The 72089-nt window shown below is 39.0% G+C and overlaps 4 protein-coding genes and 1 long non-coding RNA gene across 7 annotated transcripts in view; 2 read left to right on the top strand and 3 right to left on the bottom strand.

Annotated features, from left to right (window-relative positions):
• LOC149098828 (inactive hydroxysteroid dehydrogenase-like protein 1) overlaps positions 1-11590 on the top strand; it is a 20341-nt gene extending 8751 nt beyond the window's left edge. Inside the window, exons 5-12 of one of the 3 annotated variants that reach the window (XM_089277040.1) lie at positions 544-651; positions 853-911; positions 1278-1322; positions 1859-1893; positions 5841-5922; positions 7559-7624; positions 8826-8975; positions 9862-11590. In XM_089277040.1, the coding sequence (XP_089133166.1) occupies positions 544-651; positions 853-911; positions 1278-1322; positions 1859-1893; positions 5841-5922; positions 7559-7624; positions 8826-8975; positions 9862-9963 (647 nt within the window). In that variant the 3' untranslated portion in view covers positions 9964-11590. Of the gene's footprint in view, positions 1-543; positions 652-852; positions 912-1277; positions 1323-1858; positions 1894-5840; positions 5923-7558; positions 7625-8825; positions 9218-9861 lie in introns of those variants that run through there. The other 2 variants (XM_089277039.1, XM_089277041.1) reach the window with 2 other exon arrangements.
• A 2317-nt stretch (positions 11591-13907) lies between these two features.
• Positions 13908-20325, bottom strand: LOC149098831 (uncharacterized). The gene is made up of 7 exons (XM_089276730.1): positions 19749-20325; positions 18765-19142; positions 16849-16997; positions 16338-16500; positions 15612-15694; positions 14906-15155; positions 13908-14149 (listed from the first exon to the last, which is right to left on the bottom strand). Exons 1-7 carry the CDS (start codon positions 20017-20019, stop codon positions 14025-14027), a joined length of 1419 nt encoding a protein of 472 aa, XP_089132856.1. The 5' UTR covers positions 20020-20325; the 3' UTR covers positions 13908-14024.
• A 14219-nt stretch (positions 20326-34544) lies between these two features.
• LOC149098832 (uncharacterized) lies at positions 34545-39716 on the bottom strand. Its single transcript, XM_089277059.1, has 4 exons — positions 38471-39716; positions 38087-38317; positions 37130-37924; positions 34545-35845 (listed from the first exon to the last, which is right to left on the bottom strand). Exons 1-4 carry the CDS (start codon positions 39627-39629, stop codon positions 34806-34808), a joined length of 3225 nt encoding a protein of 1074 aa, XP_089133185.1. The 5' UTR covers positions 39630-39716; the 3' UTR covers positions 34545-34805.
• Positions 39717-40902: 1186 nt separating this feature from the next.
• On the bottom strand, positions 40903-42148 carry LOC149098833 (uncharacterized). Its single transcript, XM_089277056.1, has 2 exons — positions 41261-42148; positions 40903-41152 (listed from the first exon to the last, which is right to left on the bottom strand). The coding sequence occupies exons 1-2, from the start codon at positions 41326-41328 to the stop codon at positions 40903-40905; spliced, it is 318 nt and encodes a 105-aa protein (XP_089133182.1). The 5' UTR covers positions 41329-42148.
• Positions 42149-66322: 24174 nt separating this feature from the next.
• LOC149098834 (uncharacterized) lies at positions 66323-68214 on the top strand. The gene is made up of 2 exons (XR_016203500.1): positions 66323-66394; positions 66716-68214. It is a non-coding gene; the product is annotated as an uncharacterized LOC149098834 (long non-coding RNA).
• The last annotated feature ends 3875 nt before the right edge of the window (positions 68215-72089 follow it).

The following is a 72089-nucleotide window of genomic DNA, read 5'->3' on the forward strand; positions in this document are numbered from 1 at the left end:
ATTTCATTTCATTCGGATGTTTGGGTTGCATGCAAGACCAAAGACAGCTTTCGTGGCAAATCATTTGGGGTAAAAGCCTCTTGATTTTTCCTTGTCGAAGCCATAAAATTTTGTGCTGTATTGAACCGAATGTTGAATGTTTTTGAAAACAAGCAGGAAGAGCATGGCTGCTGACTGAAGGTGCCTGGCAAGATTATAGGCTCAGTTTACAGTGGTCAAATGCAAAAATCCAATACCACATCCGGGTTTCACTGCTTTAAACTTTGTAAGAGTTTGAAGAAAAAATGTGCTGGACATTTGTTGTAAAATGTTATAAAGAAAAATTAGAGTTAACCAGAGTGTTACTTATGCTAAAAGAATTCAACAGTATCCCAAGATCATTACTTTTCTTCTTTTGAATATTTTTATTATGTGCTAGTCAAGCCCCCCATGGCCCCTCCCCGTGCTACAGCACTGCCTGTAGCTGCTGCTCTATGACTAATAGTGAAATTATTCTTATTTTAATTAAATTGGTTGACCTTCATGCTTGCTTTTGTTCTGTAGACAAAGAATTCAAGGTTCAGACCTGTGTCATTCCAATAGATTTTGGTTCTCAGGATGTTTACCCCAAAATATTTTCAGCTATAGAAGGGCTTGAAATTGGTATTTTAGGTAAGTTTAAATCAGTTGTCATGTACATGTACAGAACATAATTTTATGTAATAGCTCTCTGAATATCAATTTATCATTTGATACCATGTATAAGCAGCTACGTGGTCTGATAAATGTAACTGCCAGCTAGAATTATTAATAAATTTGATATGATAAAGATATTAATTTTTAATGGTGGTTTATTTCTTGTTTGTTTATTAGTGAACAATGTTGGTGTAATGTATGACTACCCACAGTATTTTCTAGATATCTCTAACCAGGTAAGATCCAAGGGCCCCTCCTTGATGGTGCGCATGAATTTTATAAGGTCTGAATATTATTAAGAGTACAACTAATATTCCTTCTGACTTGTCTCGCAACATATTGCAAAGGCAACAATGACTTTTCTGTCACCCAGCATTTTTGTTATCCTTAATACTGTTACACTATTTTTTTTATTATTATTATATTTATTTTTTTTTTTTATTAAGTGTCTAAGTGTCTCCTCTCCAGTCCTCCTCATGCCTCTGCACATGCTTTTGTTTGCACATTGTAAATTTCACTTACACTCAGTCTACATTGCTGTGTGTGGTCATTCACATACATGCACATACAGCTATATGACAAACATCTTGTTTGCACCACAGAAACTTTTTGACCTGATAAACATTAACATGACTTCAGTGATAATGGTAGGTACCGGTAAATAAATTTATTAATTATAGTACATTGTTTACATTATTAACATATAATTTTGGATATACAGTGGAATCTGATCGTGTCTTAGTCACAACAAATTTGCTAGGAAAATATTGTTTGTTTGTTTGTTGTTTGGCTTTTTTTTTTAAAGGAAATCTGTTATTGTTTTATTCACAAGGGGGAAGGAAATTTGTTCAAAAAAATGATTGGTTGAAAAAATCAGTGGCAAATTCTCCCCAACAATTACGCAAGTAAGCACAAAAAAGTCGGCTAAGCAGAATAATTTCGAGGTTAAAAAAAATCGAGGTTTTGAAAAAAATCAGGATTCCAATTTTATTACTGAACAGTACTTGTTATACTTTTTCTACTTCTTGGAATAAGCAGTGGTTTTTTTCTTTTTCTTTCTTTTATTTTCTCAATTCATTAAAAATGTAAACTTGTTATGCCAGTGTTCCTTTGGAAAACCTGCTTCTTTTAAAATGAGTTTACTCTCTGACACCTGGTAATTTCCAACAAAATTGCATTTCAGATGACCCGTATTGTGTTACCTCAAATGTGTAAAAGGTATCCTTACTTTAAGAGTGATGACAAGTTATCTAGTGGTTTGCCTTTTTTAAAGATTGCCCTGAAAGATCTGTCTTCTGGTACGAGAGGATTACATTGTTAAATACTGACAGGTCGAGAGCTTAAATGCACCACCAAATGTTTACAACCGCTGTCTGTGTAACTATTAAATTAATTTTTACTATGTTCACTAGAATGGTTAACTATCATGATTGCTGTACATAACAAAAATGGACAAAAATGAAGTCAGCTACATGTACCCATAGTTACTGCAAAATGCTGCTCCCTTATAAGAAACAAACCCTCGTGGGAATATTTAATCGCCTTAAGTAGAAGTTTGTTGTACTTTTATTGTATTAATTTCTGTCAATTGAAAGGCCGCGTGCAAGAACGTCCCCTAGATTTTTCGGCCATTTTTGAAAGTGCTTAAAACTAGTTGAATTTTGGCATGTGGGCTTCGTTTCACCTGAGAAACATTGCTCTGAAGTTTTTTTCGCTGGGTTGCTTTTCGTTCTCGAGAAATAACGTATGCAAAAAAGGCACACAGGTTGGAAAAACCGAGTGGTTTATTGCATACGCAATATCTCGAGAACGAAGCGAACTTTAGCGCGAAAACTACGGGCCATTGCTTAACATACCTGAACGAAACTGCATGCGAAATTTGGAGCGTTTTCGACAAAGTTCACCTTTGATTAAAATACCTGACGCCCTTTTCCCGCCGACTCCTTCAAATAAACGAAGCCGGGCCTTTGTTATGATAAACAGAGTCGATCCTTTGTTATAGTAGCCAAGCCAAGCCTTTGTTATAAGTCGAAGCTTCGCCTCGGTTTATTATAACAAAGGATCGGCACGCCGCGACCGCAAGGACTTTGATTTTACTTAGAAACCAGCAAAATGTCAATTTCACGCAGCGTATATAAGCTCAAATTTGTTGATTTCAGGGCAAAAGTGCTTAAAATGTTGACTCATGTTAACGCGCGACGGCAAGGATGTTGATTTCTCTTAGAAAGCAGCAAAATGTCAATTTTACGCAACGTAAAAGCTCAAAAATGTCGATTTTAGGTCAAAAAAGGTTTAAATGTTGATTTCATGTTAACCCTTGACGGTAGGGATGTTGATTTCACTTAGAAAACAGCAAAATGTTAATTTTACGCAGCGTATAAACTCGAAAATGTTGATTTCAGGTCTAAATGGGTAAAAATGCTGATTTCACGTTAACGCGTGACGGCAAGGATGTTGATTTCACTTAGAAAACAGCAAAATGTTGATTTCACGCAACGTATAAGCTCAAAAATGTTGATTTCAGGTCTAAATAGGTAAAAATGCTGATTTCACGTTAACGCATGACGGCAAGGATGTTGAATTCACTTAGAAAACAGCAAAATGTTAATTTCACGCAGCGTATAAGCTCAAAAATGTTGATTTCAGGTCTAAATAGGTAAAAATGCTGATTTCACGTTAACGCGTGACGGCAAGGATGTTGATCTCACTTAGAAAACGGCAAAATGTTAATTTCACGCAGCGTATAAGCTCAAAAATGTTGATTTCAGGTCTAAATGGGTAAAAATGCCGATTTCACGTTAACGCGTGACGGCAAGGATGTTGATTTCACTTAGAAAACGGCAAAATGTTAATTTCACGCAGCGTATAAGCTCAGAAATGTTGATTTCAGGTCTAAATAGGTAAAAATGCTGATTTCACGTTAACGCGTGACGGCAAGGATGTTGATCTCACTTAGGAAACAGCAAAATGTTAATTTCACGCAACTTATAAGCTAAAAATTGTTAATTTCAGGGCTAAATAGGTAAAAATGCTGATTTCACGTTAACGCATGACGGCAAGGATGTTGATTTCACTTAGAAAACAGCAAAATGTTAATTTCACGCAGCGTATAAGCTCAAAAATGTTGATTTCAGGTCTAAATAGGTAAAAATGCTGATTTCACGTTAACGCGTGACGGCAAGGATGTTGATCTCACTTAGGAAACAGCAAAATGTTAATTTCACGCAACTTATAAGCTAAAAATTGTTAATTTCAGGGCTAAATAGGTAAAAATGCTGATTTCACGTTAACGCGTGACGGCAAGGATGTTGATTTCACTTAGAAAACAGCAAAATGTCAATTTCACGCAACTTATAAGCTAAAAATTTTTAATTTCAGGTCTAAATACGTAAAAATGTTGATTTCACGTAACGCGTGACGGAAAGGATGTTGATTTCACTTAGAAAACAGCAAAATGTTAATTTCACGCAACTTATAAGCTCAAAAATGTTGATTTCGGGTTTAAATAGGTGAAATATGGCGGCCGGAAAATAGTGTTAAGATCTGGAACTTACTTTGGTTATCTGGGACAATGATTATCTGCACTGAACAAATAAACATCAAATAAGCACTTTTCCAAATACAGCAACGTCTTAAATGGCTAAAAATCACGAGATAAATACATATTTTTCGACAAACGCGATCGTAGCTTTATGTCACGCACCGCCTAACAGATTAACAAATTAACCCTTCTGCGCAACGTACAGGTCTCCATACATCTGCATGTCCGCTGATCCCAGAAGTTCAAAACACTACAAATCATGCCGATATGAAATAAAATCAACGCAACCTGGATCACAGATCTATGTTACAATCGATCGCTACTTGTTGGCCATTATTACCTTTAAATGAAAAAAGCCGAAACAATCTAGTTACCAGTTCGAGAAACGCGAGCAGAACGTGATCGCAATGCATGCCGGGAAGGGTCTTTACACCTCGTGCGCGGGAAAACACGGCGGTCGATACAAGACAAATTTTATAAGTCAAAAACCAGTTCTCGCTTTCCAAACTTTGACACTAGCAACGTTTGGCAAATGGGCCACAACTCACGAGAGGGTATTTTTCTTGGGCAAGAACTGCTCTTGTACTTTGCTGCCTAGCTCGACCTGACTTCGAACGCCGATAACACGATTACGGTATATCAGCTACCTTCGAAGTTTCAGAACACATTTTGATTCTTTAAAACGTGCTGATGACTTACGGGTTTATCGAGTCTTTATGATGCCTCTCAACCACCAGGCAGGCACACAAGGTACTTTAACATTATGCTTAAGATATTAGTTGACAGAGCTCTAATGCGGCACATCTCTTTTTCGTACGATGGTATTTCGTTTGCCGCTCGATCGATTCACGAGTTGTGTTTACGTCGCAATAACCGATGTAAACAATCTGTTCCCAGATTTCCGCTCTATATACTATTTTCCTTTGACTTTAAGACAGCTAAGATTCAGTGGAATACACTATAAACAGTCTGCCTGTTTGCTGTTCAAGAAAATAATAAGGTTTCTTTTGTTTTTTGTTCAACAAAAGATCTCCAAAAGATGCCGCTTGGAAAACTGAGCTTTTTGCATACGTTATTTCTCGAAAACGAAGAGCGCCCCAGCCAAAAAAAATTCAGAGCAATGTTTCTCAGGTACAACGAAGCCTACATGCCAAAATTCAGCTATTTTTGAACACTTTCAAAATGGCCAAAAAATCTAGGGCACGTTCTTGCACGCGGCCTTTCAATTACTTTTATCGTTATCCTATTGTAATTTTTTTTATGATTTTTAGAGTATTAACACCAAAAATCCCCATCAGTGAGTGTTTCAGCTAGCAGCCTGCACGTGTGACCAGTTTTAATTAATTTTAATCACTATTAATTAATTTGAATCATGTGTGCAGACTATCCAATCAGAAGTCAAAGATGAATTTCCAAAGCTTCTGATTGGATAGTATGAGCACATGAAAATTATGGACACACTTGTGGACTGCCAGCGGTAATAAATTTGTTGTCAACAGCAACTCAAGTGTTCAGCTTCCTGGCTGCTACTTGGCTCTGTTTTCATCTTTTCAACATATTGTTGATAGAGGATTTAGTCTTGGATAACTACTGCCTAAATACTTAATGTTTTGTTGACCTTCAGGAAATGTGGAGCCATCATAAACATGTCATCCAGTGCAGGACAGCTGCCCACACCACAGATGACAGTATATGCTGCTACTAAGGTACTGCACCTTTCATTTTCTTCTCTAAAAACCAAACCTGACAACAGGCATGTGAAGCCCTCCTGCCAATGAATCTCTGAATGTCCTTATGCACAGGGCTGAAGTAAAAGATTGCTCATCGCCTCAAGATATTTGGTCCTTGCTTAAGCCTTGCGTTTTATTGAGGTATCTTCATGTATGTACACGTATAGCTGGGGCGTTTGATAGGAGGGCAGATATGAACATAAAGTTGGACATCTTTTCTGTTCTTCTCTAAACTTCATGCCTCGATAAACGCACCAGATGCACGGACCACATGCTTTGAGTTCCATCGTAGAAAGCGCCAATTAAGAAAACAATGACAAGAAAGTTAGCGCAAACAAAGCGCAAAGAAAGCAAGAGTTAATCGCGGGGAGAACTCGATTGAACACGTATTTAGGGGCAAACCAAAACGCTTTAGCAGTGGGCGCAGCTGGTACGTTTACGGGGCGGTCAACATTTTCACTTATTACCCGCTTAACGTCCACTGGGCGTTTAGGTACTCCCCCCCCCCCCCCCCCTCCCTCAGCCCCCTCCTTAATGTCCACTTGGAATTTTGCTGGCCCGGTAGTCACTGCGCTCCAGTCGCTACAGATCTAAATATATCAAATTTATATTTATGAAATTTATTTATAGCTTTAAGACGTAGAAGTATCGCCTGAAACTTTCTCTTTCTGATTCTGTTGAAAATTTCCGACCACTGTATTCAGAAGAGGGAACAAGGATCAGGTACAACGCCTCGACAGGCCTAGTACTTACTTCAAGCATGCTCAGCCGTTTGTTGATCGCCCGCGCAAGTAAAAACTTCCTGTTTTTGTTATCTTCCGTTCTAAACCTGAAGTAAACTTTATTAAACTGGATTATAATGCTTTTGGTCAGACATGCCTCGTACTAACGTCCAAAAATTGACTCGCCCCTCCTCCTCTTCTCCTAAACGACCAGTGGATGTTAAAGGAGCTCAGTCACGTTATTTTGAGCTATTTTGGCCTCGTACAAAATTTCATTTAAATTGAAGGAAACCTGAAAATAATAGTCTACTAAAGTAGACAAACACCAGGGATAATGATAAACCATGAAGGACAAGGATGGTTAAGGATGGAGAAAATTAACACGGATTACAAACGACGTGAACTTGAAGATGAGCAAACCGTGACGTAGCTCCTCTAAACGGGAACAAGGGAGAATATTGACGACCTCAAAACTACTCTGAGGCAGATACCTAAGCGCAATAATAAAGAGCTTGTAAGATGCTGGCTTTAAAGTAATTAAACACGAGAGACAGTGCTTCATCTGGAGATCCAAACACTGAGAAGAGAATTGAAAATACGACGCGCAGCGGAGTATTTTTTGACGAAATTTGAGATGTTTGGATAGCCGATGAAACGCTGTCTTGAGTGTTTCACATATCTTCTCAATCGAAACAAAAACTAAGGAGTAAATGTAGAAGTAAAACCATCAAAATCTTTGCTATAATAATTAACACCGGGTATCCAAACCTGCTCTATGGTTGTCATTTTCTTTGTTTTAACTTGATGAATTATTAATCATCTGAGAACTCGTTTTTCACCATTGATAATTGTTACTTATTTGCGTATTGTTTTTTTTTTTTCCCTTGCAGGAATTTGTGGACAGCTTTTCACGTGCACTGGCATATGAATATTCGTCACACGGAGTTGAAGTTCAGGTGTGATCGGTCTGCAATTTAATATTATTATAGAAATCAAGCTAATTGTATCTCTGAATTATCAAGAATTTCTTTTACATTTTTACAAGTATCTTAGATATACGTCCACACCACTGTAGTTGCCTCGGGAGCTCTGTGGGTTTGATTTTCACTCTTGACATCTGATTTTTCCGACATTTTCTCTGCTTAAAGTCTCTCCTGAAAGATATATCAGAGCTTACCTCTTTAAACTGTACTAGATGCATGGACAAGCAAAAACGTGCATGTTTACTTTATTCCAAAAAAATATATGGCGTAGCAAAAGAGCAGCTTGAGGGCATGCAAAAAAGTAGCTTTTTTCTAAGGAGAAACAACAGCGCAAATACATACATGAGCGAAAAATTACAAAACGATTTATCGAGGGAGATTACAAGCATATCTTGCGATCGAGATGAATGGTACACGACAGATTTGTTCGAGTATGTTCAAGGGCAAAATGTACTGAATTTGTTTTGAAAACCAACTAGTAATACAGTACTCGAAATGGACTGTGCATAGGAGGAGGGTCCTTGTTTGCCGTTTCTTTAACCCTGGATAAGGCTAACACCACAACCGGGATTAGCCTAACTTGGGGACCTGAACTTTTCAGTCGTCGTATATCTCTTGCCGTTGTACTCACGTCTTTTTCGGTAGTATAAAGCAAACCAAACTATAACTTGAGACTTTCCTGGTATTTACTGGGAGAGCGTTGTGTCAAGGACGATTCTAACAACACCTGTGTTTTGCAGACTCGCTGCGTTAGACATAGACATAGGCAGAGCAATGTTTCGTGGACAATCTTGTCCAAGGGGGAAATAAAGGTGCAGTGACGTTAACCCTACGTGAAGCACCAACCCATGAAACAAGGCCAGACCACAACACCGGGAACTCCATGTCCTACTCTTTGCGAGAAGTGTGTGGGTTCTTTAACGTGCTCTGCTAACCATGTAACACTGAAGATGTGGGGGATGAGGCTTACGATTTCTAGTCCTTTTTCGAAGAGACTTGAACATCTAACCGTTTGCAGATATAATTGCAAAGGTAGCACATTCTCCTCAGTTATTTTAAATCCCTGAGTGTTGGTCCGGTGTGGGGCTCGTACCCTTGACCTCCCGCACAGCAGTCTGGATCTCTACCATATGAACTAACCAGGCGGTGGTCTTATCTCTCTTCCTTCTCTTAGTCGTTGAGGCCATTTTATGTAGCTACAGCCATGACATACGGTGCAAGGCCTAGCATTGCTGTACCATCTCCCGAGACGTATGTGAGAAATGCTCTGGCTACACTTGGACGCTCACGGCGAAACACTGGGTACTGGAGTCATGCGATACAGGTAGATACTGCTGACCACCTGTGTCCAGATACTCCGAGAATCAGTCTGAATCAGTCTGCGAGCTCATTGGTCTTGAGGATGAGAGTATGGACCTTAAAAATGAAGTGAGCTGTTGTGCAATGCGAAGACAACCGTTTAGAGCAAGAAAAAAAAAAAGAAAAAACAAAAGAAAAGAAAAGATAAGATAAGAAGTTGTCGCGTCTTTTCCACCAAAAGGAAATTAGAGATCTTAGATAATTAGAAAGGCATTTGCTCATTTGCTCATTTGCTCGGTTGTTTGCAAGGTTGCATTTTGGCTCGAAAAAAAATGACCTTTTTTGGTACATGTAAAAAAAAATCCTCATTGACACTTGTCAGGTGTCAAATTACAAAACACGACAATTTGTCTGGCTTTTTCATCGTTGGCAAAATTTTGCTAAGATTGCCGGAGGTCGCACAATTATAGAGTTTTCGAAATTATTTTTAGCATCCCAATGCTAAATGTTTAATGGGAAATGTCTAATAAAACAGTGAGCCCACTTTCCCAAGCTTCGCATCTTGTGAGCTACAATAGTTGGCAAAAGCAGTTGAAACACTTTTAGGAAATGACGCTTTCGATATTTAGCCTCTTATTCTACTTCATTTACATCTATCGTTAATTCTCCGATATCCCTGGCCCCCCGATTCAATGTTGTGTAGGTGCTGTGATCGGCGTTGTTTTGGAAATAGAAAATTCAACATTGTTTGGGAGGCGGGGGGGGGGGGGGGGGGGGGGTGAGGCGAGTGATTCCCAGACGCTCGAAAATCGAACTCTACTGGCAAGTGTTTCAACACTATTGTCGCTCACTGTAATTTCGCAGAACTCGACCATGTACTGCGTTTACTTGTGAACTTTTTTTTTCCACAGGGCTGGTTCGTGGGATTCTGTCCGGAGTGGCTATGGATGTGGGCAGCAACATTGCTTAACAATCAGATCCGTCGAACGGTCCTCAGAAACCGAAAGCCATAACACTTCATTCATGATCAAAGTTTATTGGTTTAGATTCAATTTCTGAACCCTATTACAATTTTATTGTATACTATAAAAATATATCTTTATTCTAAATATATTGCTTTTTTTTAATTTGACTTCTTGTCGATGTTTATCCACTCAGTTATAAAAAACGTTTGCGTAAGAAATTCACATCAACTCTCTGCACCGATAAAAAGTTTTCTCATATACAAAAAAGTGTTGTGCCAGCCATGTCTTAACACGTGAAAGCAAATTTTCATATCGGTAACCCTGAACTATTGCTTGCAACGAACAAAGTACTTAGATAAATCATTTAAGATTGCAATAAATTAACCTCGATATAGGAATGTTCGATGTTTTAAAAAAAGAATGGAAAGTGATAATTATACCACAGCACTTTTGTGAATCACTCTTAAATTTTATTACTGAAGTCTACGAACTAGGAAAAAGAGTACAGTGATAATCGAGGACACAAACAAATAAATCGTAAGGGGTATTTTTCTCTTAAGAGGATATTTCTTCATCTGGAAAAAAAGGACCGACTAGCAAAAACTCAGAGGTCTATCTGTGAGCTATCGTAAATTGATCGTAAACTGCCATACAAGGTGTGACCAAAAATTTTTTGCTAAAAAAGTAACATCATCAAATGTAGTAATTAAAACAAATTAAAGATACACTCATTTCGATTATTTTTAGGTACCTGATTTAACTGTCAGTTAAACACGTCGACCTCTGTCAGATTTTTTGATTAGTACTGGTAATAGACTGAGTGGAGTCCAATTCGGTCTGTGGCTATACGAGTGATTGTCATCTCAATAACAAAATTCACGGGTGAATGGTTTTGGGATATAGATGAATGCTCAAAAACAAGGTTGAACCAAATAAAACACTCGGCAACCTTGTTTTAGCAAATCGAATGTGGTTTAGCGTGATCTGTACTCTTATTGACAGCGATATGCGTCATCACAGTGGTCAAAATGTTGTGGACTCATGAGGCACAGCCGAGTGAGTCCACAACAAATTTTGACCACTGTGATGACGCGTATCTTTGTCGATAAGAGTGCAGACCACGCTTAACCACATTTCGATTTGCTTTTTATCACAATATCAAGGTCAAAGAAAATGCTTTTTTTTCAGAGCGCGAACTGAAAAAGGCATTGCGTGACACATTGACACGAGCAACGTTGTCTGGGCTCTTATCGACAACGGCAAATTAGCCAATCAGATAGCTAGATCAGTAACAATTGTATAAATAGACGCCGTGTTACTGGATACTGTTATTGGACACTTTGTCTTTGGACAGCGAAGCAGCTCGCGCTTAGTGGTGAGAACCAAGCAGATTTGTCATAGTTGTGATCAGGCATGTCAGTCAAACCGAGGGAAAAAATGCAATTGAACATAAGACTGCCAACCGGCAGGAACCAAACCAGCAGGCTATTGAGAGGAGTAGCCAAGAATTTGAACTCGGGACTACCAAGAACATGTGAAATCTTTCACATGAAAATGATTTTAATTTGTCAGCGAATAAAGAGCTAAGAGAAATGAGCTGAGAGAAACTTAATGTTACCTTCACCTGCAGTAGTGTACAATCCAATCCGTTTAAAATAAACTATACTGCGACGGTTGCTGTTAGATACTTTCTTTTACCAAGAGAGCGTGAACTTTTGAAGGGTAAGAGATGGAGTTTTTCCTCGATATGGACCTTACTCCCAAGGTAATCCCCCTCAAGTTATTTTCATATCACATCCCAGATTCCCGGAAGAGTTTAGAAAGAGCCACGAAAACATCCACGCACACGCGTGGCAACATTATCCGCCAAAGAACTGGGTACTATATCTAGTAATAACTTGACAGGGATAAACCTTAAAAGTAAAGCCTATACGTGGATTAACTCTTTATTCTTTATCCCCTCTTGTGTTTACTAATTTCTTTCAGTGCATATATATAGATCTTTGATCTTATCTGCATCGGGAGAAAACAGCGTTTCGGGGTCGGAGACTCCGGTTTTTGACCTACATCACACCCCAAGCCTAGGGAAGTCTTATGGCGCCAAGCTGATGTAAAATATCGACTTGCGGAGGGCTTGGCTCGCAACACGACCCCAAACAGCTCAAACGCCTCTCTTGTCGGGGACTTTTCCAAGAACTTTTGCGGACAAGGAACATTACAGCATAAGAGCCCTTTTTTCCCAAGGGCCGTATGAGTAGTACACTCCTGAATACAGCTGCCTTGCTGAAGACCTTATTGCAATTGTGTACGGCTCTTTCATAGAGTCCTTTCACATCCAGCATGTGACTGCACGGTGATTACATCGTAACAGTTGTTATTCACCAATGGTTCTTCAATCTCGTCATAACCATGGATAACCGGGGGCATAACCTGCCAAAGGAGACAGAAAGGGTCTGAGAAATAGGGCGAGAAAAACTAAGAGAAGAAAAAACAAACCAAAGTACTCGATGTGTCAGAGTCCAGAAACAAGACTTGTCACGGATTTTACCCGTCAGCCGCAAACAATCGCTCTTTCAAGAAACTATTGCTGGATTCCAAACCTGATTCAGACCTTTTTTCAAGTCCCCTCGTATCATTTTTTTTTTCATCTTCCTCGAGAAATCATGTTTGATTTGCCCGAAAGTGAAAACCTAAGTAAACCTCATCTCTTGATGAAAGATTTTGCAGAGTGAACTCAGATTGATTGTACTTGGGCCTTACCAGCAAATCTCTTAAGGGAGGTCCCGATGTTCCGTTCTCGCGCCTCCTGAAAGAAAATGGAAAAAAAAAAAAAAAACACTGGTAAATTACCGAACTGTTAAGACAAATGTTGATTCCGATGAGCAAATTACTATACTATCCTGGTATAACGCAGAGATCGTTCAACTGCTTCTGAATTTGAAACAGACCGAGATCAGTTTTTCCCGCCCTAAAATGCTAGCAATCCCTGAAGCTTGAAGTGGCATGGGCTGAGTGACTAGCAGCAAGATGTGCGGCAAATTCAGAGCAAGAAAGCGCAATAAGCATGCGCGAGTTTTGGCTGTGTGCTAGGCTCCAAGTTTGAAAAAAAAAAATGGGGGGATTTCGTTGATCTTTTGAACCAAAAGATCGAGTTAAGAACTTTATCTGCTTTCCCAGTTTTCCTGGTGAGAAGCAACATTTTAACGTCACTAATGGAAAGCTGATGTATTGTTTTCTTGGATAATCATTTTTTGTTCGGACAAAATAAAACCTAAAGAAGGTTACCGAACCCTTTATTTCTCCACGACATACACGAAATTTCGGTGCGAATACACATTTTTGCCACAAACACTCTTTACATATTGGATCCATTCAAGCAAACCAGTGAATATATAAGCAAGAGAGCCTCTCAGCAGGCAGGGGGAGACTTCTTTTCTCAACAGTGAAATGCCGAAAAAAATTCTTGCCCAATTATAAATAAATCAACCGAACGACATCCTCGCGTACCTTATTAGCAGTCCGCTGTTCTTTCTACCATTCCAGCCTCTACTATTACCTGAGCCTGCAAGTAGGGCTAGGGATGCGCAGAAAGCTGCGCAGTATGTTTTTCCGCTTCTAATGTGGCCAATCTTTCTATTGTAAACTTATTCCCAGGCTTCAATCGTAGTGAGCTGTGACATGCATAGTTCCTGGGCCTCTATTTTTCGCCGCAGTCAATCCGTCCCCGGTAACTTCACGTGCCCGGAACTATACCTTAAGATCTACATCTAAGGAATAGTAGTGTGGGATTTCGCTCAAAAATCAGTCCATTTTGTTTCGTTTCCTGGTATGTTTATTGTTTCAAAACTAGTAATATCTCGATCTTGAATGTATTGTAAACTCGGCAAACAAAAAAAGAAAAGCTTCTCGGGACCGGTAACTACTAGGACTTTCGAATGACGAGTCCCTGGTCACAATCTTTTAAGTTTCTCTACATCTCCAATTGTTTATCAACATCTCCGACCCAGCCCCCTTTGCGCCAACTACCCACCCCAAAGTAGGCACTCACTACCCCTCACTGGAAATTCACCTCCCTGTCCTCACTGCCCACTCCTGAATGTTTATCCACCTTACCTTCTGTAGCACGTGACAATAATGATTACTAGAACTATGCCCATTACTGCTCCAGCCACGCTCATCAACACAGTTTTTGTGACACTGTTCTTTGAATTTGTGGGACCTGAGGATGAGTTACCTAAAGGAAGTAACAACAAGCATATAGGAGATATACGATACTATGCCATATCATATGCCATAACATGCTTAACAAATTGACGTCAGTTTTTCATGTGTCTGTCCTGTTATTGATCATGAATTTCGTCATAACATTGTCAAACTAGCTGTGGATCCACGAGGCAATAGCCGAGTGGATCCGCAGTCAATCAGCGAGCCGAATTGGTCCCGTCCAAATTTTACTTTCTTCGACATCCCCTCATGCGCTCCTTTACATCGAAAGATTCTCCGACCAATGCAAGTCCAAACATCTTATGACTAAAGTACTTTGAACGCACTTGAAGATTACTGTACGTTTTCCTTGGTATTTGGTTTTAAATATAATGGGACAAAACAGACTGCGTCCGATTCTCGAAATCGTCATAAAGAGCTTGCCGTTGACCATCTTTCAAATGAAATCAACACGTGAGAAGAGTATAGGGCATTGAACAACAAGCTCTCGTTCTTCAAAAAATAATCTGTTTTCTCTTCTACAATGAACATCTGTAGACTGTGACTACAGTTGTAAGCTCTAGGGGTTTCATGAACGTTTTCAGCAGAAGGACAATTGGTTTTCACAGGCGGGCAAAACTCTTTGAACTGAATTTTTTTTGTAGGAAAATCTTTCTTCCAGATGTTCAAACCTGACAGACAAAATTAGCCTCACGGCCCGCCAATATGCCTGGCGCGTCATCCCTAATGAAACCCTGAAGCTCCGACAGAACGTGTCTGTATGCACCTTTAAGAATGCTAGGAGCGAGGCACATGTTGCTGATAGAGCTACACAATCCTGGTTCATTGCACAGTTTCATCCATACATGGCAAGAGTCAGACAGTTTCACGGCAGTCATGACTGCAATGCGAGCAGACGTGTCATTCAGTGTTACATTTCCTAAGCTTTTTGAACAGCGGTACAAAATCAGTGTACTCTTCATGGGACCACTGAAATATGTGACCGGCATATAATGTGACCAGCACATAATCAGTATCTTGTGTACTGTTAAGAAACTGAAGCATTGGATAATGTATTCCCAGATCTTTGATTGCCTCAGCATGCAGCCATTGAATATCAGCCATTATACCCACGCCCTACACCAAGGCCAGTGGAAGGTGCGGTGGCCTCGTTGTTAGAAACTGAGTGCGCTTGTCTCCGGATTAAGAGGTCCAGGTTCGATCTCTGGCCGGGGACATTGCATTGTGTTCTTGAGCAAGACAGTTTACTCTGACAGTGTCTCTCTCCACCCAGGTGTATCGATGAGTATCACCAAATTGTTGGGATAGCTTGGCAGAATTTTGCAATGGACGAGTATCTCACCCAGGAAAGCGAGGGGGGAGGGAGAGTAGGAACACTCTTAGCCACTTCATGCTACAGTCACTGTCACTTGAATCAGCTGGACTTCATTAATAAGTACCGGCTTTACTTGTCATTGACAAAGATCACATACCGTCCAGGTGATCATCAATCCACGATCACTGCTAACATTAATCCAGTGACTACAGTTCGTAATTAGTGGAGGATCCCTTGGTGCTAGAAAAAATGTTCTACAAAAAGAATTACCTGTGAAACTATCTGTGAAATTCATCCTACACTGTAGGTCACGCTTAGCACTGAAGATTGTAGGGCGTGGCCCATACAGTACAGTGGACACACCACTTCTAACAAATCTTTCTCAGAAAAGGGGGACTAATATAAGAGATCTTGACGTGATTACATAAACTCAACTGTCAGCTGACAATTCAATGTTTTTCTCAAGAGATTGCAACAAACAGAGATGGCAGACCTACGCACTTTTCACGAAATGTCCACTATGTGTACACATCGTGTTCCATTAAGAGCTAGCCAAATACAGGCTAATCACAGCGCTATTCAAGCTTACCGTACCCAAATTCACAGTTAGACAATTGGAAGCCATGTCCACTGACCTGATATCCTGAAATATTGAGTCACTGTCCTGAATTTGGCCAAATTTTGTTTCAGTTGATTCCACACCAAAAATACAAGGCTAGACTATAACATTATCAAGAACCTCTTGAAATAAAGAGATAGGGTCTTATTTGCAAACTCAAGTTAACTTCACAGTACAACCAAATACTCCAATCTAACATCACCAAAGGAGATTTTCAGTTATTTGGAACCTCATGGTCACAGCTTTTAGTACAGTGTAGCTTACCTGAGACATCTGTTCTCACTGTACGTTGTGTCACCTCACTGTAGATACCATATGTGTTTGTGTTTTTCTCTGCATACCGTACCAGTAAGTAGAAATGGTAGAAGGAGAACCCAACCAGGTCATGTATTAGAGCATTCGTTTCTGGCGCTCTCTTAGTCAAGCTCTACAACAGCACCACAGTAGTCACAGACATAAAAATAACACTTTATTACGATGTTTAAGTCACTAATAACTTAAGTAGTCATGTACGGCTAGGAAATCGATTGGGTTGTCTTATCTGTTGATTTATTATTAGACTGAGTAAATAACTTCATAGTGATTGACTGCAGCAAATTATCAAAATGTGCGTGCACTCATAATTAATATAATAGGTGAATAATCATGATTTAATGGATTTAGATGAATCACATTACCCAGCACTCCGTCAGTAAATAGTGCACACCATAAACATTGTATTGTGTGAAACAAATTCCAAGCTGTAAGTACATACATCTACTAATAAAGTTTTTACCTTATTGTGGTTGTCACCATCTTTATGGTACAGAATAGTATACTCCACCTCTATGAGTCGGCCTCGTCTGGCATCTTCCCATGAGACTTTCACAGTACCGGGTGGTGTCACTTCTTTGGCAGCAAGAAAAACTGCAGGTTGTGGGGTTGCTAAGTGAGAAAAACAGGCTGAATATTAGGAGTTGGTTTAATTTAATTTCTTTTTGAGTCATCATTTCACAGAACACAGAAGACAGTATTATATTCATGCACCTGCAATGTGTGCAAAGGACTGCTGTGCAAAGGGCTGCTGTATATAGGGGTTCCATTCAGGGTTGAGCACCAGGCAAATTGACCGGCTGTGAGGATGAGTTTTCCCACCTTGTTTGACCATCTAGAAGAAAGTTTTCTTATAAAGAAGTTCACTTCAAAACTCTGATGACACCCCTGTAAACACAAGTTACTTAAGGTGATCCCTAGTAAAAGAACCCGCCATAGATTTCTGATGAAACTTGGTATGCTGTTGTTACAGGACAAAAAGATATTAAAAACGTAGTAAAAAGAGGGGGTCACCGTGCTTGTTTTCACGCCACAATGCTGACAAATACGGTTATTTAGGTGACTTTTGGTAGTTTCCGTGCGCAACAAATAAACTTGATTATTTTTCAATGCAGCGTGTTATATCACACAGAGTTTGACTTTCTTTGATTGTTTATTCATCTACGTCCCAGAAAAAATGTCTTCAAATACCCTGCAATTTTTTATCTTTTAAAGGAAACCTAATTTGGACATGAGCTGTTGAAGCCTGTTGTGTCTCCCTCTGTAGTATTTATTTCATTTGCCAACAAAGTAGTCGTAGATTTTAGCTAATTTTTTTCTCAGTTATTGAGGATATTGTTCTCATTGAAATTATGAAATAAAAATAAAAGAAAAGGAGCATTTATTTCACTATCGAGCTTAGTTTGAGGGAAATCTCTTACATTTTGAACAAGCACACGCTCATGTGCGAGCCCTAATGACGCGAAAATCATGCGCAGTAGGGATTCGCAATACAATACTAAGGAATCACCTCAATCACCCTTGACAAGCACTGCACCCTCTACACGCATTGACCTACGATTATAAAACTCATTCTTATCGCATGGTGATTGCATGCTTGGATTAATCAGAGGCAAAAACGTTTGCTTCGAGATCATGGTATACTATGAGTGAGATCCATCAAGTATTTTTCCATTCTGACACTCTGTATATATATTCACTGGGAGCAAGGTCAGTAATAACTTTCATGTGATTTTATGAAATCACAATATACAAATTGTTTTTTGTAAGTTCATAAGTTCACAGGAAAGCCAAAATAATCTCCCCATCATTCGAAAACCCACATGACAGGGCTAGGAATAAACGTCCCAAGAACTCCAGCTCACCTTCGGACAAGCAACCCTACATAAGTCTTAATTTACTTTTCTTTACTTACACCTGTAGTTGGCAGCTGACTTACCTGGGCAAATAAAAAGTTACCTGCCCAACAGGTAAATCAGAGACTGACTTACATATTAAACTGGTTTTAAGTAACACATCTCTAATAGCTGAGTGTTGGAAGGTGCCTGAAAGTTCAGTGGGAACCAGGTTAACTGTGCGAGGTAGCCATGACAATATTGTGAGCAACTTACAATAACCTAGCACAGTCCCACTGTGCCTAATTTATACTTACCTAGAGGGAAAGCAGGGATGGGTGGAGCCAAATACTTTACCAAGACCGTAAGCAAAGAGCGACCAGCACAAGCAAAATGACCTCATAGGGAGAGCTGTAAACTGAGCCCTGTAAAAGTCCTGAGTTCACCCCACATTAGTGAAGGAGACAGCTGGCCAGCATTGTCTTGAGTTTAACCTACTCTAGATTGAGCCTCATTCAATAGCCTGTCACTGATAGACACTTACTATAAACTATGCTGTTCAGGACATTGTAGGTGAATTCAACTGGACTACTCATTCTTGACCCACTGAGAACATTGCTGGCTTCAACAAAGGCAATATAGGGTACTGGAATAAAGGTGTGTGGATAAAATTGATGAAGAATTGGCCAGATTTTATACACGAATCGACCTGACTCTGATCCCTGTTGGGGACGTATGCCTTCACAGAGCGTTACAGAATCCTTCAAGGTACAGTTGTGAAGTGGAGTGGATGCATTCTTGCATCTTGCTTTGACAGCATAACTGAGCTGTAATCCACCCTGGTAGAAGGGAGCTTTCCAGTGAACGTAAGTTTTCAACTCAACATTGTTGATCCATACATCTTGGGGTGGACCAGGAAGATCTACATGTAAGACAACACCAAATATATTATTTCAATATTTCATTCACTTTACAAATTGGTCGAGATATTTAAACATTAGTTAATACATGTATCAGTGCACAGAGTTAAAGCTACCAGCCAGCAGAGCCATTGGTGAGTTAATGACACCAGGTGAAAGAATTTAACTTATTGCCAGTTGAGATTTTACAAGAAACATTTAATATTTAACACTGACTTGGGTAATTTTGAAGGTGCAGAGCTCAAAAAAATTGCAGTTCAACACCAATTTGTTAAAAAAAATTAAAATGAGCCTTCTTTTGTTCATATATAAATGCTTTTTCCCTCTCTTTTTCGCGTCTCTAAGTATACTATCGCTTTTCACGTCTTAATTATATTAAAAGTCTGGCTTGAGTGTTCATTTAAAAAATAAGATAAATTATATTATATAAAAAAAAAACATTTATTGAGAAAAAAAGGAAAATTGCCGCTGCGATTTATCCATGTATGTGCAGTATCATCCAAGTTATGAAACAAAGGCAAACACCCTACTCAACTATTCAAAGTACAGACTGCTGCTAGCAACATGTATAATAAATGACAGCAAACACTGTACTGATCTGAACTTACCGCCTACTCTCACGGTGACAGTTGCGGGTTGAACTCTGTTGCTGGTATTTTCTCTACACACATAAGTTCCATTGTCACTCCAACTGACATTATTGATCAGTAGCTGGATTGTTTTATTGTTTAAGGGCCTGGTGAGTTTAATCAACCTTTGGGTGCCATGATACCAAGGAAACTCAACTTTAGATGAATTCACAACCCTGACAAGAGTACAGTTTAGTTGAAGTTTCTCACCCACTCTGATTGTCACATCATTTGGTGTGCACAAATACATTCCTAAATGTTAATTGAAAGAAATAACTGATGAGTACTATATACATGCATGATCGGTCAAATTTGTAGTAGCCTGACAGTGTGCCCTTGTTAACAAAATGACAGCCATTTCTTGGCATGTCCGTGAAGAGAAATTAGATAAAGTTTTGAACAGCTAGTAGATTATACTAAAACAATTAGATTAGGGGCCTATTAGAAACTGAAAAACTGTGCAAAAAATCACCGAAAACCGCAAAACCACAAGAAATTTTGTCCAAAACCAAAATAAAAGCCCTCACTAACAAACCTTTGGTAGCCTTCAGAATCTCTCTTTGAATTTTTAGCTTAACGACCTCGCCATCGTGACAAAGTCGCCTCCAACCGTTGAGAGGCACGGGGCATTTTTTGATCATGCAAATTGCACCGTGCCGTGGTGTTAACTGAAATTAGCGCCTAAAAGCACTGTTAACTGCAAAAATACAAGGAGCAAACAATGTTCAGCTGAATTTAGCGCCTAAAAGCACTGTTAACTGCAGCGAGAGATGGTAACGAGTAACTGACCAATGCCCCGTGCCTCTCGACGGTTGGAGGCGACTTTGTCACGATGGCGAGGTCGTTAAGCTAAAAATTCAAATTCTGTGCCCAAGATAATCCGTTACGGATCGAGACGGGACAGAAATGGAAAGCAAGAGCTTGAAAACCAGCGATTCTCGGGCGGTTAAGATAAACTTTGGAACCTTGGGAGAAAGCGAATGGGAAGAAGAGTTATCGACGGCTGCCATGAGACAATTTTGACGAGATTAGACCATTTTTGTGGAATTAACGGAGCTTTGAGTGCGGGCCGTCGGGCTAGTGGGTCGCCCGCCTTTCGTTTCTCTTTAGGGGAAGCAAACCGCCAGAAAGTGAAACTCGCCTAAATGGCTCTAAACCATCTCCAGGAACCCAGAGACATCAAAATAACGCAATGCAAACACAAGGTAAGCCATTTTATTCAAATTATTTTCTACACGTAGCATTTAAAGTAATTTTCGAAGCATTCTCATACATTGTCTTATAAACGGCTAAAATTGTAACGCAATCGCCAACAGCATAATGTCACGTATTAATCGTATTCAACGTCTGGACCGCCTTTGGGGACATTGCACAAAACAGGGCTAAATTGAGAGACTGTTGTTGTGTTATGTACCATTAGGACTAAGAGCTAAATAGATAATTATTATTAGAGGATAAAGTAAGTAAGTAAACAGCATTCTGCCATACATTTCCCACTTAAAAATTGTAACGACTTGTTATGTCTACCTTCTCGCTTGTAGCAATTCAACTCCCAGGTTCTGACATTTGAAAACAGCATTCCAACCGAAAGGAATAAAACTAAGCATAAGACCCCAGTACACATTGCGGATCTATTTTTATACTGGTCTGTCAACTGCTTTAGGTAGAACGGTCCATCGCTTCATCGATTTCTGGATATTACTTTCTCTTCTTTCGTCATGGTTTAAAAATATACCTTTTTTTTAGCAAATCTACTAACGTAAATTTACCAACGGCTTTATAATTAATTTCTGGTCATTTCAGGTTGTGTTTTTCAAATTCAGTGGGATTGATGCAACCGAGAAACACAATAAACTTACTAACAGTAATGCTTTCGTGTATCATTGAAAATATTTATTCCCTAACGAACTTTAATTCTCAATTCGCTTTGATTTCAAAGTTTTACTCGCAGGTGTGAGAGAAAATATCATCTCTTTCTAAGGAAACAAGACCCATGGATGACAGATTAGCTATATACAGTTTTGTAAAGAGCATGGTAATTCTAAGTAATAAGAAAACAACGAGAAAAGAAAGCTTAATAGCTTGATTAGTTTAAATACTTTGAGAGTAAATTGTGAGTAACTGAAACCGCCGAGAAAAATGCCAGTTGTGGGAGGAATATGAGAGAAATGGTTAAAACTATTGAACACACAAAGGGCGGACTTATTCAAGCACCTTCTAGGCTGCGGTTACGGAAATTATATGAAGCCGCAGAGCTCTGATCGATTGCTTTGTGAATCAACAGAAATCAATTTTAAAACGTAGCGAAAGAGGCGCTGGCAAATTATAAAAGTCAGTTAATTTAGATCTTTAACTTTTAACAAGCAAAAATTCCACGTGGTCAGGAGTAGGTAGGAAAAGTGTGCATATATACGAGCCAAGTGATCCGCCAGGCCGCAGCTTATCCTGGTTTCTGTATCATGAAGCGACAAGCAGAATTTCTACTCCCCCCTGGTTGGGATGCTAGTCCATCGCAGGATTAGCCCCCAGCATTAAATTCGCGTCGTGACCAATTTATACACCCGGGTTGAGAGAGGAGGTATGAGAGTTAAGTGTCCAGTGCCCATTTTCACAGCACAGTGACCCTAGCTAAGACTCGGACTCGGACCACTCAATCCGAAGACGAGCGGGCTAACCATAAGGTCCCCACAAGGTCAGGAGAAGAAAGAAATTTTAAAATCGAAAGGACTCAAAAATGATTCGCGACTGTAGCGAAGAACATAAAAAGTTACATCAATCATTTCTGCTGCGTATGCCATTGCTCACATTATAGGAATATTGCCGACCTCTGTTTATGAAGAGGGGGGTGAATAGGGGTATGGAAATCCGCCGATTCGTGTCTTTTTTTTTTTCTCCAAATCCGTTGATCCGCCAATATTCTTGTTCAGATCCGAAACCACAACCACATCCGGAAACATAAGTGTAAAAGTTCAAAGGTAACTGGTCCTGAAATGTGAATACCATTGTTAATTTCGTACAAACAGTGAAAAAGGCAACCAGCTTGATGACTCTAACACAGTACAATTCCAATAACAGTCTCACATCTGAGTTTAAATGAGCTTCGTTTGAAAAAAAAGAAATAATTTGGATGAACTCATTAACATACCGACCAAGGCTGAAGCAATATCTGTGATCCAAATTTTGTTTAGGCCCCAAGATCCGAACATCAAGGCAGGCACAATGTGGGATCCCCGCCAAAATTCACAGCTGATCCACGATCCAATGTGTTTTCAAAATCCGCGAATTCGCTTGATTTACCGCAAAAATCCACAACTTGTGCGCTTTTTAAGGCCAAATCCGTCGATCCCAAAACCTATTCAACCCCCTCTATGAATGACATCCGTTGATTTTGAAGACTCGCTATCTCGGCACGAGTATTAATTTCCATTTGATTTTATCGCCGTAAGCCGCTGAGAAGCACTTGACGCTGCTAAAGATTTCCGCCCAGCTTGTCCCAGCGGTGAAACGCCACTAATAACCAAAACAGCCGAGTTTATTTCAGTACGAACCTCATCTAAGCCGATCACTTGTTAGCAATCAGACGAATTAACGGACTCTCCTGGGTTCAAAGACTTCAAACCATGTACTGTTGAAAATCCCAAAATGGTCATGTTGGTATTAATTAAACCACTATATAACCTACTAGATTACAAATTTCATTTCTATCGTAATAATACACAACCCGGAGCTGTTTTGCGATAAAATCCTGATCGTTAAACATGTTAGTAAAACCAGACTTTAAGAGGACTCCGTGACATGATGACGAATATCCTGTGATTTGAAGATAACCAACACTTTTAAAAGGAAATAAAACAACTGTACTTCGTCGCTCATGCTAGATGTAGCCTGCAAACAGGCTCCCGGCGAGGACGGAAAAGAAATTCGGTGAGGAAAGCCGGAGTGGAAGAGCGCGGAACTGAAGAATTCGGACAGCGAAGCGATCGGGGCGCCTCGTTCGGGCTCCCCGGGAGGCTGTTCGCAGGCTATGCTAAACATAATGGTGCTAAGTGAAGTACATCTTCAAAGAAAACAGGAAAGAGTCCCGTGAGGGGAGTGGGGCGGGCGTTCAAAATGAAAAAGTCGGGGATGCTCGTCGGAAATTATGAATTAAACCCCTAAAGAAAGGCAAAACTAATAGAAAACGGTAATCGGGTAATGGATGATAATGTTGTAATAATAATTATAAATGTTAAACGGCAGTTTGTGGATTCAGTGAAAAAAAATGTGTTATATCGTTGAGTTGATGTCTGTGACGTGATCATGAGGACGGTGATAAATAGAAATGACAGCTGAAATTTGTCGAGCCAAGTTTCTTGGTGTCATTGATAAATCTATACAGCGAAAAAAAAAAAAAAAAAAAAAAAAAGAAAGAAAGAAAGAAAGAGCTAAAAGACGCGAAATTGTGCTGACGCAAAATATCCTGCAGTGGTATCAGAGATCTACTTTGAACATGATAGCAATGTTTGGCACTCACGTGAAACATGTTTGTTTAGTTTTTGTTTGACGGTGGCTGACGTTTTTCTGTCTGCCATTCAGTCCGTGATTCTGTTGGTAAGTCTATTTCTTGTGGAGTCTCCCACTGGAGTTGGCAAAGACGTCATGATGCATCCTTACAAATCTGACAGGAAAACAAAAACAGTTCAATGTGTCGATCACTGAATTTCTTATGGATCAGTTGTAGCGCTTGCGACTCGGCAATTTCTTCTTTGTTCTCTTTTCACCATCATATCATTACATTATATCTTGATTAAATTAGATCACATAATAGCCAATCGCAACAACCGACTTACAGTCTGCAAAGGAGAGAGGAAGCCTCTCATTATAGAGACACTTTTCCGCATACACGTATTTATTTATCGTATTTTTATTGTGTTGACATTTTTTTCTGATTTAGTGTTGCAGCTCTCTCTTGCAACCTTGTAAACTTCATTTATTGATTGATTGATTGATTGATTATTTAATGCTTATTTATTTATTGCTTATTTATTTATTGCCTTTTTATCTTTTGCTTATTTATTGATTGTTTATTCATTCATTCATTCATTCATTCATTTATTTATTTATTTATTTATTTATTTATTTATTTATTTCTCCTCCTTATTCGATTCTCAGGAGAGATAGTCCTTCGGCCGGTCAGATTAAAATAAGATCTCTGTGATCTAAGCGATCATGCAATTTCTTTTTTCTTTTTTTGTTTTTATTTCAACGATCTCCATGACTGTTGCCAGTAAGTAATTAGGAAAATGAGAAGTACATGACTTGACTTCAAGATGAGTTAGCTACCTGTGGAGATAAACTGAGATAGATGAGTCTAAAAATAGTCAAGATACGACATCGGAATGACTAAACAAAGTTACAACGTAACTCGGTATTTTCGAAGCTTATTCAACAACGTGGTAAAACACGTTGCATTGTCAAAGTTTAAGGTGGCTCGTACCAGTTTTCAGGTTCTCGACGGCTCATAACTTTGTGAGAATAGAACAAAAAGGCAGACCAGGGCCACTGTAATATTTTTGTAGGTTTGGACCATATAATTTATACTTGACCTAAAACAGCGGTTATTTTGTCGTCAGCAGTTACTATGGCAACATTCCAAATTGATTTTCCAGACCTTATTTTTCCGCTTATGTCACTAATAACTAAAAAATTAACCCGTTGACCCGTTTTTTTTTTAATCAATAGCTTTTGGCATCTGAAAATGAAAATGCACAACAATTTTAAAATAATTCTACGGAGCCGATTTCTTGTAAACTTAGAAAAACGACAATTTGCACAAAGTGCAAATTTCCTTCCGTATAATTTTTTTATTTTTTTTCAGACGTTTCCTCTCAATAATAATATTATATTAAAACAATAAAAAGAAGGGGTCACCGGGCTTGTTTTTGTGTAAAAGCCTTCGCTAGTTCCGTTATTCCCACGCGCGTAGACACGCATTGAAAAATCCAGACTTTATAAGAGCAGCAGTTGCTCATGAGCTGCTTTGACTACCGCTGACTGCTTCGTGTGTCCGCGCGGGCGAGGAGGGTCCGAACAGGCGTTTTGTTTTGATTGCTGCTAAAACATCATTTACAGTTGTAGTTAGACAACCTCCTGGGCTTACTCTGTAGGACTTTTACACAAATTCTGGGTAGATTTGCTATGTTTTGCGAGTCCTTTATACGCTCCCGGTGGCTGTCAAGATCGATCGAGTTGGCTTTGAAATTTGGGAAAAATTGAATACCAAAAGCAATTTTTCTTAAATGGGTTATTCCAGAAAAAATACACCCCCCCCAACGGATGGCAAGCATTTTTGACTCCCCCCCCCCCCACTGACTGGATTTCCCGGACCGCTAGAGCCCCTCTCCCGCCCGGATTTCCAAGCTCAAGGACCCCCCTCCCTCCCGCCTGGATTTCCACTTCTTTTTTTAAAGGCCCTAACTGGAAGCAACAGGCTAAGTGGTTAAAATGTATCGATCAAGGTTAAAGTTAAAAGTGACCCCCGAGGAAGAATTTTTAGGTTCAGATCCCCCCCTCCCGCCCGGATTTCCCGAGCCATCAACCCTCCCTCCCACGAAAATTTCCAGTTTGCCATCCGTCGGGGGTGTGTGTATTTTTTCTGGAATAACCCAATACACAGATTTGAGTAAAGTTGTTCTAGCAGGTAAAGCATCATTTATATGCAAATTTCGTCTCCAACACTACAAAAGTGACCTTGCGCTAAAAAAGCCGCGCGCCGCCATATTTGTTTGGTCTTTCGGGTTTTAAATCTCGCGCCTCTATCGTGCGTGTTACTCACGCGTGACGCACGATGGTGATCTACTCCCCGCGCGAGAAAACTGGTACCAGCCACCTTAAGGCTGTTATTACGAACAAATAACCTCGATCATATAAGCATTGCAATTGCATAAAAAAATATCCATGATCAATGATAGAGGATTCGATTGACCAATCAGAGCGCACGTACAAAACTTGTCAACAAGAAAGACCTTGAAAGTATTGCTCTGCTCGATCCCACTTCTAAGCTTTTCTAACCATGAAAAGTTTTCCTTTATAATAACCTTGAAGACAATTCATGCTACCACATAGTTCAGCAGGCCACTTCTATTCGTAACTGACTACGTCGCAATCCAGTTTTTAGTCGCCAATTTAGCTCTTGCGTCAAACATATCATCACCTGATTACGTGACCTGAGTCACGTAATAATTAATTATAGAAGGACATTGGGTAAAAACGTTCACAAGGATCTCGCGTGGCCATTTTTTTCTCGCGGTTTTCTTTCGCGTCACGCACGACGGACTAAGTGAAAGAGGGACTACTCGTAGTCAGTAGTCTACAATTTTTCACCAATCTACGACGTTTGATGTCGAAAAACTACATTGAACAAAACGGAGCAATCTTTAAATGCCACAGACAGTGAAAAAAGTCGCAGTTTGGCGTAAACTGACGAAGTTAACACTGTTATCCTTGGCACACTGAATGTCTGGCAAAATTCTCGAAACGAGAAAAGGACAACCCTGGTTATTAAAAAAAATGCCGACATATAATTCTGCTGTGATGCGTTTGTAGCCATAGCAATAAAATACTCGACATCAGAATAATACTCAATCTAAAAAATGTTTCTTTCGTTAGGGTTTGTTTTTAAACGCTTAAACACATTGCCGTATACAGGCAACTAAAGGTCAATAGGACATTTCTCGACCGCAATATATGCAGTATATGCCGCAATCACAATTTACACACCAATTGTGACATCTATATTAGTTGCCCATCACAATGAAAAACACACAGATACTTAGCAACAAAAACCACAAATACGTCCTAAAAAAATCAACGCTCTTAGTCCTCTTAGTGAGCTTAAGGTCGGTTAGGTAGGAAAAAGAGTTTTCATTAGCAAATTCGATAAGCTTTCCGCGATGACGGTCAGTATTTACAATGTGCGTATACTTCTCGTCTTAACCGAAGCTGATTAATTTTTGAGTATTAATGTTCTTAGATGACACAAAAAGCATGTATATATTAGTCAAATGTGTAATTCATAGGTGACAGGTATACTCCGATACCGTCAAAGGTAGACTTCGTATTAGCAGTTGTTACCTAACTATTTGCAAATGTTTTTCCACGTTAATTTGTAAGTTAAATCTGTCATTTGCGCTACTGCAAGCTAACAAACAGATAAAGGTAAGTGACTGGCAATTTTCCTTCACGTTTGATCCAGATTACGTAATAACGATCAAACTTTCAATAAACGATAATGTCCTTAGCCTACTTACCAACTAAGTTTCAAGAAGCCTCCCTTCTATAACTAATGTTGTTTTTCAGCAGTTCATTGACAGTTCCAACTTTTACCGCCGTGTGATTTGATCAGGATTCTCACGCCACGTCCGATTTATTTATGTTTGCCCTGGACTTGAAAAGCTTCCTGAAGGAGCACGCTATTGTCATGAAGACAAAAGAGATTATACCCTTTATTGCGCGGACGAACCTCTAACGCATTGTATCGCTGTGAAGTTTTCAGGGGCGTTTGGACTTTTGAAACTCTCTCTGCATAGATATCACAAACAAACTGTGTTAACGGAAATCAAACAACGTTTTTCATTTACCACGTTCTGACCGCAAATAACTCAACAAATCCCCGTTCTTTTCATGGCCTTTTATAAAATCACTCAGTATAGCGATTATTAGTACCACTTGCATGAACACGATAAATGTTCTCCATGTCTATAATCGATGTTCTTAACTTAGCTTCGTATCGCGTTTACTAAAAATACTGTTTGTCATTTACATTGTAATGTTTACGCCCGAGTGAAGTTCCCACGCCTATTTAGATATGAGACAATAAGCCTCTAAGATCAATTCTGATTTGACTATTTTAAATTAATCTTTTTCCTTGCCTTCCTTTTTCTTTTCACCTAATCGCGATTTCCGAACTGCAGTTTTTGCTCATTGTCGATAGTTTTCGATACAACGTGCCAATGAATGAAATGTCTGAAATTCCCGCACAGTAAACAGTGAACACAGACGGGATGTCAAACTATTACAGAACACGAACACCGAACATGCTCAGTTGTCACGAACCGGTGCCGCACTCAGACTAGTTTTCACCAAGCAGAGGTCAAGAACAATTCTGAGGCTAGTCCCTTTCGATAAAAAAAACACAAAAAAAAACAAAAAAAAACAATTGCTGGTTTTCAGTGTCACGCAATTCAAAATAGATCAAAATAAAAATCAAAACCGGTCAATAGATAAAGTCCAGAATCTGAGAAATGAAAGAAGGTAAATATGCAAAGACTTTCGCCAAAATTCTGGTCACAGCAATTTTTCTTATGCGAGATATGCGGAGAAATTTTTTACCCAAATTTATAGAGATTTGTATGGAGACGCCATGTTGGTGCCCATCCGTATGGGCACCAACATGGCGGCCGGAAACCAACAGAAACATCTGTCACTGAGTTTTGCTACAAAAGCGTGAATTTATCCCCCGAGGAACTCTAAAACATTAAAATAAGACTTTTTCTAAGACATGAACTGTTCAGATAGCCAAGTTCCCCGAAATAAGTCACTTTTTTTAACCATCATGACAGCTCTCTAGGCCGTCATGTAAATTCCGTGTCACACAAAAGCTTAGAAATTCAAGCGTAGTGTATCACAAAACCAAGAACCTATTCGGAGCGAAAATTTGTATGAATATTAGTTTTCAGCTGCTCTTATATATCATTTAAGTAAAATCTCAGGAAGATCAATAGTTTTGTAGTTCGAATTTTGGTGACGTCATGTGAAAACCAGCTATACTTGCTTTAATGAGAGTAGTGTTCTAAAGAAGCCAACAGTGTCCTCTTTTGTAACTGTGACTAAACTGTAAGTGAGGAATAGGAGACAATGTGAACTGAATCAGATTATGGAAATCAACGCTTCTGATTTTTCAGTATATAGACGTTTTCCAGTGTTTGCCCTTAAGTGTACATTCTGACTACAATCACTCTACGAAAACATCAATGCAATCTTTTACGACCGAAATGATGTTTTGTTTAATATGTTGTCAAGGTACAATGTGTTTTTTCGCTTGTCCAAGAGTAAAGTTGTCGAAGGACAGTTCGGCAAAAGGAGCGTATTTCGCGTTAAAGGCAGGCATACATTTCTCAAGTATCACCTTCAACGTTTCTTTTTTTGTTTCTGTGTCATTTAAAAACCATGGTGAAGAAGTCCGGAGGACCCTCGGAATAAACGTAAAACTTCATACTTTCCCAGGTATAGTTTCAAATGACGAGTATAGATGCAAACTTGTGCCCAATCCATTAAATTCCGAGGTTAATTCGTCACGCGATCTGATAGCGTGACGAGTAGAATTTCCTTTTTTTTCTCATTCTGCCCAAGCACTATTAGTCCTCCCTCATTTTTTCGCTCGCTTGCCCTCCTTTTTTCGCTCGTTCCCAGCTAACGAGAGCTTGGAACAGGCTAGAAGAATTCTCAAACGAGGAGACGGACGACAAAAGAGGACACTCCATGGCAAAATGGTAAAAAAAGAGAGCTAAATCACTGATATTTAGCACGTAACAGCGAGCTTATTAGAGAGCGGGATTTTTTTTAAGTGTGAAGCATTTCTACCAAATGTGCTGTGGTTGACAATAAAATAAAGCGAATAAATAAAGCACCCTTGATATTGTTTGTTTCTGTATGTACATAACTCGTTAGATTTATCGCAACCGTTCTCCCCTGGAGGGGTACTCCCTTACATGGGCTATATAGGTATGTGCGGCCCCAAAGGGTATTTGTTTTTCAACCGCTTTGGTCATAAATAATATATGGATTTTGGCCGTTTTGGTCTTAAATAGTGTATGAGTAGTATAGATTGCACCCATACTACTGGTATGGTTTTAGCACCCTAGTCTCGCATGGGTATGTTTCTTAGAAGAAGCTACATTTTCATCATTATGAATAAGACCGTCAACAAAAGCCCTTCATAAGTTATGTTTAGGGCAACTGTGCCAGCTACAAAGGTCATTAATAGGGTATCGAGTTTTTGGCCAGGTCCTAAATAGGGTAGTGAAAATCGCAGATTTTGCTCATATGGGCGCACACCCCTACCCAAATTTTTTGGGAGTACCCCCCTCCGGGCGTGCTACCAACTTATGAGCTCTCTCTGAGTTGAGCGGCTCAAAGATATCAACAACACCTGAAGAAACTCTCGGAATGACCCTTGCAATGACATCAATTAATTGAGTTACAGTAAACGGTGTGCAGAAAAGACTGATTTTGTCTGGGGTAACTTTGTATAAAATTAAGAGCATCCAACCATGTAGACTAAACAGGAGGCACGGATAAATATAATTTTATTGTAGATCTATTATTGCTCTACATACAAAACTTATTCTGTAACCAAATCCAACCGGTTCTGTCTTATGGCGCAACAAGCCTGTCGCATTACATGATTTTAAACCAAACCTGGTTTGCCTGTTCTTTTCCGGCTTGTTTTTTAATCCATCTCCTTACACATCCCTATGTCACTTTATGACGTTACGTTTTGTTTTCCTGTCCCCCATCCTAACATGCGTCCGCCCTCTTCCATCTTGACTATGACGCGACTAAGCCACCATCTTGACTATTCAACTGATCTTAGGGTGACAAAGCCGCCATCTTGAATTCGTCTCAGGACGACAAGGCCGACATCTTGAATATGAAGTGCGCCCTAGGATAATGCCCCTTACTACTGGTTGGGGAGCTCACCTCCGCTTACGACGCCCCGCGTTCGACTCATGAAGTGCTTAAAATTTGTAGCTATTTTTCTTTAGTTGAAATTTAGCTCTTCATTTATTAACCGAGTAGGAGGTCTGTATAGGAGAATCTCGACCAAGGTCGAGAATACAGACCTGGAACACAGTGAAGTCTGTACAAACGACCGAGGTCAAGATTCTCCAATACAGATCAGACCGACTAAGCTCGGTTAATAAGAAAAACGTAATTCGTTTAATTTAACTGGTATTTTGCTTGCGAAAGGCGATGAGCTGAACTAAAATCTACCAAAGTTTGCTTGATTTTTTACCTTTGTTTATTCTCATCAGGCTTTTCGGCACTTCCATTTAAAAAAATAAAATAGTCAAATATTTTTGTATTTTAGTTTGCAACTTTTGCACCGCAAAATGTAACAGGTCTAGATGTCGGTCTAGATGGGAACGTCTATACTGCGGTCAATATCGATTTCAGCCAATCAAATTCGTGAATTTGGTAGCCCCCAGTCCTTGTGAGACACGGCCATATAATAAATGCATAATACTGATAAGAAGAAATCAAAGTTTATAATAAAACGTCTAAAAAGTCTGAAATAAGGTTCTGTTCATGTAACATAAGTGAATGAGGAAAAGTTATTTTGATAGATAGAAAGAAATTGAACCACCTTTTGGCAGTGTAAACGCACTTTTCTGTTACGGTCCTTAAGTATGTCGTCACATTGTGACCAACTGACAAACACATCGACATCTGAAGCCACTCAATCGCTTACGACTGTATCACCGCTAAATGTAATAACAACGCTAAACGTAATGCCAACCGTAAATGTAATAATAATTAACTCTAAATGTAATACTAACCGCAAATGTAATAAAAATCAACCCTAAATGCAATAACTTACCCCACCGTAAATGTAATACAATTTAACGCTAAATGTAATAAGCTGACCAACCGTAAATATAATACAAATTAACCTCAAATGTAATAACATAGTGTTAAAAGTTCCCTTACAGTTACCGGGCATCACTTGAAGTCTCGGTGATTTTTTGTGAACATTGCTAAGGTTCTGCATAGTCCGGTCAAAGCTTAACTGGTAACTTCTGAAGATTTCTCAAGAAAATAGCCCTTCTGATGGTGGAGCATTTGCAAACATCATTTCCGAAATTCTTTGCAGCGGATCGCGCAATTACATAGCCCACTTTCGAAAATAGTGGAAGCCTGGGCGAGAGAAGGCGTACGCTCAGTTCGGAGGAGCACGAGGTGGAAAACAAATGTGCGAGCGTCGCCAAACGATCCCATAATTGATCCCTCACCCATACTCACTCCAGGTTTACACTTTTTTTGAAAGTGGGCTATTATTAGAAGTCCTTCTGGTTGTGTTCAAAAGATTTTGATGAGACGGTAGTATGATAAAACAGATAAAAATATACTGATGGTACAGTTGATATAATGACAACTTTAATAGCAACGATACTCATTCATATATAATCACAACTTATTTGTAAATTAAATAAACATATTAGAAAAACGTATTCATACCCGTAAAGGTATTGTATGGGAGTAACCCCCGGGGGTAATCTGCCTAACGGTTTAGTTAGTAAAGGTGATTAACCGTGATTGGGTAATCTGATAATCTCTTGAAGTGATATCATATCATTGATGATATTGATGCCACTTACGCCTTTGCCATCCTTAGTAACGTGTTATTACATTAAAGGTTAACTTGTATTACATTTACGGTTGGTCAACTTATTACATTTAGCGTTAAATTTTATTACATTTACGGTGGGGTAAGTTATTACATTTAGGGTTAATTTTTATTACATTTACGGTTGGTATTACATTTAGCGTTGCTATTACATTTAGCGGTGATACATACGACAATGAACTAGCATTGGGTGCAAACTGTGCTTCAGCCAAGGAGCTGCAAAATCACTGTTTATATACAGTGAGTGGTATTTAACATAGGAGAATATTGTAACGGGATTTTTTTCCTTTTAAAACAAACCGGAACCGGCGAACTCTGAATGCTTCAAGAACGAGATAACTAAGACGTCTCTGCGGAGAAAATAAAATACAAACGGTACACTCGCTTGCAAGGAAGAGCCGTTACACTCTTGGGTACTGGGATCTAACCACGAACTTGACAAGCAACAACAACAACAACTCAGCTTTGGTTCCAACAGCAGTGTTTATTTTCTCTGGATAGTACTTTGAATTTAATCAAAATGTTATCGAAAAAGCTTTGCGACTGCGATCGCTTATTTATGACTTTTACCAGCGTCTATTGTTTAAAACATATAACAAGTGCACTAAGATAACGACGAGAAAAAAAATTACAGCGAATACGAAGTCCTTTGAGAATAGCGCAACCTTTAAAAAATGCTAGTTTTAGCTCAAGAATTTATTGTTACAAGTGCTCGTTACTTGCACGGGAAAGTTCGAACTAAATTACTCTAAATTAAAAAAAACGAATTCTCGCTTAAAACAACTAACCCAACATTCATTACTGAAACTGGACGAAACAGCCAAAGTATACATAGCTCCAAGCGTTCGAACTTTCAGTAAGACGAGTTAGTAGATAACAGGTGGTTAAACAAAGTCCTATTGAACTGAACGAACTTCGGTCATGAAACTTATTAGCAAAATAATCCACAGGCTTAATTAGAAACTGGCAAAATGTAATAACAGAGGAAATATCTTGTAATTAAACTCTGGCAAATAAAGCTGCTGTTGGCTTTTGAAAATGCAATGTTTGAAAATTATGACAAGTAAACACAAATTTAAATATTGATAATAATTACGGCGGAAATTAAAAATTGTTTCGAAGCAAAGACAAAGGCTAAATGCAAATAGCCGGCAGGCAAATATTCATTGAAAAACGGACTCAAACTGTTACCACGCTATCTTTCTAGAGCTAAATATATTTCACTACCAAAACTTAAACTTGAATGGATATTATGAGCAAATAACGCAAATTATCGAAAAGCTGAATATGCCTCTATAAAGTTTCACGGCAGAGGTATTAAACTGAGCAGTCTACAAGTTGCTCCTGACTGTATATTGCCTTTATTCTCAATGATACAAGTTTCTTGAAAGTTACGACACTAATTGCCGTTACTTTTAAAGCTTCTGTTTTTATATTCCTATCTTGTAAGTACCGTAGTAGGTGCAAAACATAGAAACACAAGAATACAGTTATTTAGTTTTAATTACGATCACACAGAAATCGAAGTCCAGTTTATGAGTTTGTTCATGTTTGTCCACTGAGATATGACCAAGCCATCGTTCTTCCAGTTACAGCCAAGTGTCCTCGACATCCCTGGGCTCCGCGCCAGGCTGCCCTTCCTCTGGAGATGGGTTAGCTTCTTGTTCTGTGAGGCTATGAGTAATCCGTCCTCCCTCATAGACATCAACGGTCAAGCTCTCCTGGCATGTCAAGTATTCTTCATTTTCCTCGCTGAGAGTAACAACCACTTCATCGGGCTTCCCTGCATTTGAAGTTGGGTTAGCTGCTTGTTCTTTGCGATCAAAGGTAACCCGTCTTGGCTCATGAACATCAACACGTACAGTGAAGCTTCCCTGACCAATCACGTTTTCGTCCGCTTTCTTTCTGGGATTTTCAGCCACTCTATCACTCTTCCTTGCCTTTGGAGTTGCGTTGGTTGCTTTTTCTTCGAGATCAAAGGGGTGAACCTGGCTGGGCTCATGAACATCAACAAGTACAGTCAAGCTCTCCTGATCAATGACGTTTTCCTTATTTTTCTTCCTGGGATTTTCAGCCACTCTATCGCGCTTCCTTGCTCTTGGAGTTGGGTTAATGTCTTGGTCTTTGAGGTCAAAGGTAACCCGTTTGCGCTTACGAGCATCAACAGGTACGGTCAAGCTCTCCTGACCAATGACGTTTTCCTTATTTTTCTTCCTGGGGTTTTCAGCCACTCTGTCACGCTTCCTTGCTCTTGGAGTTGGGTTAATGTCTTGGTCTTTGAGGTCAAAGGTAACCCGTTTGCGCTTACGAGTATCAACACGTAGGGTCAAGCTCTCCTGACTAATCGCGTTATCCTCATTTTCATCTCTGAGATTACGAGCCACTTTACCACGCTTCCCTGCATTTGGAGTTGGCTTAGTTTCTTGTTCCTCGAGTTCAAACGTAACCGAAGGTATTTCGATTCCACTAGTTTGCAGCTGTTGCTTCAGGATGTTCGTTCCAGTCAATCCGCTTATTTCGCTCTGCAGTTCGGTAAGTGGCAGGATCAAAGCAAGACAACAAGAAAAAGACCATTGGCGATTCTTGCGCCATTGTTTTATGTAACGATGGAGGTATACAGCATACTGAACTGTGAAAAAGATAAGAAAGAAATCAGTATTTTTTTTTCCCATGGAAGAAAATCGCAAGTAGTCCTTTTGGCCATACGAAAGTAAAAGTTAATTATAAAATGCCAGTCAACCCTTGCTGTGGAGATATTTCAATGATTTTCTTTTTCGGTTTTGACATTGCTGTAGATTTTACCTTTGCAAATACAGGAGACCGAGAAAAAAAAACAATAATTATGATAACACAAAAAAGAAAAAATGAAACACTAAGCGACAGTTTATTTAACTCTCACTCAAACGCCTTTGGATTTGCATAACCCATTGTTTATCCCTATTCAGATATATAAGAGAAGGGGTTTGGGGGCGGGGGCAGAAAGGGCCCGTGATAGCTGTTTCATTATTTATGTAAATAAATTTAACCACATTTTTACAGGCATGTTTTTACAAATTTGAAATTTTGTAATCTTTATTTGAAGTTAGCTTTCACGGAATTATGGTCAATTTTTAAATGAACTTTATAGAATTACTTTATTACTTATTTTGAATTCCAAAACTAAAAACTGACGTTTTAGAAAAATCCAGAAAAATCAGTTGATCCAAGATGGCGGCTCCTTCGAAAACCTTCCCTAATAGGCCAATTCGATATATTTAAATTCAGCTTGATAGTGAGGCCTAGAGGACACAAACAAAAGAAATGAATAAACATGTCATTCAATTTCCTTTGTTTGTGTCTTCTAAGCCTCACTGCCAAGCTGAATTTTGATTTATCGAAAACAGTCTATTGCCACGTAATATGACGTCACTTTTCTATGTTATTGACAACAAAGGAGAAATGTTTGGACTAAGAGCCGGTCTTAATAGGGTTAAAGATGATTTTAGGCTAGGCAATGCTATTTCCTTTTGGTAATCCAAAACTATAATTGTTCAGTTACTTGAACTTTAAAAGTAGCTCACATGATTTCGAAATGCTACAGACTCTTTTTTTAGATATTTTTCATTCACGTCGACAGAATTCTAGTTTGGCAAAATGCCATCGTCTGGCCTTTTGAAATTTTGGTCAGAGTACTAGCTTCGTCAGTTTTCTACCATTTTGTGAATATATATTTTTTCTTTTTGTTTGTCAGTTCAAGCTACTTCACAATAAAACTCTATTAGACTACTTAATTAGTCCGTGGTTTTCTATTTAGCAATAAGTTTTAGAGGTTGTTCCACGGGTTAACAAAACTCACTTAGGGGCAAGCTGACAAGCTGATTGTAAATAAATGATTCATTCTATACTGGCAGATAATATACGAATCAATAATTACCAACGAGAAGGGTGATCACTAGCGTATTAGCTCCAACCACCAGTATGTTGAACGTGATGCCGTCCACGTATGGGTCAATGGAGGATGATGACATACCCTCTTCAGGAATTCTACTTACAGCTCCTATGCCCAAATTAAGGAATATGACAGACAGAGATGACAGCATTAACCTGTTCTCGAATGGATCTGCCATAGGGCTGATGAGGGAAAACAACACCACATAAAGTCCTGAGGTGACGAAGGCTAATCCAACATAGGCCCTGCTCTCTCCACCCAAAAAGATAAGAGCAGCCGTCAAAACAAGCTTGCGAATCATTTCAATGTACTCCCAGTACCATGCACGGGAATGATAGTTTTCGAAGAGGAATCGTAATCCCATTACAATTCCCGTGGCTTGCTCTTGATGTTCCAAAGCTTCATTCTCCGAGTGGACTATATTACCCTTCGCTTGCTCTTGAGGCATCAAAGCTTCATTCTCGGCGTGGATTACATTTCCCGTGGCTTGCTCTTGAGGCTCCAAATCTTCATTCTCGGCATGGATTAAATTTCCCGAGTTTTGTTCTTGATGTTTCAAATCTTCGTTTTCGGCCTGGATAACATTTTCCGTGTTTTGCTCTTGAGGCTCCAAATCTTTATTCTCGGCATCGGTATTGATTAAATTTCCCGCGTTTTGTTCTTGATGTTCCAAATCTTCATTTTCGGCGTGGATAACATTTCCCGTGTTTTGCTCTTGAGGCTCCAAGATTTCATTCTCGGCATCGGCATGGATTAAATTTCCCGCGTTTTGTTCTTGATGTTCCAAATCTTCCTTTTCGGCGTGGATAACATTTCCCATGTTTTGCTCTTGGGGCTCCAAATCTTCATTCTTGGCATGGATTAAATTTCCCGCGTTTTGTTCTTGATATTCCAAATCTTCATTCTCGGTGTGGATAGCATTCCCTGCGTTTTGCTCTTGATGCTCCAGATCTTCATTTTCGGCGTGGATAACATTTCCCGTGTTTTGCTCTTGAGGCTCCAAGTTTTTATTCTCGGCATCGGCATGGATTAAATTTCCCGCGTTTTGTTCTTGATGTTCCAAATCTTCCTTTTCGGCGTGGATAGCATTTCCCTTGTTTTGCTCTTGGGGCTCCAAATCTTCATTCTTGGCATGGATTAAATTTCCCGCGTTTTGTTCTTGATATTCCAAATCTTCATTCTCGGTGTGGATAGGATTCCTTGCGTTTTGCTCTTGATGCTCCAAATCTTCCTTTTCGGCGTGGATAACATTTCCCGTGTTTTGCTCTTGGGGCTCCAAATCTTCATTCTTGGCATGGATTAAATTTCCCGCGTTTTGTTCTTGACGTTCCAAATCTTCATTCTCGGTGTGGATAGCATTCCTTGCGTTTTGCTCTTGATGCTCCAGATCTTCATTTTCGGCGTGGATAACATTTCCCATGTTTTGCTTTTGAGGCTCCAAATCTTCATTTTCGGTGTTGATAGCATTTCCTATGGCTTGCTCTTGAGGCTCCAAAGCTTCACTCTCGGCGTCGAGTACGTTTCCACGAAGCACCTTACGTTGTCTCCAAAGAGCTATCAACGAGGCAGTGGGAAGTAAGATGATGTAAAATACGGCGCAGTATGCAACGATGACCGAACGATTGTACTCTTGACTGTTGCAGTTTATGCTGTAGTCTGCTCTGAGGTATTCGTCACATGTTTCGTCTTCTTCGTCGATGCAAAGTTTGCGACAGGCGAGTGGAACTACTTGTGCTGTCTTCGAGCACGTATTGAGATACGTCAGGAAAAGGAAGAAAAACGAGTTTCGGTAAATCACCTCTTTAGTCTGGGCAACCTTTTTTTCTTTCTGTTGTCTGTTCAAAGCGCTTCGCAGTAGAAATAACTTTCTTAGTCCAAAAGCAAGGACAGACATCAAGATGGCAGCAGCATTCATAGCGAGTATGGCAAACAAGTCTGCAAAAGCGTTCATTCTTGCATTTGGCAAGAGACAATGAATCGGTGCCACCTGGAAAACATTCATCTGCAATATCTCGGAGTATCTTCCAATAACCTCAAGAGCGCCTGGCCATTTTATATATGAAAATGTTTCCAGAACTCCATTTGTGACTTGGTAGAAGCCAATAACAATTTTTAGCCTGCAGAGAATGATATCCACTGAAGAACGTCCTTCTTTTTTCTTGCTTTTTCTTTTGCTTGTCCAAATTATAACAGCAAGGACTATCGCAGCTACTGCGGCTATGATTGACAGCTGGACAATCATCCATTTTTTGGTTGGACACAACCGGCATGTTTGCAACTGTTTATAGTAACCAGGACTGCATACCGCGCATAATGAACCTTGGTAGCCTGTGGCACATAATGAATTTTGACCTCCCTTACAGGACTCTTCTCTCGGACATTTGTATGACTTTGGCACGGGGTGTGGGAACTCATTGAGGGAATGATTAGTTATTGAGAAATTGATGCTTTTTCCAGGAGTGTAAGTTACATTAACGAGGCTCATCGCAAAATCTTTATAAAGGAGTTTGTAAGTTTCATTCCTCCATTTCCACCAATAACCGGTCTTTAGAGTAACAGATTCGTTGTCACAGTGTAATCCATCTTCACAAAGCTTGCAACCTTCAAACCGATGAGTACGGTGATAACCTTTTAAACATTTACAAGCGCGATACCCAGCGAAAGTTAGGCTATTTGTTCCTGTTTAAAGAAACAAAACGAGAAAAAAAAAAAAAATGAAACAAACAAACTTACATACTCAGGCTATTTATAGTTTAGTTTCAAACTTAAATCAATGGATAAATATACATTTTTTTTTTGTCTTTTGGTGGTTGCATTTAGAAGCCATAGTCATGCACGGTCACACAGGACCTGAATGCTCCCGATAATGGAGCTTTCAGGAGAAAAAAAAAAAAAAAAGGCTTTACAGATAACAGATTTCAAGAAATTTACTACCTTCCGGACAAGGATTACAATCTCCCATCATCTTTCCAGGTGCTTTATCAGTGGAGACGAAAGTGCCATTGGGACACTGACGGCAACTTTCGTTAACAAAGGCTTCAGTGTCAGAGTAGAAGCCACCTGTGGTAAGAAGACATTGACTGAACAAGTTAGGTCATATATGGCATGACAACACCCTTTGCTGATACTGCTATTTATTCCTTACCTCCGATAGTCCAGCCTCGAGTTAAACAGGAAGTATACCACTGAATATAAAGACTAAAGACGCATTTGTACAGTATAGGTCTCACTCGGAACTATAACATGTGAAAATGCCAGTGAGAACATGAACTAATATAAAACACTGTACACTGTTTCGTGTTACGCTTCAGCACTTTCACTAAGATATTTGGTAAATAATTTACTTAAGACTGAGACTAGCACTGCACAGAGGATTCTTTTTTGTTAACTGGAAGCAGCATTAATGATCCAGACAGTTTTTGTAAGTAGCCCTTTCTCTTTATTTACTTGGAAAATCTTATTCAAGCTTTGATAAGAATTTCTGAGAGTAAGAATCAGGTGAAACAATATAAGAAGCTAAGTCTGAAGCATTAAAGCTATCTCATTTCTGTTAGTTTCCATGTCATTCGCACAGTGCAACTTGCGACAACCACACATAAGCTCTCAAGTATAGAAGTGTGTTTTCTCATAGCTACTATCGTATTACATTGTATTGTTGATGTCATAACCGCAATCGTAAATAAAAAAGAGACTAAAACAAAAAAACAAAAAAAACAAAAAAAAAAATATATATAATGTAATAAATGCCTGTGCAACCGTTATTTAATGCAATAGCTCTGACGAGTTGTTAAGATATTATAACTACCTGCAGGAAATTCCAAGCACACAAGTTGACTATGGTCGGTGGCAGATGAATTGACAAACGTTCCCTTAGGACATGGAAGTAGCTTGTATTTATTTTGGTCTTTCCTTCTGGCAAATCCAGCTCCAGCAAAAGCCTCGAATAAGGTATCACCAAACCAAAAACGTGTGATATCGATATAGTCATTGTCATCTTTCCCTAGCCCACTAAAATCAAATACAAAAACACATTAATGCAAGGGTACGACTGAGAAGTCCTGTAATAAGCACTAGTTAATGCAATTAAATCAAAGGTCTCCATGAAACTTTACATACATGCGAATTCTGAAACGTGCTTTGCCTGCGTTCATAAATATCAGTTCGTCAATGTTTCCTTCGGCCATGTTTCTACGAAAGACAAAGAAATCATTACACTCTTTCTTCTTCTTTTTTTTTTCATAAGAATATGTTTTATAAGAATATCGAGGCTGAAATTTGCGAAATTTTTAGAAAATTTTGAGAATACACCCCAGGCTAATATTTTGAAAAGAGTATAATTTTGTGTGATGACAATTTGTAAATACTCAAGAAATAGAAAACATGTGCCGTGTTTCTATCGAGGTATAGAAACACGAGTGGAAATTTGGGGGAACGAGAAATGCTGTGGGAACACGAGCCGCAGGCGAGTGCTTCAACAGCTTTTTTGAGTTCTCCCAAACTTTCACGAGTGTTTCTATAATTCGATAGAAACACAGAGAACATGTTTTCTATTCCTTTTAGAAAACACCGCGGCGAAAAAAAAGGGAAACAACTTGTTAACTTTGATTATCAAAATGTGAATTCTCTTTGCCCGCGCCATCATTACGTCGACAGCTTGTGCTAGTTCTGTGTTTCCATCGAGTTATAGAAACACGATTTTTAACCAATTAGCGCGCGTATTTTCTTAATACTGTTTTCGGAATTGTTTTATTAATTAAACCGTATAAAATTCTTCACTTCCCTAAACGGTAAAACTAGCCAAAAAGCAACAAAAACAGTGTACTAGCCGCCGTATGGTCGATGTTAAGAACATTTCTGCAAGAAGTTATGTGCGTCACATCAGGCTTTAGTGCCTGCAGGATGGCTCCAAAATTCACCATCCAGACACCAAATGCATTCGAAACAGAAATATCATAGGCTATGATCTAAGAATATGCACAAGAATATTTGAGCCTAAAATCGGAAAGAAAATAGAAAAAATAACAAGAATACGTAGTCTCGTCCGGAAAAAAAATATTGTTATAGAAAAAAAGCGTATTCACTTTTGTGGTTCTCTCTAAAAAAGTTCTCGTTTGCGTTGTTTCATTTTTGTTTGTTTGTTTGTTTGTTTAATTTCTGCAGCTAGTGCTTGCAAGTTTAAAAGGCTCGTGCCACTTTCTAAACCAAATCAGAACCAATCGTGACTTGTTCGTATTTGCTTTCCAGCGCCGCCTTTTAACGCCAGTTACCCGTATTCTCTGTGATTGGCCAGAGCGAGAACGTTGGTTCTGGCTTTATGACAATCAATTAAAAACCCGTCTAAGTCAAAAAGTACACCCTGAAAGAAACTCATCGGTAAGGTATTGCTACTAAAATAAAAAAAAATCTCACGATATTAAACTAGAAATTCTTGACAACTTGTTTACGCTTGCGACTGTATTTTGAGTTGTTCTCTCTATCTTGAAGTAAACAGTGTCGTTCGTAACTCCGCATAATTAATGATGTTCTACACAGTCGAGGACTCGATCTAAAATTTAGACTACTATATCAACACTGATGTTGAGCAGGAAAATCCTTGTTTAATACTTACAAAATAGTAGACAGGTTATTGACGTCGTAAGTAGAGTGAAGGCTTAAAAGTGTTAAATTTGTCCGCATCATGTATCTACATAAAGGCAAAATACGAAGCATGCAAATAAATACACACACAAAAAAAATGTAAAATAAATAAATAAATAAATAAATAAATACTTCGCACACCTTGGATATACGTTAGAACTGTGGGTCTGAAGCATTCGGTATAACTGGTATTTAAAAATGCTCCGATACTTTATCTTAAAGACAAAATATTCAGCTTTCAAAAACAGGTGCTAACTTGACTTGAGAGCTGATTCGGGCAAAGATTTTAAATGTCGAAAAATATCTTAGGAAATCGGTGAAATTCCCGATTTAGGAATGAAATGGAGAGATGTTTTTCGACGTGTGCCATGATGACAAATTTGTTTCAACTACGCCATCGGAACCCTTTTATTTTAAAATCCGCTTGGGTTAATCTACGAGAGCGCAGCGCTACTGAAATAAGGTTTAACAAAAACATCAGCAAAAAGTAACAACAGGTTGTTGGGTGTAGTTCAGAGGGCATGCAGGTATGGTGAGTGATTAAAGCCGTGGTATTATGCCCGATCAGCGCCATCAAGTACCCAAGGATGAGCGGTGGTAATGGCAAATGGTCAACTGACCAATGTTTTCAGGATCATGTAAATATTGATGTTACAACAAGTATCACTTCAGCTTCTACATCTGCTTATGTCCCGTTCTTCCTTACAGTGTTAAAATGGATACGCTTTTTCATATATGTAAAACCCTTTTTGAAGGAATAGTGAGATTGAGATTGGCTACATTTTAAGATTACCCTAGAATTCTGAAGGTAACGGCCCCTGTTACTGTCGGAATTAGCAGGCAAAAGGGGCCGCTACCTGGGATAGCCGTTACTTTCGGAAGGTTAAAAAACGTTTGTACGGTAACATTCGTTTCAGACAAAGCGCACACGTAACACATGGAATTAAGAGTTTCGTATTTTGTATATTCCTAATCACCCACATAAACGAAACAGACTGTATAAACCAAAAAAGGCCCTAATCGCTCGTGCTTATGGGCGCAAGTATAATGGTTGACGTGGCATTATGTCGCAGCGTAACTCATTACACCTCGATACACTGCAGTATTATCAATTGGCTCTCTTGTTAGAAGACATAAGGCTCTCTTGTTAGAAGACATAAGGCTCTCTTGTTAGAAGAATACAGCTCATAAACCATAGATTCAAGAAACATTCAGTTTAGTTCGAAGTAAAATTCCAAATAGCTCTTCAAGTTGTTCAGTCCTGCAGTCAGACTGTTCCATCCGCATGGCGCTTGAGAACAAAAAGTTTATCTTTTAGTGACTTCTTCAAAGGGCCGCTATTTTCGGGTGGCCTGTTACTTTCAGGTGACCCATTACTTTCGGAATTCAATAGGAAGGTAAAGAAATAACGTTACTTTCGAGAGGCGTTATTTTCAGGGGGGGGGGGGCGTTACATTCGGAATTCTACGATATGTAAGAATATATCTGTCTGTATTCGCAAAAACAGAATTGACAACTCCCTGGTAATCTTGATACATTCGCGTCCTAGAGCTAGCTTCCGACAATGCTAATGTCTTTTTGAGGCCAGAAACAATGAATTATTTCAGGGTCTTTACATTGAATCATGTGTTGGGCATATTTAAAGGGGTGCTAGGACGAAAATTTAAGCCATTTTAAAACATAAACAAGTAGTCTGTATAAGAAGATAATGCTGTTTTCTATTTTCAAGTATCTCTTTTCGTTCCAGAGATATTCAAGTTTTTAAAATATGCAAATTAGCTAAGTGATGACGTCATACAATCAACCAAATTTTGATCAAATATGATAAAGAAAGATATCTCAGTCAATTTGTATCAGAAATGTTTGATTCTTTGCAGTAAGACTCTACTAAATATGCTCCACAATACCAGGTTAACAGTTTTGTTACCATGGCAACGTACTGGTTTCCAGACCTCTCCAATATTAAAGACTTTTCTGGCCCCTTTGGTGTTCCATTTTGATTTTGTTTGTGGTGCCTCATATGCATGATCCGGCAAGCATATAGATGGTTTTCACTGTCACACAACGAAAAAATAAATCGAAAACTATTCAGTGGATAAAGTCAAGAAATTTTGATATTATAGGAGACAGGTAAAGGAGAAACTTCTCCAATTTTTGGGTCTCTGCGTTTTCCCAAACTTCAGATATTCGTCGAAATGTTTTGCGCAAATTTACAGAGCCCAGTATGGAGCCGCCATGTTGGTGGAGCTCTTTGCTCCACCAACATGGCGGCCGGAAAATAGTGCAAACATCTGGAACTTACTTTGGCTATCTAGGTGACTGATTATCTGAACTGAACCAACAAACATTTACATAAGCACTTTTCCTAACACTTTAACTCCTAAAAAGGTTAAAATTAATTCAATAAGTGTATATTTCTCCACAAACGCGATCGGAGTGGTATGTCACGCACCGACATAACTCTGAACTTCAAACGGCACTGGTTTCTAAACCAAGCACACTATTGAGCTTAAAAGTTGTAAACAGATTTAAGTTTAGATCCCCTTATGCCTTAGAGGATAAAAATTTGCGTGGCTCTTTAGTTTTGGATTTTGGAATTTGATGACGTCACGTGAAAACGATCTATAAATATGTTAACTCGAGTTCTCGGCCTCGATTAATGTTCTTTGAGCTGAAAATTACTAAGATATCGAAATCAAGTGGGTGGGGACTGGAAAAGAGCGAGTTGCCATGGAAACATAATTGTTTTACAGCCGTAGGCCATAGGTGTGTTTCTTGTAGAACCAATAGCCTACCAAGTACCAATGGTCTGTGCTGCAAATTGACCGAGATAGCTCCATTTATATACGTGATATATCATGAAAATTTGTAATTGTATTGTTTGTAGTAATTTCTTGGCACGGCTTTCTTGCAAACTAATTCTTTTTAATCGAAGAGATACCGTGTTGAAATAATTTGTCTGTCTGTCTGTCTGTCTGATATAATATTGGTTTGAGTGTATGACGTCATCAGTCATCCATTTGCATATCTTATTACACATTTTTCAAACTTAAATATCTCCGGAACTAATGCAAATATTTACAAATGGTAAACGGCATTTTTATTCTTTCATGGAATTCTATGTGATACACTTAAAGAATCAACGGGGAAAAATTTGATCATAGTACCACTTTAACTAGCAGTGTTTTCAACATTCAATTGTAAGTCTAGATTAATACAATAACCTACATATAACCTACACATATCAAAACCCCGGCGGAGCGTATCTCTGGCTTTCTAAAGAGGGTCTAAAATAGGGTTTGCAAATCCCAAAGTATTAACTGTAAACTATTTAAGGATTAGATTATTCGCTGTCGATTTCTATGGGGTGATAGTTGCATGGTGAGATCTTCAGGCTCATCAACTATCTCCTAAAAGAAATTAAGAGCGAAGAATCTAATCGTTTTAGTAGAATTTTAACTGAAATTTACTCCAAATAACGATTTTCAATTCTTTCTCGAAGTATTATTAAACTTCACGCTTTATAGTGAGGTGGTTGAGGGAAAAAATCGTTACCGACTGGAAGAAAGCACATCTTTAACCCTATTTGGCACACAAACTCGTTACGATACTGCAAGCAAATTTAGGCATGGCGCCACATGATCTGATCATCTGGGGGGTGGGGGCATGACAGTAATTCATTTGTGTCACTCTTTGCTAGCGTGAAAACGGAGCATGTACATTTAATGTTTTAAAATATGTCTGTCTGTATTCGCAAAAACATAGCCACAGAATTTGACTTGTCACTGATAATCTTGATACAATTATGTTCTAAAGATAGCTTTCCACAAGGCGTATCGTAGCTTAAATAAAAAGAGATATCTCTCCTGTATGCCTTTTGAGGCCAGGAAGACTAAATTCACCGTCTTTTCATTGAATCATGAATTGTGCAATTAAGAGAGCTTCCAACATGAAATTCGCGTCTAAATCAACACAAAAGTACACATATCAAACCTCGTTGGAGAGTTGATCTACAGCTTTCTAAAGGCCTGCATCGTCCTAAATGGACTGAAAAAGAGCTTCCTACGTCGAGAATCGATTGAACGTGAAACAAACTAGGCCATAATTATGAGTAAACGAACACTCCCTGTGTTGTCGGAACTTCAATTATCGACCGGAAGTCACAGAAGTAAATCTCTTCCGCACTTCTGCATCAAAGACAGTTCTGATAGTTACCTAGGCGGAAAACGCCTGAAATTGATGAACCAAGGAAATTGTACCCACGATCGGCCTTTGACGAGATTTTATTCACTCGGTTTGTGGCCATGTTTTGCTTGGAAATATTAATGTCCCGGATGTACTTGAATTTCATCCAGTGGGAAAGTCTTAAGCTGCGTCAAAGTTCAACCCAGATAACGCCAACAGCAGCTAGAAATGTCTAGTCCATTGCACTTCTAAGCCCTAATTGATGCAGCTAAAGTTCTTTGCTGTCTAAAGCGAGCACATTATTATCGCAACAGTGCTAACGGCCCAATATTGCGGGACTAAATGACTTCCCGCTTCAGTACATTTCAGGGCCCTTTCATGTACGATAATGGACGACGCTTGCTAGCAAAGCGTTAGACTTGCGCCTTCATTGGACTTAATGATGTCCTCGGGCAGACTTCCTTTAGACAGCAGTAGTAGAACGTTAATAGATCAGCGCCTTCTCCGAGTCACGGCGCGAACTGAAATTCAGACGAGTGTAGCCTGGGCTAAACTTAACGCCAATTGAATAAAGCAGGGGGGAGGGGGTAGCGATAAATGATTAAAAAGAAATAAATGAATGAGTGAAACGTGCAGAAATAAGTTCTCTACATTTCATGCTAGCTAAGCCTTACAAGGTGCAGCCATTAGGAAAGCCAACAACAACAAGAACAACGACAAAATCAGAGGTTACATGAACGAAGGGGTTCATATCTGCGGGCATGTTTTTGGAAAAACAGTCAGATGTTTATAATCGGTAACAATTTGCTAATAAACAGAAATAATTATTTGGGTACTCTTTTCATTTCACAAAAAGATAGTACCTGTACCTATGATGTAGTCAGTGACAATCACGTGCCGATATTTCTTGCACAAACTAAATGTGGACCAACAATGTCATTACTGATTAGAGTAAAGAAGAGCACATACATCCTGTGTTGATATATTTATTTTGAAAACTGAAAGTCGTACGATGAAAATAGATTTACGGCAAGCTTGACTGAAATCAAATCAAGTATTCGGGGGGTGGCCGTCTTGGTGTTTTCAATTATCAAAAACAACTTTGAAAACTGACAGATAACATGGAGTTTTGAACATATTCTATTAAGACCAGGTTAACGATCTTAATAGAAGGAGATTAGCTTTGGAATATTTGCATCTGCCAGCACATCCTTGTTTGCAGCCACATGTAAGGAGTTCAAAGCAGGCTTTGGCTCCTATTGCCGGTTTTCAGGTGACGTCACCATTATCCAAAACTAAAAATTACCAATCCTTCTGAAGTTTAAGGTTACCGTATACCTTCAGGGGTGTCTCGCGTCCAAGCGATGTAGCGCGTCCGGTTTAAGCGGTAGATACCTAAAACCATATATCAAATTAAAGCTTATAGAGCTGGCTATCAAACTATGCTAAGAATTTTGAAATGAAATGAATTACCGATTTTTTCAGGACCACTAAATGCGAGCGCCCTAATCACCTTTTCGAAGCTACAAGTCAAAGCGAATTTTGTTTTTCGCCAATTTAGTTTTTTCCCCGGTTTAAGGACAAAAAGCGCTAAAAAAGCTTGTCTGCGCTTTGTCATATTCAATTGCAGTACAAAGTTACAGAACATTTTCTAAATAGGATTTTAAAAAATGTGAAGTGATCGTACAAAAATCGCTCTCGGAGAAAAAAATATTTCGAAATAAACAATTCGCAGACACGTGAATGTTTATTATATGTTAATCTAGCTACTGTCCAAATTTGAGGGCAATCGAAGAAATTCCCTTTGAGTTGTAACTCTTTAAAGTGTCTGCTTCAAGCGAAAAAATTTATTCGAGGAAACAGCGATAAGAAAAATCTCTTACTTCGCAAACCAACTCCACCCACAAACCCCTTCAACTGGGTTCTCAGATCACTGAGCAGCGTTTGGAAAAATTTACGCGCGAATCTCCAAAACACCCTTGCGTTTCGCAATGCGCTCAAGGCGGAGAGATTTTTTTCTTGGAGCTGGTCTGGCAAAATGGGGAAGACGAAAAAGGATACGAACGCTAGAGTGGCTGGGCGAAGAAAGCAAACAAAAGAAAGCGAAGCGGAGCGAATGTGCATGGATAATATTCCAATGGATCTCAATGAGTCCGACGATTCATCGGTGTCGGACTCAACAGAAGAGTCACTGTAAAAATCGCTGTTATCGCTGTCAAGTTCCCAAATTTTTACAGAACCTTTCTCTTCTCCTGAGTCGATCTTTTTGCCCGCTTGATATGATAGCCATAACTTCATCCGCGAGGCCAATTTTCGCTTCTTCACTCAGAGATGTATTTTCATTCGTTCTTCGTTGTTTTCGCTTTTTGGAACTGGTCCACGGAGTTTTTCCGTGGTCCATGTTTACTTATAACTTAATAGAATTACACCTAATACGAAAAATGCTTGGATTAACAATGCTGATCAACTGAGTAATGAGAGGTGAGTAGCCAGTCAATTCGTGGTATCCATATTCCCGCGGAAGTCGTCTCGGTTGATTGCATACGCGTTATAGGGCTGTCAATCAAGAGGGAGCTTTTACTTCCGGCCATAACGTAAAACCTCCATTTCTCCGTCAATATTTTTTTTTCAATTTTTTTTTTCAGAAATGAGAGATTACTCTTCGACCATTTCTTTGACCCAAAAATCCAAATTTGAAGAAAATTACCGATCTGAAGGTATGCGGTAACCTTAAAATTAATCAGATCTAAGACCCTTTAATAACTTGACGTTTTCGAACGTTTAAGTTCGACAGGGTTTCAAATTTTGTTATAGAGCACATTTAAATTTCCAAGTTTATGCGTTCCCTGACATTAAAATGACGGCCCAAGAAGGCCCTCGCGTAGGTCAAAAAATGAGTTATCGCTCAAGTTTATGCTCACTGAACAGCTGTTTCAATAGAATGAGTATTGACTTCAACGCGTTGGAGTTCTAGAGCAATAACCTTTTGTTTCAATGGCAAAACTCAATGACAGATCTTTCTGTTACTTCAAGCCGCCATGTTGGTGCCCCTCCGAGATACACTAACCTGGCGTCTCCATACAAAGCTCTATAAATTTGAATGAGACACCTTTCCGAATAACACGCAAATGAAAGACCACACAGACCTAAGTCTTGGCGAGGCCGTTTATATTTCAATCATATCCCAGGTTCTTGACTTCCTGATTTATTGAATGGTTAGGATTTTCATTTTTGATGGTGTGACTGTGCAAACCAGCAATAGGAAGGGCCATCCACACAGGTTTCCACCTGCCATTCAGGACACTGTAGCCCATCCCTCTGGTGAAGAAACCATCTACAGGCTTGTGTACCGAGATGCTACCTTGGTAGACTTCTCCGATTTCAAAGCGTGCTGTAATAGTAAATCCTACATAAGCAAAATTAGTAGAATTCTACTAATATACTAACGCAGATGCTGTAATCTGATTGGCTGAGCCATTGCACACTATTTAACAATTAGATTATGAACTCGAGATTTCTAAGAGGTGATAGTTGATGAGACCGCAGGCCGAATCAACTATCGCCTCATAGAAATCGAGAGCGAATAATCTAATTGTTCCAGTAGAATTCTAACTGAAATAAACGCAAATAACGGTTTCTAATGATTTTTCTACGCATTACTGAACTTTACGCTTTAACAAAATCACACGCATTGAATGGTAAATTTGGTAAATTTGCAGTTATTTACGCGCGCGCACCCACGTTTTCAATAATTTCAAGTTTTTAAAGTCAAGAAACCACTAATGTCCTTCTTTTAGTCTTCTCAGGAATTTAATTATCCATTTACATGTAAACTTTCTTCCAAAACGTCGGAAAAAACGATAAAACGTCGCATTTTGTTGATCACCGACAGCCACTGCACTCTAATGGCTGATAGTATACGAGTAGCTCAGACAATCAGATTGCAGCATTTGCATTAGTATACCAGTAGAATTCTATCAATAGCCATTAGTGTGCAGTGGCTTGGTTTGGTCGACAAAATTGCAACGTTTCCTTGTTTCTCCGTAGTTTTGAAACAACATTTACAAAAAAATGAATAAACAAAATTCCTGAGAAGACTAGAAGATGAGCATTTACGGTTTCTTGAATTAAAAAAGTTCCAAATTTTTGAAAGAAACTGATAAACGCGCGTACACAACTGCAAATGTCAAATTGACAATTAATTCAGTCCGCGCGAATTCTCGAAAGCTTGAAGTTTACTAAGACCAGGAATAATTGAAATCGCTATTTGAAGGAAATTTAAGTTAGAGTCCTACTAAAACAATTAGATTATTCGCTCTCGATTTCTTTGAAGTGATAGTTGATTCGGCCTTCGGCCTCATCAACTATCACCTCATAGAAATCGAGAGCGAATAATCTAATTGTTAATTAGAAATCAACTTCAAGTTTGTTACTTCTGTCCCTTTCGTTACACATTTATTAGTATAAAAAAAGTAGAATAAGTCGAAATGAAAGTCTGAATTTCACTTTTTAAAAAATTTTCGCACACGCAATTTACTCGTTTACGAGCTGTGTTCCCATTGGGGTCTGGTTTTGTTCCTGAAGATTTCTTTGTGGGATTCATTAACATTTATAACCCATTGCTGGTCTTGTTGTAAAGAACTACTATGATCAGTAAATCGGTCCAGAAGCTTGCAAATGGAATCATGCTTGATCAGCTCATATTAAGGGTGATCTTACAGGAAATTAAATGCCTCCGTCATGTCAGTCAACAACTTTTATGTGTCGCAAGCAGACTTCTTACCCTTGCCATGAAACAGGAGGTTATTGCGTTTAATCAATCATTAAAATAGTGGCCGATATGTCGGCACTATCGGGAAATATGCCCGATATGTTTTAGGGCCAAGACATTCGTAAGTGAAACCCACACCGATGTACTGGACATATTTCTCCACGTCCGAACTAATTTATATTGCACTGCAGATGAATACTGTATAATGAAAAAAGCCCTATCATTATGACAAGAACACCTGTATCCACTGTGCGCACGAGAACCTGACTGTGTACATTGTTCAGCACCTGTTGAAGATGAACAGCTATCCTCGTGTCAGCTCCCTAGTGGACGCATTTCTGTATAAAAGTAGAGCCCCTGCTTTCAACAACGGATTCGTCGTAGGCAAAGTTTACTTCCTTGATCTCTGGAAACTTGAAGTTTGCAACTCTGCTTGTCAGCGGGGAAAAGAGATCTTTATGGCTGGTATTGTCTAAGGAAAATGCTCGCCAGTTTCGAGGAATCTTGGTGTCAGCTGTCACCTTTTTCTGAGCTTTAGTCCTCTTCTCTCTGGCTAAATCTTTGCCGGGGTAGGTGGAAAACACAGGACCGGGGCCCCGGGGTACGAGGTACGGGGTCTTAATGAAAAACAACGAAGAACCATTCTTATTTGCCAAAAATAGTAAAAAATGGGAAGTCGGAATTTTGTTAGTTTAAATTGCAATCAAAATCTTGGCATGAAACGCGTTTCTCAAACATTTCGTGAGAAAGAAAACCATTCAAGAGCCAACGTTCTGTGCAGTGGTTTTCTTTTGCATGGGGCGTCTATTTTATTTTTCGCAGTAACCTGCGTGGATTTTTGTTTTAACTTTTAAAAAAATATTGAAATAATAAAATTTTTTTTGCTTAGTACCTTTAACCATGAAAAGCGACAGTTGCCGTATTTGCTCGATTAAATGCCGGTTACCTGCCTCGAGAAATGGCAAGAAAAATTACCATAGAATATAAAGAATAAACAAAATAAAATATGCTTGGCCCAGCCAAGAAAAAGCTAAAGGGGTTAAAGAGTTATTAATCGAGAAAATACAGAAACCTTCTTGGAATGCCAGTACCAAAATAAATTCTGGTGTGCTTTTAAGTAAAACAGAAGTCGGCCCCTTATTGTAGTTGCCTGCGTTTATTTCAGCGCGAATGATCTCCACTATTACGAATGTGGATTTCGTTTTCGGTGTCTCCTTACACACGAGTTTACAAAAAAAAATGTTGTTCCAGTGAAATCAAAATGTTGTTCCCTTTACATTAACTATCGACTGGGACCTCACTAGCGATTCATAAATGATCAGACTCTTGAAGGGGTGGGGGGGGGGGGGCGATGTTGGGGGACGCGCGGAGGATTTTGGGGGGATTATTGGATTTTTAGGATGACAGGGAGGGGGGAAGGGAAATCAGTCATAACTGAGAGCCCGAAAAAGAGGATCACTACATGTCACATGCCCATAAAGACTTGTTAGACGGCTATTTGGCACTCTAAAATGTAACTTTACAGTTTCCAAACACTTGGGATGGTTAGTTGCTGGTATGTCAACTGACACAGTCACAGGGCTCTCAGTGGAACGACGAAATTCTACCGACTGTAAAATCGAATGTAGCCACCTGTTCCGGTCATTGAAATTTGTATACATATAGCAATAAATTAAAACTTGCAGATTAAAACGTTTCAAGAAGAAATTAACATTTTCATTAAAAAGGTGAAACAGCGCTACTTGTTACGTCTAATTTTATGATCATGAACAACTAATTTTCCCTAACACTTTGCCCCCCAAAATGCATGAAATCGCATCTTTGACTACCTAAAAGTCCAAAATTTCCTGGGGGAACATACCCCGGAGCCCGTACGTTGGCTTGCCCCTTCGGGCGAATCGGGCCTCACTTCAATTTATGTGGCCTGTTATGCTTTATTGGACGCCTCTGACGCCTCTAACTTCTGTTAGAACCCTGATCAGATATCAGGAAGGCACGCAAGTTACTGCAAAAAATAACATAAAAGCCCCATGCAAAAGAAAACCTCTGCACGGCACGTTGGCTCTTGAATGGTTTTATTTGTCACGAAATGTTTAATTTGCATTTTTGATCGAAAAACGCGTTCCACGCCGAGAACATCGCGCAGAATGCCGCAACATATCCGGGACTTAAATGTAGAGTGCGCGCGAAATTTAATTATTAATTAGGCTGCCGATGGCTAAACAACAAAGAAAATGACCAGAAAATGGCCGACTACACATACTTGTTTAGAGTTTACATGCTTCATACTTGTGTTTCGTGGTGGTTATCATATGGCTTTTGTAGATGAGACATTGATGGAATAAAGGAGACATTTTTTGAAATGTTACGAAAAGTGGATTTAGTCGTTTTCTTTTCCTGAATTTGGTCCATTTGAGGGAAAATATTATATGAGGAAATATTTGGAGGAAGAATTTTACTCCTTCAAAGTGCCCTTCTTAACGGTTATCGTATGGCTTTGAATGTATGTTGTTAAAGGAAGCTTTATGCCAAGTTTTAACAGAAAATAATGTTTCGAAGTGGTCGTTCTGCCAACTTTCGAACACTCGTAACGATCCTTCAGCCTTCGTTCGCCTCGGAGACTAGAAGAACAATAGAGCGAAACTCTTTTGAATTTCCCGGCAGAATATTAATATATGCCAAGCTCCTCCTCCACAAACAATAGGACACACACCGACGCTATAAGGCATTGAAATTGAGAGGTGATAAAGAAATCATTTTTGATTTTCGTTGAAAAAAAGATCTCAGAGTGTTCTGAACGTCGTTTTAACATCACTTTACATGTAATTTCATCAACATAAGAAGTTTTCGGACGGCTCCCATGTGTTTTCAGTTAAAGGATAATTCTTCCACTGAATAAGATACTCTGCCTTGCCCCCTTGATTTCGTTGAGAGACTATGCGCTCAACTTCATAAATACCCATAACAACGGGCTTTTGCTTGGGTCGGTACTTATAACTGAGGCCACGATCATAAACGTCATCAAATAGTGATGCGTAAAAGCCGAGCTGCTGTCTCGTACGCTTTGACATGTTACTCCAAAGAGGATTCTAATAACTGAATACTCGAACCTGGGCCTTTTAAATGTTTTGATCAATTAAAACGGTTCCAATTTTGAATAATTATCTCACACATGCGGTGGACAACAATGCTCACTCAGGCGTAAGACGCGCTGCGTGCCTTTGCTTTTTTGTTCGGCTCTGGATTTCAAACAGAAATGTCATTTATTTTCCCCTTCATCTTTCGAATAGATAAAGACCTGTGTTGTCTTTTAAGTCCTCGATCAACGACAGACTACGTAAACCGATCGAGTAAAAGACTACGTCTGGTGAACTGCTTTGACTGGTCGAGTAAAAGAGGACAACGATAAAGTAGAAGAAAGTTTTATGCGCACCGTTCTTTCAATTTGGCAACGCTTTGGAAGAAGAATTTTTTGTGGGAGAACTTTTGGCTCCCGCGCTCAAACCATTTCGAGTGTGACATGTCAACAAAAAAAGTGAGAATGTCGCTGCACACGACTTTGTTGACAAAAGTCTTTGTGAAGAGCGCAGGCCGCCTTTAAATTAGAGCGCTTTTGTTAGCTTATTACACCTTGGGATTTACTTCACACATCAGACCGTTTGATTGACAGCCGCCGATTCATTGACGAGAGCAGTCGGAATTCCGACAGCTAATATTTGTAATTATTATTCCGCGCATTGAAAAAATGAGCACTGCAAGTATATGTCGCGAAAGACAATAGGATTCTGCGCGATGAGCTGAGTTGCTTTTCATTGCGATTTAAAATAACAATGACTCCTTATTTTAGAGAGGAAAATTCATATTTTAGCGAAAAAACGTTTCCCCCGTGTTTTCCACACACCTTGTTTTCCACACCCCGGGACCCCGTACCCCGCACCCCGAAACCCCGGCCCCGCGTTTTCCACCTAGCCATCTTTGCCGGATGACGTTCACCTTGTATGTATCCCAAACAATGACCACTCGATTACTTGATTGTCGATTATTTATAATGAACGAAATAAAGGTGTTTTCAGCCTAGCTATTGAACAGTTGTGGATGCAACTGAGCCATCAAAGATCCGACAATCATAGAGTGGAGGCGCGTCAGGCTGCTTTGTACTGGCAGGCTTAACGTATGTCAAGAGGTCTGACTTCTTCCTAAATCGTAGCTTCCCAAACTCGTATAGAGATGGTAGGTACTAGGGTTAGTTTTTGTGCATGAAAAATTTACCAAGCTTTCCACTTCGATATGCTGGGTGGCTATCTATGTACAGACGGATTTTTCTTGGTGGTATTATTAATTTTTTGTTTGAAATGGAATTATATTTACAGGGCGAACACTTACACTACTTACAAAACTAATATTATACTTACATTTACATTTACACTGTACTTGCTACTTACACTTCTTATATACTTACACTATTTATACATGCACTAGTTACAATACATATATTACAATATACAATCACCTAATTAAATTACAGTTGGCTTATTTACAATTTTTTATTATTATTATTAGATTTTACGATGCATTACTTACAACGTAACATACATTACACAAATTAACAACAACAAATTACACACACACATTACGTCGTTTCACGTAAAAAAGGTAATGCTATTATTAATAGCACACTTCTGTTTTCGATCATTGTATTTATAATCACAAAATTCTTGTCCCGATTCTGCCCCATTCTCTAGACGGACTTCAATGCGCGGTTACAACACCTGATGCACAATCTCCATTTCCAATGTTCACAAGCTCTTCTACGTTGTCCCCTCGATAAAAGATTCCTAATGTTTTAATCACGTGTCTGCCATTTTAAGCACCTGCATCTGGAATATCTTCCGTGCAGAAATGCCACCTTAATGGTGTTTTAACGACTTGTCAGCATGGGGTCATTTTCAACGAGGTACTGCGCTTGAACAAAGAAACAAACAAACAAACAAACAAAAACCCTGCGCCAGAAACCATCCGTCTTTAAAAACCGTTGGACGTGCGATTTAGCCCAGTGCACCACTAGAACCTTTGACGATGGCATCATTTTGCCCATGTGCCTGCTCAATTCCTATAAAGGAAAATGTCTTCTCTGTCTTTTTAACAATCCAGTAACTCTGCTTGTCTTCTTTGACTGTTCATCATCCCCTGATTTGCACAGTGGAAGCCATCATGCATAATCGGTTTGGTCCAAGGAGTACCATGGAACAAAGGTTTCAAGTGTTTTACCAGAGAATGAAAATATAATTCACGAAGAGATCTGATGAAAACATGAGTATATGAGGACTTCCAACCTGAGAATTATGTTCCAAAAATGGAAAGCAGCCGGGCGCTTTTCACCTGTAGAGGACTTCCTTTATTCAAAAAAAACTCCATGCAGTCACCAAGACTGTGGAGAAAAAACTCTCTTGGAGCTTCTTGGGAGCTAAAACAATTACTGATACAACAGCAAAACGTGTTTACAGATCACACTTTTGACGTCAAACCAAAACTGATCTTCTACAGGATTCCCTTATTTGGCACCTTTTGCAAACTTTTCTGTGCATGGCAACGCTCGTATCCTTTGCATACCTGGCAGCGATTGTATATTTTTCTAACTCCTCAGTTTCTCATTCGTTTAGTGAATAACCAAGGTAAAACTAACAAAAAAACGAGTTCAAATTCAACTGCATGCTCTGAAGTCAGATCATTGAACGTAAATGAAAAAAGCAAAGAAATACGCTATTTTCAGAAGACGCTATTACCTAAAGTCTATTTAAATGAACCACACATTCAATTTATAAGCTGTTGATGTCTTTTGGTTTAATTTAATGATCAAAACTGCTAACAACCGTGGTTTCATTTAGTAGCCTTATTTTCATGCGATGAAGATCGTCGAGAATTGAAATAGCACGTTTTCTCCTCCTGGATCATTGACACACGTGACACCCAGGCTTTCAGGGTAATTTAAAAGCTGTTGATGTATTTTGGCTTAATTTAGTGGTCAAAACAGTTGAGAACCATTGTTTTATTCATCAGCCTCGTTTTCGTGCCAATGAAGATTGTCGGGAATTGAAATCTCTGTCTTTTTCCCCGGATCATTGGCACACGTGGCGCCCAGGCTAAATTTGTGTCTTACACCAACAAGAGTCTTTTTCCAAATTTTGCGCTTTCTTCCACTCTGTAAAGATCTTAAAATCACCCTAAGCCACCTCACTATTAGAAAGATCCCTCGGATTGAATTTGAAATTCCAGTTGTGTGTGCGCGTTCATCACTTTTCAATTATTTCAAGAAATCTAACGTCAAGAAACCGTTAATGTCTTTCTTTTAGTCTTAGTAATATATAATTATATAAGTAATATATAATTATCCGTTTACATCAGGATCGCATAACCTGTAGGCTGTTGGTTACCTAGGCGAGGTATTCAGCGTACAACTGCAGCTGCGACTCTTGAAAGTGAGGTGCGCTGAATATTGCAAAATTCACATAGACGTAAATGAAACGGGGTTTTCTTTCATTTAATTTAACTCTCATCCTACCAATTGGGGTCCAATGAGATCCCAGGTGATAATAAACATTCACAATAGCTCACATGGCTAGACAGAATTTTAAGAATTTATCTCCATCTGTTAGCTGACTTAAATGCAAATGTTACGTTTAGATTCCAGAGGACTACGTTGACAAGTAAACACGTCAAGGAGCTATGTTAATATTTGTATAACCAAATGGAAGCATAATTTACATTAGTTTTCTAAAAATTATTATTGAGTGAGATTTAAAGGAAATCATTGAGGTGTATGTTGTGTGGGAAAAAGTTAATAATTGGGTTATTAATACACCAACGTGGTATGTTGTTTGTTAAATTAAAAGTTAAAAAAACTTTTAAATAGAAAAATTTCTTGAAGGTGATATTCCGGTGTTGGTTTTAGCACATTTTGTTACGGGGTCTGACTAAACCCGAGTTGGTATGATATGTATGTAGAATATGTTGTAGGATGAGGGTTTAAAAGAAGGCTATACGATTCAAGGAAAATTCATAACCTGACTCGTAAATTTCCCCTGCGACATCGCCGGGTTTCCGCATGACGTCTAACGAGGAATTCCCTCGTCATATAATGAATTTTCCATTAGAATTTAAGAGGGTGACTTGTGTTTTATCTTCACGCAAAACGTTATAGGACAAAGCCGTGTTTCCTGAGCCACTTCCCTGAGCGAGCACCATCGTCTAATAGTATGCCTATGGCCTTTTCCATCACCTGATCGAGTCTGCTCTCACAAGACCGTACCACGTGATCAGTTTTGGCCAATGAGGACAACGGAAACTTTAATTTTAAACTATAATAACAATTAGTAGGCTTTCTTACATGGCAATATTTTCATTTGGATTGATGGCAAAGGCCTGTGATCCGATAGTCTCGATAGGGTTATCTGAAAGCAATCTAGAAAATACATAAAAAAGACATTTTAGAATTGTGAAATTATAAACAGATCAGACTAACCTGATTTAAAGTGACAGGAAAAAAAAATTAAATAAAGACAAAAACGTCCATAACCGAGAGAGACGATAAGCTATATCATATCATTCCCAGTTGCCATAACTCACTAAGTTTGTTTACTAGTTTATGCTTTTGGCAGACGGCACTCCGCGACTTAAAATGGCCTCCTGCGCCAGAGAAATATGTTACTAACCTTATCTTCCTAGTGCATATTGTCAAGTTTACGGATCCTCGATTTTTCTATTGTATTTTTGGTCCAACCTTGGTCCAAAAGCCGAGGGGGTTAACACTCGGTCAGCAACTTACAGTGTAGAAAACGTTCGACTGTTACTAGGAAACTATCCCATGGATAACGCCGTGCTGAAGTCGGATACTTAAAAGTTTATCCTTCAAGAAGTAACCTTCTTTTAATCTTTTAGCAAGACAATTTTTAGAAATGGATCCTTAAATCTACATCCGTAACTCTAACTAGGTCGGCAATACTGACATAAGTCGCACTATTTTATATTTACTACCCAACCCCCTAAAACGTTGAGGCTATCGCTCTCTTTCCTGACTTAATTCTCTCGTGCGATGTTAATATTGTAAGCAATGTTGCTGCTGTAGGTAATGTTAGTATTGTAAGTAAGGTTATTGTTTAAACTAACCTCATCGTACTACTTATGAATAAAAAGAAGGGAAAAAAAAGAAGAAAAATAAACGAAAATCACTCGAAAACAGCCGGTGAAGGAATGTTAATGGTAATCCAAAGATCATGCGAAATTTTATTCTTCTGGAGATTTCAGAAGATGATCCCATAACCTTTCTTGTTCTCTTTGTTCCAGAAGACACTGAAAATCAAGCGATTACCTACATTATGCAAACTAAGTCTCTGCACTTTATAATGTATATTTTGTTAATTCAGTTGAGCATGGTTCAATTTTTACGTACAGTATTTTCAGTTTTGTCAGAGTCTTGAATGCCTGATCAGGGATTTCCTGGAGACGATTCTCACTGAGTAATCTAATAAAGTTGAAATCCAAACATTTCGTTATCAATTTCAGATCGGTTCCACAGCTATATTACAGCATTCAGCTTGTCGGATTTGCAAAACTGTCTGCGATACCGAAGAAGTAATCACTACCACACAGAAAGCATGTTACAATAGCAACTGTGATGGTAGAGCAATTGTAAATAAAAGCTCTTGAAGCATAGAGGTCTTGTGGAATTTTGAGGAGCTATGACAATAAAGAATGACAGTATGACTTCACTATAGATTTTAAAGTCTTCTTTTGTTTTGAAGGCATAAGCGTAAATATTACTTGAGGCTGGAGAAAGTTGTATTACTACGCCTTTCAATAACATGCGAACTCTAAAATTCAATGCCAAACGGAAAAATGCGTTTTCCGCTACCGTCAATCAAATGTTCGGTGGCTCCTCCCAGCTTCTGACTACTGCCGAGCACTGTTTCGTTGTCTGAACTGTGCTCAATGATTTGATTGGCGCGCGCTCGGCAGTAGCCGGAAGAAGGGAGAAGCCGCCGAACATTTGATTGACGGTAGTGAAAAACGCATTTGTCGGTTAATCTTCGCATGCTATTGAAAGGCGCAGTAAGCTATTCATCGAGATCATAAAATTATTTCACTGTCCAAGACGCAATGAGTCTCTAATTATAATGGGCAACTGAAACCTCTGGCTACAGTATCCATAATGGGGGTGGTGTTTTTAATGTTTTTAATTTGCATACTTACAAATATTCAAGATCTGTAAGGTTGAAAAATGTTTCATTTGATATGGTGCTTATGAGATTGTCGTGCAGAATTCTGAGAAAAGTTACGCAAAAAGTATGTCAGTAGGTTTAATCCTCGAGAGTAACAAGCAAACTCATGCCCCAACCGAGGAGAAGGAAGGGGTAAGGTGGGGGTGGCGTGGGGCGAGATGGGGATAAAACCCAGCCATGGGTTTCGTTTCAATAAGACATATCAAGGTTATTACGCGATTCTTTTAGCTATGACGTAATAGAACATAACAGAGTATCTTGAAGTCCACTAGCTTGGATCGCATTTATTAGATCCGAAATCTTGGATTTTATCATTTTCTCATAAATTTAGAAAATAACGTAAGTCGATGAAAACTTAAATCCAGTAAAAAGGTGCTAATTCTGCAATGCTGCTAAATCGAACTGGTAAAAAAGGGGGCTACATCAAAAAAAACAAAAAACAAAACAAAACAAAACAAAAAATGAAAAAAGCTAGGCCGGGGTACGGAGTCCCGGAGTCCGTATAAAACACGGGGAATGGAAAACACGAAGTCTTGTGGAAAACACGGGGTGTAAGTGGAAAACACAGGGTACCATTTGTTTTCGCCAAATATGAACTCTCCTCCCTCAAATGAGAAGACGTAATTTTGTTAGTTTCACTTTTCAGCATCTTGGCGAGAAACGCTTTTCTCGATATAAACAAAAAAAAAAAAAAAAAAAAAAAAAAAAAGATAAGTTAACATTTGGTGAGAAAGAAAACCATCCAAAAGCCAACGTGTCCTGCAGTGGTTTCCTTTGAGACATCTCTTTTATTTAGCAGTAACTGTGCGTGTATTTTTAATAAGTAATGGTAATAGGACTGGGTGGAATCCAATTCGGTCGGTTATCATAAAAGTGAAGCATGGATGCCCACGATCAAAAAACACAACAACAGGAGAACGGTACAACAGCGGACCACTGGGAGAACAGCTACTCGTCGGAATAATGGAACAATAGGAGGATCGAAAGGCACCAATCACAGCCGACCTTTGTGATATAAATGATACCGTGCAATCAGTCGACCTTAGCGCCTGAAGAAGACTAGCAGTAAGCAGTCGAAACGTCGCGATCTACATCTAAAGTGACTACATCGTGTGACAAACGATAACACACTTTATTATTGCATCTACCACGATGAATAACAACAACCTTTTCCTCGACATTGGCCTGGCTTGTCTAGACATATTTTATTTCTACATTCTAGTTAAGCTCGACGTTTATTCTTTATATTCTATGGTAATTTTTGTAGCCATTTCTTGAGGTCCTAATTACAAGGTATAACCGGCGCTTAATCGAGCAAATTCGGCAACTGTCGTAACTTGACATACACATTTGTTCATGGTAAAAAAATTTATTGCGCTTACTGTTCGAACAAATACTTAATTTTATTTTACTTTTTCTAAAAAAAAGATATAATTATAAGTAATCAAATTTCTTTAGTTTATATTTTTTTTACAGAATACCATGCAAAGGCGCGTTATCTTGCTTTGTGCTTTTATTATTAGACCCTGTGTTATACACACGTAAGTTACTGCTAAAAATAAAATAGACGCCCCAAAAGAAAACCAATGCACGACACGTTAGCTCTTGAATGGTTTTCTTTCTCAAGAAATGTTTAATTTGCTTTTTTGATCGAGAAACGCGTTTCACCTCGAGATGTTAAATTGATTTTCACTACAATTTAAACTAACAAAATTTCGACTTCTCATTTTAGGGAGGAAAATTCATATTTTGGCGAAAAAAAGGTACCCCGTTTTCTCCTTCCAAGACCCCACTTTTTCTACAGAGACCCCGTGTTCTACACCAGCTCCGTGTTTTCCACAACCCGTGTTTTCTACAGATCCTGAGACCCCGTACCCCGTACCCCGGCCTCGCGTTTTCCATTTAGCCCGAAAAAAGGGAAAAGAGGACAAATTTAACCTAACCCGCTGCCAAATGACAAGTAGAAACTGTTGACGATACTGAAACTTCCGAAATCACAAAGTACATCTTGGATACATCCTCTGATCCCTTTCACCTTTGCACGCCGGGGGTTAATTTTAACTACTAAACAACTAAACATTCAGTACTGAAAAGCAGTCACTTTAAAAAGAATACAAACATCAAAATCACAAACAAAACGGAATAGAGTTCAAAATCTGAGACTGCTAGGTTCTAAATGTTTTGTGTAGCAAGGTTAAAGTTTTTTCATTTTAACATACAGCTGATGAAGTCGCAAGGAGCTGGAGAATATTCCTCTAGGTAGATATTGAATCTCGTTTGACGCCAAATTCCTGCGAAAAAAAAAATATTATAAATAAATAAATAAACAAAATAAACAAAGTTACTTTTTCCTAATACAAAGGTCGAAAATTTTATTTTTCTTTAAGCATTTAACCGTTTGTAAGTTGCCCGAACAATGTAAGATCATGGTGTTAGGACTGGACTGGCTAAACAACAACTACGCCAAGCACTTAGGACCTCACGTGAGATGTACGCGTAAGTGAGTCCCTGTCTTCTCTCTTGAACTTGCAAACTACAGCATATACGTAACGCATAATCACAATTCTACTAAAGCAAACGACTAAGCGACTACTGGTGGACAACTTCACCGAACAGGAACTAACGTATGAGGTCGCGTAACATTAGCTCGTGAGCATTGCCTGTCTCCTTTCGCGACCCTGCAAACTACTGATATTTAACAATTAGATCCGTAGCCCTTGCGGGCTACGGGTCAATAGCCCATGAGGCGAAGCCGAATGGGCTATTGACCCGTGGTCCTTGAGGGCGAAGGGTCTAATTGTTTTAGTATCACCCAACTAGTCGGACAGAAAAGGCAATGATAAAGTTAGCAAATGCAAGTTGAAGAAATATTTGTTTGGGAATAAAACGAAAGAAAGCGTAACGCTCGATTGCGCCAATTTCGCTACTCGAGGACTATTACTAATAGTTCTCTACTAGCGTAGCCAATTAAAATGCAGGATTTGCATTAGTCCACTAGTTGGGTGATACTAAAAACACTTAGATGTTGTTTCGACTACAGAATGCAAAACGTCAATGGTCATTTGATATGGTCTATGAACAATGAGGGGATAAATTTTTCCCCTTTCCCCGGGAAAGAAGCAAAGAATTTTAGCAGCCTGTGTGTAAAATATCGACCAAACGGCTCTGTCTCTAGATGAATTAGCTTTTCTAGTCTCAAACTGAGTAGTCTGCTGTTACTTTGTATTTATCGTCCAGTTTCCAATCCTATGTAATGAAACATAGATATCCCAAAAGTGACATCAAACTCTAAAGGGCCACACAGAGCAGGGTTGACAGTTCTTTAAATTCCTGTCATTGCCAGAGGTAAATTGAATGCAAAAAAAAAAAAAAAATCATACTAAGCCAATGAAAAGCAGGTTAGTTTGTCTGTCAACAAATCAAATCAGGGAAGGAAATCGAGACTCCTTGACCAATTGCCATTCAGTTGATTTGCCCTCTGTATAAAATGACCTTATAATTAATGTATCGTAAAAAACTAACGTTTTGGACAAAGAACCATCAAAGCAATCTTACCCCCCGTTCATGCATTAACACCCTCATAAATATATTTACAACAAGAACAAATCCAGTCTTTTGGAAAATGCTCCTATGAGGAGATGTTGAATTTTATTTGAGCCGAGATAGCTGCAATCATATAAAATATATTATGTAGTTTATCCAAAGCTAATTAAAACAATTGCGGTTAGAGTATTTTACTACTGAAGTTCGTAATCGCAAACCAAATCACGTTTGGTCAATTCCAATATGAACTAACCAGAGATGAGCCTCGATCAGCCTCGACATTTTCCTTCCTTGGCTGTATTGAAAACTTTTGTATTTTTCAAAGCTTCGCTGATGAATGACATTCACACCGTGTTAAGAGCATGTCCACCAGAGGACCAGGCAGAGGTGATACATGCCATCTCACCGATTTCAGTGAAACTTGGCCAGATTGAAGGGCATACCCAATAACTCAAAAAGCCAAAACGGTTTCAAAATTGCAATTTTCCGGGGGGAGTTACACCACCCCCCTACTTTTTTCACATAAATTTCTTTAAGTACTACAGTAAATGAGGGTAAAAGTAGGGGGCTCTTAAACCTGAGCAATTCATCCAATTCAATTGTGGCTATACATGAGTGTAGATTAGTCCTACATGAGTTATGTACGGGAGTTTCATGTAATTTGATTGATTACCTGTCAATCAATGTAAGCTAATAACTACCCATGTAAAATGGCATAGCAAAGTATGGTGATTTTGAGGCCAAATATCTCCTGTGGCCAAGTCCCTCCCAAAGAGATATCTATACCACGGTTCAGTTCCACCTTTGGTCTGTACGAATTATCAAAAAAATTTTTGGGACCTGCCATTTTTTGTCCGCAGATCGACCTCAAACCCTGCACATCTTGCATAAGATTTTAGTTTAATGACTGACATCGTAAAAGTTCCTGCATAAACCGCACCCGTAGATTAGCCATAACCCCAAGATGGAAGCTCAAATATTGAAAAGCAACGTAAAGACAATAAAGTTCGAAGTTCCAGTGAAGTTCTAATTGGTATAAAAACAAAGACAACCAAGTGCGGTTTCAGAACACTGATACAGCGGCTGTTGCGAGCCTTCAAATGCATTTAAAAGTCTTTAGATAACAAATTTTCACTTGTTATACCTTCTCGTCTTCCTAATTCACTCTTCCTAAACTTGAGATTTTCTCTTGATAACATTATCGCTTCGCCGGAACACTCCATGACATTAAACTTCGTACACCATATCGAAACGATACGAATTAGTGCTTAGTAGCCAAGCTTTGAAATGTGGAGAGGAGTCTGGGCATCACAACACACAAGAAGACACCTCTTTACTTTCGAGGGATACTACGTACCATCAAGATCTTTGATCGACTACAGCAGGAGAAAAACTTCACACAGACGAGTAGTTGGATAATCCAATGGATAAATGTTGCTGTAAAAGTGATAGCAGTCGCAGCTAAACTAGAAGAACTAATAATGATAATTATTTACAATGCTAATAATTTTATCAAAAAGGATCAACAGTGCATTATAATTCTCAAATACTAAATATTTTAACGCTAATTGGGCATATACTCATCTCTTCTGCATTTAATGAGCTGTGTAACCAAAGGCATGTCTTCCTCATCTGCCTCTTCAAAACTCTCCTTTCAAAAATCGACTCGAAAATCTCTTGGAACCGTATCTACGTATAAAATACTCTTGTGTTACCATAACAAACTAATAGATAACTGAGTACACATGTGTAATACCTCACTTGATGGTTCTTCCGGTGGTAACAAGAATCGCACGTGCGCTTGTGGATCAACAATGGTGCTGTCAGCCTTCTCCATGGGTAGGTCTGCTGAACTTTGTTCCTCTCTCTGCTCCTGGGGCGGTGAAGCATTTGCTACGAATTTCATGGTAGCTTGATGTTTCCCACGACAAATTCTAGAAATACCTGTGTTCGTGGAATATGACATCATTTATTTGTAAGGCCAGATTTTCTCCGCTTTCTCGAACACCGACTGGTAATCGAGCTTATAATTCTTGAAAACAAATCAAGGTAGGAATTCGTACTTTAGCTGGATTCGAAGATAAAGAGACAAAGCAGTTTACCTGCTCCAACGGGGACAACAACATTCCATTTATTCTTGATTTCCTTTGACATTCGCAGGTTAACACTCCTCTCCCTCTTACCCTTACGATTTCCATGGAGTGGATGCTGACATTTTATCGAGGCCTTGAACTTGACGCCTAACTGATCCCGGTGTTTTGGACAAATTGTGAAGTCACGGCCGCCTTCATCAAACAACCCCACGCAAGCAAGAATTAGTTCTTTCTCAGAAGAGACGCTTGTTTGGGATACGGAGATTTGTCGAAGATGAGCACTTATATCTCTAGCAAGAGCTCAGAGGAAGAAGCTCGTTTCCTTGGGATGAAATATCGCAGTGAGAGTCACAGTGCGAGGCAAAGGAACAGGAAAAATTAGACATTGTTTTCACAACGTAAAGGTCACGAAGAAAATGACTTTGTTGTGCCAAGGTCCCACTTACAATCGCAGACAAAGTTGTTTACTTTTCAGTGTAGACGTAATTATTTGGCGCACGAAACATCACAGTTCATGTTTCGCTGAAGTTTTTAAACAATAAGTTCAAGAACAATTTCACAAAAATATATTTAATAATAGTCGTTAAGAAATGCTGTTAAAAAGAAAAAGGAAAGGTACTTTGAAATAAACAAGGCGAGGAAGTGTTTTATTTAAGCTGAAAATGGACAGTAACTATGAATGTCCGTAATTTTCTGTCTCGGCTTATTGGAGTAATGGTTTTCTGAATTTTTTCAGGGAATGTCGGGTTAATTTCTTTTTTCCAAGTTCAGGGTCATCAAATTGTTTTTGAACTTACTATTCAAAAACCTCGGTGAAACATGAACTGGGATATTTCGTGACGCCACATAATTATCTTTGCGCCAAAAAGTAAACAAAGCAAGAAACCTCGGCGCATCAGTGAAAATGTTTACAGTAGGAATAGTAATTTATTTCCCCCTTTCAATCAATTTGTTTTGCCCGTCAGAAACGCAAATGTTTTGGGGAAATGCTACTATTTTTTTTCGTTTTATGCCGTGATGTTCTCAAGTCTCTCAGTGAACGTGCAAACGATATAACGCACGTGAAAATTATCGCTCGGCTCATACACGTTGTGTATCCGTAATAACACTGTGCGGTATTGAAAAATAATTTTTTCCTTGGGTAAGTCGGCCTTAATGTATATTTTTCTTTAATTATTATTTCCAGTGGATTTTAGAGGGGGTCGGTAAGGGGGGTAAGTAGGGGGTCAGTGTTTTGTCGTAGCCCCTCTATTACGGGTTGTGATGCCCAGACTCCTCTCCACATTTCAAAGCTTGGCTACTAAGCACTAATTCGTATCGTTTCGATATGGTGTACGAAGTTTAATGTCATGGAGTGTTCCGGCGAAGCGATAATGTTATCAAGAGAAAATCTCAAGTTTAGGAAGAGTGAATTAGGAAGACGAGAAGGTATAACAAGTGAAAATTTGTTATCTAAAGACTTTTAAATGCATTTGAAGGCTCGCAACAGCCGCTGTATCAGTGTTCTGAAACCGCACTTGGTTGTCTTTGTTTTTATACCAATTAGAACTTCACTGGAACTTCGAACTTTATTGTCTTTACGTTGCTTTTCAATATTTGAGCTTCCATCTTGGGGTTATGGCTAATCTACGGGTGCGGTTTATGCAGGAACTTTTACGATGTCAGTCATTAAACTAAAATCTTATGCAAGATGTGCAGGGTTTGAGGTCGATCTGCGGACAAAAAATGGCAGGTCCCAAAATTTTTTTTGATAATTCGTACAGACCAAAGGTGGAACTGAACCGTGGTATAGATATCTCTTTGGGAGGGACTTGGCCACAGGAGATATTTGGCCTCAAAATCACCATACTTTGCTATGCCATTTTACATGGGTAGTTATTAGCTTACATTGATTGACAGGTAATCAATCAAATTACATGAAACTCCCGTACATAACTCATGTAGGACTAATCTACACTCATGTATAGCCACAATTGAATTGGATGAATTGCTCAGGTTTAAGAGCCCCCTACTTTTACCCTCATTTACTGTAGTACTTAAAGAAATTTATGTGAAAAAAGTAGGGGGGTGGTGTAACTCCCCCCGGAAAATTGCAATTTTGAAACCGTTTTGGCTTTTTGAGTTATTAGGTATGCCCTTCAATCTGGCCAAGTTTCACTGAAATCGGTGAGATGGCATGTATCACCTCTGCCTGGTCCTCTGGTGGACATGCTCTTAAAGCACGACTTTTATTAGACAGGATGAAAATAAAAAGAGCTGATTTTCCATAAAGACCTTAATCGTAAAATAATTTTTACGTCGCTTCCGGTTCGGAAATCTCAGGGCAGTCTGAAAATAGCCAACTCTGTGACGCATATTTTGCAAACGCGGACAGCACAAGAGGCTTAACAGCATCTACGAAAACATCCGAGCAACACGCGTGGTAACATTATCTGGCGAAGAACTGGGTACTATGTTTAAAAATGACTTGAGAGGGGTTACCTTGAGGCTAAGGTCTATAATGGAGATAAACTTCCCTACCATTCATCTAAGGTCTACAAGCGAGATAAAATCTCATACCATTCATCTAAGGCCTATAAGGGAGATAAACTCCCCTACCATTCATCTAAGACCCGGTTTAAACGTCGCATTTTACATGCGCCAAATCAAATACTAACTTTAGTCGACTCGAATGAATAAGTTCGGCTAATTTGATTTAAACGTCGCATTTTTTTTTTTGCCGAATAAAATTGCTAAGCGCGAGCGACGTGTTCATTCCCAGCTGACTCCGCGCCAAGTTTCCCACCAAAGCGGCTGGCAATGATAAGAAGCACGTTTTGCGTGAAGATCATTCATACCTTTCGAACACCATTCGAGCAAACAGAATGGGGCGATTTATAATGTAGATGGCAGTGCGTTACCTCTCAAACTCTGATTTTCGTTTCACTCTCCTGATCAAATTCAAGTTCATAGTCTTCGTTCTCCATCTTCTACATAAGCTTGACTTTGCTGAAGAGAAGTAAGAACCACCTGGCACACACTATCATACTCAACAGTCGCCACATTGCTTTCCTACTCCGCATGTATGTAGCACAGAGCGGTTTCTGCTTGAGGGCCGAAACCTAAGCTTAATTGGTTTTGCATATATATCTACATTACACGATCGGAGCGAAGCAAGCACCACACATACTGGCATCTTCAACAGCCTTCCTTCTACATGATACATCTCCTGCTGCCACTGCCGCCAGAAATTCCCTTCAGCTTGTTGTGCGCATGTCATGCAGCACAAAACTGCGGAGTTATGGGTAAAATATGATTTAACATAATTTATGAAATAGATTCGGTACATGTAAAATGTGGCGTTTAAATCAACTCTCGAACTTCAGTCGTATATTCGACTGGATCAGTCGAATATTCGACTGAACTCGCATTTAATTGATTTAAACGTCGCATTTTACATGCACGTAATTCAGCAAGTTGATTAGGTGCATGTAAAATGCGACGTTTAAACCGGGCCTAAGGTCTATAAGGGGGATAAACTCCCCTACCATTCATCTAAGGTCTACAAGGGAGATTAGCTTCTCTACGGTCTATAAGGGAGATAAACTCCCCTACCATTCATTTATCTCGACGGTTATAATTATGACGGTCCTTGTCAAAGCCAGCTGCGGAAAATACTTAATTGTAATAACTCTTTACTCGTATGATCAAAAGCAGGAGTTAGTATTGTTTAATAACAAAGATATATTGGTGGACGGGAAACCCATCTTCCTAAGTGAATAGTTTAAAAAGGGTATTCTATCGATTAATGACCTATTGAATGAAAGTGGCAATTTTTTAGCATTCCACGAGTTCCGTGATAAATATTCCTGTGAATCCAATATTTTACAGTATTATCAAGTTGTTAGCTCTATTCCGGAACGCTTAAGGCCTCTAGCCAAGTGCTCCCACATCATCAACAAATCATATTTTACCGGAAATAATAATATCTTTTACCTCAACGAATCGACACAAATTAATCTGTACAAGGCTAAGTCAAAGGACTTCTATAATTTGCTTAACGTCAAGATTCACACCGAAGATAAAACGGGCCCTAAACGTTGGAGCGAAAAACTCTGTTTAAAAAAGGACGTGTGGACTTAAGTCTTTAAATCACTAAAAAACATTTGCAAGGAAACTAAACTCAAAGAGTTTCAATTTAAATTAATCCATAGAACGATAGTAACTAAGAAAGAATTATTCAGATTTGGTATTAAGGCGGACGATGAATGTCTATACTGCGGAGATAAAGATTCAATTGAGCACTCTTTTATCGAATGTATGTTTACCAAATTGTTTACCCAAAAAGTCTTGAACTGGTTCAACCAAGTGAACGCGTGTCAAATTTCTCCTGCCACAGAGGAGACCTTTTTCGGTATTGCTGCAAGCTCCCACGACATAGTAATAATACGGAAATTCAACTACACTACCTTATTTAAGCGCCATTATATTTATTTAAGCAAGTTAAATAGCCTGGCCATCTCCATTCAGGATTTTATCAGTAAGCTACTCATTAAATACAATCATGAAACTTTGTCTTAATTAACTGTTTTAGTGAGAATTACTCCTCCCTCCTCAAAGTCAATATACAGTATAATGTATTGTAAGTAACTGTATGTACAGCAAGTAATGTAAGTAGAGTATTATATTGTTAGCAGTGGAAGTAGCCCGTATTGCAAGTAATTGTATTTTCTGTAAGAAACTGTATTGAGTATTGTATTGCCAGCATAAGTAACCGGTATTGTAATGTTCTGTAAGTAGAGTAGCGTAATGAGACCTGCATTGTAATGTTTGTGGAACCGTGTTTTGTAAATTGCAATTATTAAAAATAAATAAATAAGTAAATAAATAACTACAACACACGTACACATTATCAAGGAACCTATAGTCCTATTTGGCTATGGCCCGTGTTTCGCAAAGGGAGGGAGAGGTAAGACTGTGTTCGTCAACACAAGCATGCGCGCTAAGGTGAAGACAGCATGCTTTGTACAGAAAAGGAAAGAAAAACAAAGATTTTTTGTTAGCTTGTTAGCTAGTAGTGACCAAGTATCAATACTGACGTCAAGTTTTGACAAAACTTAAATAATGTGGGATCTGCGACTTGGATCGATAGCCGCCATCTTCAATTTCAATTCTTGTCTTATATACTACGAAATGGTCTCAGCACTGTAGATGATCCATTGGAATGCATGGTCAAATGCAAAAATGAAACAAATCCCAAGTTTGGGTAGAACAACCTGTCAAAACGCTACCATGGAAAAATGCACGTCAAAATATCATGTTCAATATCAATTTCTGTGAACAAAGACATGTTGCAAAATTGCACTCATATATATTTTAGATCAGGCAACCTGGTAATTGGTTCCCTTTGCCTAAAAAAACTTATAAACGCTGTAAAAGCTATTAAGGACTGAATGCACCAG

This window comes from Orbicella faveolata, unplaced genomic scaffold (assembly GCF_042242905.1).
Source record: "Orbicella faveolata isolate gen_17 unplaced genomic scaffold, um_ofav_v1 contig_46, whole genome shotgun sequence".
NCBI lineage: Eukaryota > Metazoa > Cnidaria > Anthozoa > Scleractinia > Merulinidae > Orbicella > Orbicella faveolata.

Excerpts from the sequence above, each read along its gene's own strand:
- LOC149098833 (XM_089277056.1), bottom strand. The coding sequence starts at position 41,328 with ATGGCCGAAGGAAACATTGACGAACTGATATTTATGAACGCAGGCAAA. Across the intron at positions 41,153-41,260 it reads GCACGTTTCAGAATTCGCAT|TGGGCTAGGGAAAGATGACA; the intron begins GTATGTAAAGTT and ends ATTTGATTTTAG.
- LOC149098832 (XM_089277059.1), bottom strand. The coding sequence starts at position 39,629 with ATGAGCCTCGTTAATGTAACTTACACTCCTGGAAAAAGCATCAATTTC. Across the intron at positions 38,318-38,470 it reads CGAGAATGAAGATTTGGAAC|ATTTGGAATATCAAGAACAA; the intron begins GTCAAGAACAAA and ends CCGAGAATGAAG. Across the intron at positions 37,925-38,086 it reads CGAAAATGAAGATCTGGAGC|ATCAAGAACAAAACGCGGGA; the intron begins ATCAAGAGCAAA and ends AAGATTTGGAAC.
- LOC149098831 (XM_089276730.1), bottom strand. The coding sequence starts at position 20,019 with ATGTATTTGTGCACACCAAATGATGTGACAATCAGAGTGGGTGAGAAA. Across the intron at positions 16,998-18,764 it reads CCTGAACAGCATAGTTTATA|CAACCCCACAACCTGCAGTT; the intron begins GTAAGTGTCTAT and ends TTTCTCACTTAG. Across the intron at positions 16,501-16,848 it reads ATGGTGACAACCACAATAAG|AGCTTGACTAAGAGAGCGCC; the intron begins GTAAAAACTTTA and ends GTGCTGTTGTAG.